This window comes from Pyrus communis, chromosome 16, assembly GCF_041283825.1.
Source record: "Pyrus communis isolate YQ-2024b chromosome 16, ASM4128382v1, whole genome shotgun sequence".
Taxonomy (NCBI): domain Eukaryota; kingdom Viridiplantae; phylum Streptophyta; class Magnoliopsida; order Rosales; family Rosaceae; genus Pyrus; species Pyrus communis.
The window spans coordinates 9,675,119-9,746,714 of NC_142580.1; the positions used below are offsets into that span (position 1 = coordinate 9,675,119).

Here is a 71,596-nt window from a genome sequence, read left to right on the forward strand (position 1 = left end):
CTAGGCGCTAAATCGTAACCCGCCGCTCAACTAGCGCCTAGCGTTTTTAAAACCTTGATTAAAAGTTTGATCCGTTTGGTTCACCTAAACCACGAATTAGAAGTTACGAAACTGAATCTTGGACCAGTTTTACTAGCTCAATTTGTGATGCAACGTAGCCGGCCAAAACAATATTTGATCGAAACGAACAAAACCTTCCTCGATCTTGTTGATTCTCACAAGGAGAATGCCAAAATGGAGGCATCCTTAAATCCGTTGATTTCCCGGAGGTATACAGAAAAAAAAAAAAAAAAAGGAAAATAAGAGAAATGTCTCTCAATTTTATTAATTCATCCACCCACCATGTATCACTCGTCTATCAAATTCTCAATTTTTGACGCAACTCATCGTTTGGATGCTTATGGTATGCTGTTAGGCATTTGGCTTGGAGTGGATAATCATGGAATGACTTGTTTCTTAGGCTGTGCGCTTCTGCGGGATGAAAATATGAAGCCCTTTTCCTGGGCATTGAAGGTAAGAAGCTCATTGGCATATTCATGTCAAATTATGAGTGAGAATATCTCCAACTTGTTAATTACCACCTAAACAATCTGACAGATGAAAGGTTTTATCACAAAAGATATTGGTATTAGTTGGAACGGAATTTAGATATTTAAACTTTTTTTCTCATAAATATGATCGACGTGAGATATTTCAACAGTTCATTATGAAATGACCTCCGTAACCTTTTCATTCTTTCCAGCACAATGAATCACGATTATCTTAAACTCACGACCTAATTTGCTACTGAGTTTGTCTTGTTTATTGCTTCAACTTGTTCTTAATACCTAGTGATGTTTAAACAGACATGCTTGGGGTTCATTAAAGGAAAGGCTCCACAGACAATGTTAACTGACCATAACATGTGGCTGAAAGAGGCTATTGCTATCGCAATGCCACTATGCCAGTACAGTTGAACCACACCTTTTGCATATGGCTCGTCTTCGCAAAGTTCTCAGATTGGGTTTTTGTACTTCTTGGACCTCGTTATGATGACTGGAAATTAAGCTGAGTTTCACCAGCTGTTTAAGCTGGCCTTAGTGGGAGATTTTGAAGAAAGGTGGAGGGAAATGGTTAATGAATATGGACTGCAGGCAAATAAGCATGTAGTCAGCTTATACGCACTGAGGAATTTTTGGGCTATAGCATATTTGAGGAATTACATTTTTGCAGGAATCATGAATACAAGTCAGTCAGAGTCTATTAATGCTTTTATCCAACGTTTTTTGAGTGCACAGTCTCAACTAGACCCTTCTGTAGAGCAAGTCCGTAAACTTTTCAGAAGAACTGAATTTTCAACCAACACCTTTGAGAGTGCTACTATTACAGACAACTATGAAAAGATTCAGTTATTAGAGTCCATGGCTTCAACACTTAATACGGAGTCAGTTGAAACAGAGGAGCACCTCGATGCTGCCTGCGAGCAAATTGCAATGGTATTATCACGCATTAAAGACCTTCCTAGGACAATTCATAATCGATATTGCGTATAATTGCTCAGGGCCTTGCTGTCTGAGTGTCCAGTAATGAGAGGTCTAAGATTTGATTAATATGCTGAGTGGAGATACAGTAGGGTACTTCTAGGGTAAAAGATCGGAAAATACTAGTACATGTGTGAGTGTGACAAAGGAATGGCAGTGTACTTTCCTCGGCCTTCTTTCTTGTGCCAGTGTTTCAATGTCCATTCTTGTGGAGCAAGTTTGTATTTTCACTTTGGTGAACCAAATATCAACGGGAGTCGATGACAAACGACGACGATGAGAATCTATCAGCGATCAATGTGGATCGTGGAACTAAACTAAGAGACGAGAAAAACTTAGGTAGATTGCCTAATCACGTTATTCGAAACCACTTTTCACATAAGTTTGAGACCTTTTGAGTTTTGAGCTTATGTTTCATACATGTGCGTGCAGAGAGACTAATAAAATAAATAAAAAACTTTCTACAAGCAAAAAAGCTTTGTATTATCTTGCGTAGTCAAAAGAAGAAAAAGCTTTCTTTTCTTAGGAAGGCCACAAAGTGGCCGATAAAAAGAAAAGGAAAAGAAAGGCAAGTGTAATTCAAAACCAAGACCACAGGTCACATAGCATTCACAACTAAAAGTTTAAAAGATAGAAACTAAAGTAAAACGCACTGCATAAGCATAAGTTAACGCCAACCAACATCCAAGTATTCTTCTTTTGTTGATGATTCATCCGACTATTGTGATTTGTTCTTTACTCCTCAGCACTTCGGGATTTTGGCTTTCCAACTTTGGATTTTTGATGCCTTTCTTTGTCAATATTTGATGGCTTAAGAATTAAAGAAGGGGTTTTTGAACATTAATCCTTGTAAAAGATTAAAATTAAAAAAAAAAAATCTGGTGCTAGATTATATATTCAATTTAATCCCTTAAAGTGTACTTTTATCAAAATTTATATTCAATTTTTGTTATTTAATGTGTATTTTTATTTAATCTCTCCACATTAAATTTAATTTTATTAATATGCACATATTTGGTTCTTTAATTATAAATGAACATAAATGAGAAAATATTAAAAGAAATTTGTGATACAAAAATATATAAATACATAAGTGTATAGAAATGACTGTGCCGAAATATATAAATTGACTTTTTTGTACCGAAATATTTATACCTACATGATTGTACCGAAATATATTATAATGAACCTAAATGTATGTACCGAAATATATTATATTGAATTAATGTACCTATATGTGTCACATCCCAACCCAGGCCTCCACCACATCCCGGGCTCGACTCCACCGTAGCATGATATTGTCCGCTTTTGGCCCTAACCATGCCCTCACGGTTTTGTTTCTAGGAACTCATGCGAGAACTTCCCAGTGGGTCACCCATCCTGGGATTGCTCTCGTGCGAACTCGTTTAACTTCGGAGTTCCAATGGAACCCAAAACCAGTGAGCTCCCAAAAGGTCTTGTGCTAGGTAGAGATGGGAATATACATATAAGGCTTACAGGATCCTCACCCCTGGACGATGTGGGATCTTACAAAATATCAATACCGAAATGTATGTACCAAAATGTACGTACTAAAATGTATGTACCGAAGTATAGTATATTTAATTAATGTACTTAAAAGTCAATACTCAAATGTGTGTATCAAAATGTATATACTGAAATGTATTATATTAAATTAATGTACCTATATATTTGTATCAATAGATATACCGAAATATTCAAATGTATTAATGTACCTAAATGAAGAACATACAAAATTGTTGTCAGAATATATATTATAAAAAAAATTAGTTGCCTAAATGTAGACATTAAAATATATTATGATGAATGAAATAAAAATTAAATTTTAATGTGATTAATACATTAAAATAAAAATAAAAAGATAAATAAAACATCAAAATATAACTATTAAATGAGATGATTAAATGTACTAGGGACTAAAACTGGATTTTAACCTTACACAAGGTTATAGTCTAAAATTCATCTTTGTTAAGGATTAAAATGAAGTTTTTTAATCAAAGAATTTCAATGCTTGTGAGGGATAATTTTTTTTTTATTTTTTTAGGAATATTTAAAAAATAAAAGACTTCCAATGCTTATGAAAAATAAATTAATTAATAATAGGATTAAGGTAGTCAGTGTGTAATTAGTGGTGATCGATAATCCAAAAGGGCGTTTCTGGAAGAATATATACTTGATCGACCACCTTGGCATCAATTAATTAGTTAACGTAAGGGGCTTTTCCTGGTCTAAAGAAACGAAACAATAGTATTTGACTAGCAAGAGTATATAATGATCATTCGGGAAAAAGAAAAAGAACCAACTCGTTTTCGTGTTTTCCCTAATATAAATGAAATTTACTGAACGTGTCACATATACGTTTAGAATTAATTTGGTAGATGCTAGAGGTATTATCAATTCTTTTAGTTACTATAAATATTGCGTGATTGATGAAGTCTTAGGTATTACAGATGAATGAATAATTTAGGGTTTGTTTGGAAATGATTACGTATAAAACATTTGTACTCATAAACGTTTTACAAATTCAAATGGTATTAAGATTTAAAAAATCATTTTGAAGTATATTTTGGAGGAGCATTTGTAGTATGTTTGGTCCATTTAATTCGTAAGAAGTACTTATGCTTATAAGAGTACTTAGTAAAAGTGATTTTACTAGAAAAACGTGATTTGTTACTAAAACTTTAAGTGCAAGCGATTTTAATTAGTCTAAAACAATTCAGTTCTTTCAAAAACAAGACCCGTATTTGGCTTTCTAGTAGTGGAGATATTTTTTGGTGTGACCGTCACACAAGTTGGTACAACACGTATTCTTATATAAATGGTGGGTTATGTGTGTTAAAAGGTTAATATTCTAAAAATTAAAATTTTTCACCACTTGCATTGGTATACCATCCGTATTCCCATCACAACTAAAAATTTCTCTTAGCAGTGGTCCTTCTAAAAGCACTAGTACATAATGCTTGTAATAAAGCGCTTTTGGCTTTCTAATCCATTTCATGAACGTATATCAAAATGCAATTCCACATCAGTTCAAATATGAACAAAAATGGGCAAGATACCTTTCTCATTAAGTCTTTCAAGAACCCAAGAATCTTGAGCTTTTAAAGCAACCTTTGATCCAAGCAATTCTATAAACAATTCCATTTCTCTCTAGCTCTCTCTCTCTAGAACATTCCAAAACTTAAACTCCTTATATCTCTTGCTGAGCCTGTAACCTGCATGAATAATTCTAGACTCCACAATGCCAAAGATAATGGCAGTTACACATGCAGACCTTTCACCAAGTCGTCCAACCACCGGCTTAGGTAGCAAAACCGGCGCTGTCATCATGGTCTTAACCATTCTCTGCGGCCTCTTCTGCTTCATCTTATGTCTAATTGCTGAAGCTACCCGTTCCAAGGTACGCCAAAAAATGGTTTCAGACATAACAATACTATCGTCAATTATGAAATAACCTAAGCAAATTTTGGTGGTTGATGATGATTTGTAGGTAACATGGTTGAGCAGTGATGAAGAGGAAAATGAATGTGTATACAGCGGCAGCGGGAAAACGCCGCTGCTATGTGCAGCCAGTGCATTTCTGGGGCTGGCTGTTATCATTGTGGTGGAACATGGATACATGTTGTTTGCAATTAGTAACTCACCTCCGTCAGCCTTGGCTTTTTGGGAGCCTCATTATTCTGGTCCTGCAAAGAGCTTGAAATGGCAAGCTGCCTTTTTCTTTGTTTCAACTTGGTATGCCACTCATTGTTAGTCCTTCATATTTCAATTTTACCTCACTTCCACTTGGCTCTTCCCTAATTGTAGGAATTGCATCAATATTGCCATTAACCACTAGATCCAATATAGCATGGGGCCTAATAGACAACTTAAATAGACCACTTCAATAACTTCTCGGATACGTACTTTAGTTTATATATACTATTATCGACTTAACCAAAAGTTCCAGTACATGGTTGGACATGTCAAACAAATTAACATACACTTTCTGAACAGTAACTTCTCCCGTTATGTTTATCAGTATCACCATCAACTTAACCCCATGGTCTTCAACCTGTCATACAACTTAACATACGGCTTTATGAGTAGCGACTTCTCCGATATGGAGGACAATTCTATCTGATCCACAATTCATAACAATAATACAAATTTATGCGAACCATCTAATCATAAACACAAGTTACGCACATGTAATTAACTTCATTAACATTTTGCATTAGGTACTTCTCTCAAACTCAGTAATTATAACTACATATGTGGCTTGTTGTTGTGTTAATTAGGGTTTGTTTTGCTGTTGGCGAGATCTTGTTATTGATTGGACTAAGCGTGGAGTCAGGGCACTTGAGAAAATGGTCAAGGCCAAGACCCAGTTGCCTTGTCCTCAGAGAAGGTGTGTTATCTGCTGCTGGGGTGTTTGCCTTGACAACAGTTTTCCTTGCTGCTGGGTTATACTTGACTGCATCGAGAGCACAAAGAATCTCCCAACGCCAAGAAACTTTGGGGAGAGAAATGATTGAAGCCTCCATACTCTATGCCTCTCCGCCAAGGTCACCTCCTCTCACAACCATTCCTAGGGAGAACCCTTTGTTTAGAGAAAATCACATTGAGCAACCACCATTGATTGTGAATCCGACGGCTCCTAGCAAACAATTAAATTTGTAATCTAGATAATTTGGTGTTGGTGAAACCAATGTAAATTGTACACAAATGCGAACATTGTAAGTCATGATATAGTTTTGCACATGACTAATTGGTCAGAAACACTTCGTTTTTAGTTAGTTAAAATTTCATGAATGACAGTTGTTGATAATAAAAAATTGTCGTAACATACTATAGTCTTGTACCAACAACATAACTTGAGCTTGAATAAAATCTGGCTAATGACATTTACCCCTACACTTGAGATCCTAGTTTGATTTTCCCGCACCACTATCACTTGTATAAGAAAAAGTGCTCTTACAGTCGAACTTACAAAGATAGAAATTCAAACTCAAATACAATAAGTTTACTGGTGTAGCTAAATAGCATAACACTAGCCAGTGTTGTTGTCAATAAACTGGAACCCAATTAACATTCGATCATGTAATTGTAGACATGTAAATTTTAGTAAAATGAATGCTCACCAACACATTAAAATTTCGATGTGTTGAGGCTTACGTGACATGCGTCATGTGTCTCACAAATCGTACACATGGCACGTGACTCATCAAAATTGGACAAGTCATCAAGAGTGACATGCATTGACATCTGACTTAAATTAATTAAGACATTATATTTGTTAGTTCTTTAATTAATTTTAATTTAAATCAAACAAATTAAATTGATATAAAATGTCAAATCAAGGATGGCCAATTTGAGGATGAAATGTGATTGGTTTATTTGATTTAAATAAAGATTATTGGATTAAATCAAATATTATTTAATGAAGTCAAATAACGAACCAAGCTTCAAATCAAGTTTTGGTTTTTTTGTCAATCATTTAAGTGCAAAATCAAGACCAAGTCAAGCCTCAACCAAGATTTGGAGAACTTATAAATACAAATTTTCAAGACAAAGAAAGTCCTGGAGAAATTCATCTACACACCCAGACACTAAAACTCTCAAGCCCCAAACACTCTCAACACTCGGAAGACTCAAAAAGCTATATGCGTTCTTCGTCACCCTTGTGAAGAACCACTAAGCACCCATACACATATTGGTTCCTCCATCGCCACAAGTCAAATTCTTGTGGCATCTACTAATTCGAGAACAATTCACTGCGACCCTCGGATCAACAACCATACACATACACTCTATAGCCCCAGAGATCGAATTAGAGGATTCAATTTTTGTAATTGGAGATTGTAACCCTAAACCCTATGCATTAATACAAAATTTATTTTATACACGTGTTTTTATTTGATTTGTAACAGGAATTCACGTTTACAGTAATATCATACATCAGTATCAGATGCAGTTTGATTGTGGTCAGATTAAAATCTGGTTGTTGGATAAATTTGATGACTCTGCCATTTCCTATTTGATGTACAATTCGCAAATGTAGTGAATAAAAATATGCATGTATAAATATCTTTCTTAAAACTTTAACATTTATAATTCAAAGTATTAATCATTTTATAGCTGCCAACCTTTGAGAAAAATTTGTGTGAGGTTTAATTTGGCACTGGATCGTATTAAGTGGCACTACACCCCACTCATAATTTGCCATGTGTTAAACATTAAGTATGATTTCTTATTTTTAGTTTTATATGAAAATAAAATATAAGACTTAAAGCATTATTTCTTAGGTTAATTTTGTAATGGTAGATACCGAAGTTCTATCTGAGACCCCTGAATCTGTTTATGCTTGTGATATAATGATTGACAAGATAATTTGAAACAAACTGATGTTACATTCGTGATTGCAATTTTATGCTAATTGAATTTGACCTTGTTTTATTAGTAGATTTCAATTTTCAACATGTCGGATGCTCAGAGAGAGCATGCGTACGCTGTTGAACAATTTGTTCCGGGATTTGCATATCTAAGGGTCCGACTTTGCATTTCCGTGAGTGAGGAGCAGTTTTGGATGGTGTACTTCTTGTTGTTACTTCCAAGACCATATGAACATGATTTTCTGCTTTTATCAACCCCCCAAGGCAAGAAGTTTGTCTTTCTCGTGTTCCGTCACGCTTCTTGTCTATATTTCTTTGAGCTGATTTTGTGAAAATACAAATTACAAAGAAAACAGAGAAACGAGGAGGAAGAAGAAGGTGCACAAGTTAAAAGTACATTTTTATCTTTGCATTTAGCGGATATTGAACAAACAAACAAAATCATGGTTTGACTAAATTTACTAATGAATTATATCATAAGAGTTTAAATTCTATTTTATTTAGAAAGTTGTTAAACTCACCCCACAACCTTATTTTCCTACCCCATATTATGTTCTCACCCCTCATAAAAGTTACAAAATTATACACTCTTTTGAACCCACCAATATTCCCAAAATGTCATTGCATCAATTTAACTATTTTCCAAAAAATTAAAATTACAAATGAAAATAAGAAAACTATCCCACCCGACTCCCAAACCACCCAACACAATTTGACGGCAGCACCCTTTTCCCATGCATTGTACACTCGCTCTTGGAGAGATTTTTCAGTGTGATCGGTATAAGGGATAATACACCATGTGTTATTATACAAATTATGGAATATGTGTGCTAAAAAGTTAATAACTTAAAAAATAAAAATTCTCACCACTCCTATTAAAACACGTGGTGTATCACTTGTGTTCCCATCACAACTAAAAATATCTCTCTCCCTTGATCACCTTCTGCTTGCTAATGACCTCGACGTATCCCTCTGTCCTGTGTGGACGTTCCACGTAGGTTAGTAAAAAATATATTTTTCTTAAACGAATGGACAGGTGCTTCTCTTCTCTTTTTATTTTTACTAGCATATGGGCACACATAAAGTGTGTGAGAAAATTTCTATTTGTTTTTGAAATAGAAGGAGAGATGAAGGGAGTGATAGCGAACGTGGGAGTAGGAAGTTTTATTTTTTTATTTTTTTATATATAGTTAGAGATATGTTAGGATTACATGTAGGTAAGACTTTGAAAAAAACCAGCAAAATTTGGTTGTGTGAAATTACATTTCTGCCCCATATTTCTTATTCATGTTCTGTTTTAATTAGAGGGTTAAACATGTAATTTCATAAGATTTTGGTTGACAATGAGTGTTTTATAGATTAGTAAAGATTCTAATTTTCAGCTGACTTCTTCCAATTGGAAGAAAGTCATGCATTTTCTTCGCTTTCTTCCTTTTTTTTTTATTAACTATAAAAATAGATTAGGATAATTTTTATTAGTGCTTTATAAGTCATTTTACACAAAGTCAAATGTGTCATTTGTTGCAATCATATTTAGAATAGGAATGTGATTATGTAAATTCTAGTAGATATGGGAATGTATCTTATATTCTTATTAGAAGTAGATTACCTGTTAAATGTTGTAATCCTAAAGGAAAATGGTTTTACCTATTCTACTACTATAAATAAAGGCACAACGGGGTGAATCAAACACACATCACAATTAAATCACTCTCTCTTTTCTCTAACCATAGCCGGCCCCCCTCCCTCTCTCTAAACCCTAGATTGTTCAATCAAATAGGCCTACAATACGTTATCAGCACGCTCTTGCCAGAAACTGAGGAATTTGACAAACCGTAAGAGGAGGCTATTTTCCACAAAGTTCAAAAGCTTATTCGTTTTCTGCTAATCAGGTACACTTAAAATAAAAGAAGATATTTGAAACGTCCACGAAGCATGAAAACATTTTCCATGATGCATGAACCCCTCTATGTTTATATTTTCCTTCCAATATATATATATATATATATATATATATATATATATATATATATATATATATATATATATATATATATATATATATTGATTGTGTGACATCCCGTCCCGAAAATATCGGAAACGTGCTTAGAAAATGACCTTTTTACCCCTAGTTGGTCTTCGTATTATTGTTTTTGGTTACTTTGTGTGGTGTTGGCAAGCTTTGGGCCACACACACACACCTGCACATACACTGTCTCTCTTCACCCTCTCTCTGTCTCTGTCCCGTGTCTCTCTCTCTCTCCCTTTCTTCTTCTTCTTCTTCCAAAAACGTACGGACCAACACACATACCCCTCAAACGGTGGTAGATCGAGGAAACCAAGGACATATTTGAGCTCGTGAGGTCGAGGGGAACACAACCATAGCATTTTCAGGTGAGAAACACATCGTTTTCACGTCGATTCGACGATGTCCGTTTTGAGTACTGTTCATGCAAAATTTATACATTGAGTTTTTGAACTTTTGAAGCTTGTAGATGTGTTGGTGAAGTCCCAAGGAGTGTCGGAGTAGCTCGTTGGACGAATTTGGACGTCGGGAAGGCCTGGTTCGAAGTTGGCCGGTTTTTGAGTTTTGAGACAGGTATGATCGCGCGGCTTTTAGCTTTTAAAAGTTGTATAGCGTGATTCTACTAGTTTAGGGCGTTCTTTTGGTCCAAGAATCATAGAAATTGGTTAAGAAACGAAGGAGAATAGTGAGTTTAAAGTTTTCCCCAGTTTCTAGCGACCGGAGTCCGGCGAGGGTAGGCCGGAGAAGAAAGGGGAATATTCCGTTAGGTTTAACGGAATATTCCTAACGGCAGTGACGGCATCCGGTTGGATTTGACGGAATATTCCGTCAGTTTAACGGAATATTCCTGACGGCGTCTGTTGACACCGTCAGTGTGCCTGGCACGTGGCCTCGCGTGAGGAGCGCGTAGGTCCATGCCTGTGCTGGCGCGTGGGGGCGCGTGCGGGGTCCAAAAATTTTTCTAAAAATATGGTTGTGATCCTGAGGTTGTGTAGAGCACGTGGGTATATTCATTTGTCCATTTTGAGCAATGTATGAGAAGTTATTACGAGAAACGGGTTATGTGCTTTAAAGTTAACGTTTTTATAGTTGTTTCGCATCTAGGTGACACGTACCCAGAGGACGAGCGGGCACACACGAGACAGGGGGGCTACGACCCTTCTACATACCAGTGAGTGGGCTTTTGTTTTCCGTATATACCTATATACATCTATATTCCCAGAAATTGAATTAAAAAGGGTTATTTGCCTTATGCCATGCATGTTATTGTTATCGTTTATGCATCATTGCACGCATTAGTAGTGGCATACATATATATGCATATTGGGTGCTGTGGACGCACAGGTAAGTGCCAGGTAAGTGGTAAGCATATTTACTTTCAGCAGTAGTTTGAGAGACTTAGAGAGCTCATAACCTGCACCCCCGGTGTTAGTGCTCCCGCCCAGAGTAGGGCACAGTCCTTCACGTGATGTTCACCTCCCGCACCACACGCTCAGCTTGGATCCAAGCTAGGTGCATAGGCCTGTCGTACAGACCACATTAGGTGGTTCCGACTCGTAGGTGACCCGCGATTATTCGCACAGCCTTCACGTGATCGTAGCACTAGAGCGTATATATGTATTACACCCAGGCCTGTCGTACAGACCACCTAGAGTGGTTTCGACTCGTGGGCAGGTTCAGTTGTTGAGTTTGAGATTGAGCTCTACATGCAGCCGTACAGGTCACGTTAGGTGACTCCGGCTGCCAGATGTTATGTTATTGATATGATTTATACCTGAGCACATACATTTCATTACGAGGTTTTGACATGGCATATCTTGAGCATGATTGGCATACCCTTGAGCATGTTGGGCATATCTATACATACGTACATATGTTTATTTCCTGGGAAGTATACAGGTTTTACGGTGAGGGGTTAGAATGTATTTTATGAAATGGTTTTCAAAGAGCTTTGTTTTTGCCCACTCACGCTTTTGTTTTGCGCCCCTCCAGGTTCTAGTTGCTTAGCCGTTGCGGTGGTTTCCCTTGAGAGTTTTCCGGCGTTCTGACAGACACTCCACATTGTAGGGTCGCCTTCGGGCGTACTACTGTTGTCGTTTTATTTGGACTGCTATAGACCTGCTCTGAATTTGTATCGCACTAACTAGCACTTGTTCTAGTACTTGTATGCTAGTTTTTAATTATTCGTACCTTTATATTACTACTTACTAGCTTCCGCACGTGCACATAGCTACGTCACCTTTGAGTGACGGCCAGCACGCTCCGATCTCGGTCGGGGTGTGTCAGATTGTATATGTTCATATATTTGTCAATATATGTATTTGTTTCATGCATTGCACAATTAAATTGTTATGTGGAATATGTGAGTCAATGTATAAAATTAAATTAGAAGCAAATATGGGTTTCCTAAACCCTAGGTTCAAAACATTGGGTATTTTTTTGGTATTACCGTGTGATGGCATCACCCTGATGCTCTTGGACTAACTGCGCAGCCCCTGTTGGGCTTGCTGCTCCACAACCACGGGCCTACTGCCATAGTTTCTTGGTCCATAGCCCGCAAGCCTAGCTTGCTTGGCCCCTATGTCACAGCTTGCAACAAACCGAAGCTAGCCTATGCTGCTGGGCTTCCCACGTCAAACTCAAAGGCCAGTAACCTTGTTGGGCCTTGCCTCGTGCCATCTCCCTCGGCCCCAACTGAATCCCAGTTGCGGCTAGGGTTTTTCTCCCACCCACCATGGCATGCAACCCACTCCCGAGGCCCTTTTAGGCCTTGCCTTTTACTCAAGGCACCCAACCCGAGCCCAATTATTTATTGGGGCTATATTTTCACCCATTAATATTATTTAGCTTCTACAATCAACCCCGCATGGCCTGATTTATTGAATTAATTAAAAGTGACATGTAGTCCATTAATCTAATAATGAATCCAAAATTATTGACCTGAATATCACTTTTGGACATTAACGATTCAATAATTTATTTTTATACTTTCAACCGTCACATACTTTCGTAGTAACGAATCTCTCACACTTGAGTTCCCGAAGAACCTTAAAGCCACTATATTCAAATTAGTATATTGCATTCTGTGTTTCTTGCAAGAACCTCTCATTGTCAACTAATTGTTCATAAAACCAAATTGAACCTGTAGTTTCAAATTTAGCGCCTTTGAAACCTGAAGTTTTCATTCAAAACATATCATATGAAACCTGTAGTTTTCATGCATAAATTAAACCAATACATGTTTATAGAACCTGCATATTCTACGATATATGTCTATGGCTTACCATATGACTACTCACGTTTTTCCCTCTGTTTTAGGGACATATCGAACTTGAACAAACTTGATTTCTCCGCTCTAGAACTTGAACAACCTTCCATGCCACCAATATTGTCATGCAGCAACAATATAGGGCGTATAAATTCACCAAATTTTTGGATTTCATCTCTGTTTTACTTCTCGCTGAAAAGAAGAACCAGTTTTTGATGAAGAATCATCAAACTCGACCTACTAGCTCAAACGCCGCGCCTGAAGCGCATGCGATTAATTCTAGCAGCCATAAACGACGAAAGCATCATAGTAGTCGTGGCAATGGGTAACAAGCCCCACCATGGGCCCAAGGTCAACAGAGTGCCACACCTAAGGGAAGAAATGTGACCCAGCAGTGTTCACTACTAGCCCCTAAGGTCCCAAACTTCAAGAACAAGGGCAAAGCTCCCGTTCAACCTGCTTTTATTGAACTGGACATGTGCTATCACCGTGGATCAAGTGATCATTGGTCATGCATATGGCGAGCTTCCCTTAAAGCTATTGCCAAGTATCATTCCCATCATGAGTCTAACTTTGCACATGTGGATCATCTGGATTTTGAATCGATATTATTTTCTTGAATTGCGTAATTGAATGAATGGACTTATATTTATGCATATGACCAATTCAATCAATTTATTTCTAGATATGTCTAGTGGAGAAGTTAGTTGTTTGGCAGATAGTGCAACCACGCACACCATCTTGCGTGAATGACACTATTTTACTAACTTAATACCCAAGAACGCCTATTTGACAACTCTCTCATGCTCATCCAACTTAATTGAAGGATACGGAAAGGCACGTATTATGTTGTCTAATGGTACAATCTTGACCATTAAGGAGGCACTCTATTCTCCACGTTCCGGAAGAACGTTGCTGAGTTTTAGAGATATTCGAGAAAATCAATAACGTATTGAAACCACTGAAGATAATGGTTCTGAATTTCTTTGTATCACTTCATACGAATATGGCCAGAAGTGTATTCATGAAAAGTTGGAATGTCTGCCGAATGGGTTATACATCACAACCATTCGCGGTATAAAAGCCCACAATGTGGCCGGCCCTATGCTTGAGTTTCAGGACACTTTGTTGCTTTGGCATAACCGTTTGGGACATCCTGGATGTGACATGATGCGCCGTATCCTCAAATCTTCACACGAGGATAAGTTACAACCCTATGTAGGACTCCAGCCATGCAAAGTATGTTCTTTAGGGAAGTTGAATACTCAACCTTCATGTACAAAGATTATTCATGACCCTCTTAAGTTTCTTCAGAGGATTCAAGGGGACATTTGTGGACATATCCAACCAACCTGCAGACCATTTAGATACTTTATGGTGTTGGTTGATGCATCGACACGATGGTCACATGTTTGCTTGTTGTCCACACGCAACACCGCGTTTGCTAAACTCCTAGCTCAAATAATTAAGATAAAGGCTCACCCCCCTGATTATCCGATTAAGTCGATTCGACTGAATAACGCTGAAGAGTTTATGTCACAGATTTTTAACGATTATTGCATGTCAGTAGGGATTGATGTGAAACATCCTGTACCCCATGTTCACACCCAAAACGGCCTGGCAGAAGCTTTCATAAAGCCCATTCAATTGATAACTCGGATTTTGGTTATAAGAACCAAATTGCCAATATCTGCCTGGGGTTATGCAATATTGTACACAGCTATGTTGGTCCGCCTGAGGTCTACCACTACCCAACCACATTCACCGTTACAGTTGGTCACTAGATACGAGCCTGACGTCTGGCATTTATGGGTGTTTGGGTACGCCATTTATATGCCAATAACATTGTCGCTACATACCAAAATGGGTCATCAAAGAAAATGGAAATCTATGTCGATTATGATTCACCATCACTTAGAACCCTTGACAGGAAATCTCTTTACTGCACGTTTTGCGGATTGTCATTTTGATGAGATAGTCTTCCCGTCGTCAAGGGGAGATAAGCATGTTAACGTGCCTATAGAACACCGCAAATTGTCGTGGTATGCTCTCATTATGTCTCATTTAGATCCCCGCACTGCCCAGTCTAAAACTGAGGTACGATGAATTATAAATCTTCAGAGCATTGCTCAAAACATGTCGGATGCTTTTAATGATCTAGCTAAGGTGACAATATCACATATACCCGCTGCAAAAGCACCTGCAAGGATAGATATACCACGCGTACATCCACAACCCACCTGGGAAGGCCGGACCGTCCCCAAAGGTGGGGAGGCCGCACCTACCACGCAGCAAGGTACATTGGCTGCTAGCCAATCATCTGCTCCGACCCTGAAGCGTGGCAGACCCCTTGGTTCAAAGGATTCACAACCCCGGAAGAGGAAAATTGCACCAACTAGTGACCATAGTTTGAATCCGACCATCGCTCACTCATCTATTCCAACGCATGAGATTATTCTAGATTACGGTGATGCTTTAGACGAAATATGTCGGCCTCCCAAGAATCACAAGATTTCAATCCATTAAACAATATTGGATGAGGTTTGGAATATAAATGAGATGATCGTCGATGATTTATTTGCGTACTCAGTAGCTACTGACATCATGCTTAACGATGACATTGAACCACGTTCCGTCGATGCCGACGTAGAACCAATTGGTCAAACTAGAAACAAGCAATCTAGGTCGAACTAGATTTGCTCGCGAAACGTAATGTGTTTGGATCTATAGTTCGTACACCATTACGCATGAAGCCCGTTGGTTACAAGTGGGTTTTCGTGAGGAAGTGTAATGAGAATAATGAAATAGTGCAATATAAAGCACACCTCGTAGCGCAAGGCTTCTCTCAGCGCCCTGAGATTGATTACGAAGAGACGTATGCCTCCATAATGGACGTTATAACGTTCCACTTCCTAATCAGTTTAGTAGTTTCCAAAAAACTGAATATGCAGCTTATGGACGTGGTAATCGCGTATCTTTATGGGGATCTAGATATGGAAATTTACATGAAAGTTCCAGAAGGACTTCCATTGACTGGTTCAAATAGTTCTAGACCACGAAACAATATCTCAATTAGGTTAAGGAGGCCACTCTACAGATTGAAACAATCTGGACGGATGTGGTATAACCATCTGAGTGAATATTTGACAAGTCAGGGTTATGTGTACAACGAATTATGCCCATGCGTGTTCATAAAGAAGTCACATTCTAGATTTGCAATCGTTGTAGTTTATGTCGATAACATGAACCTCATTGGGACTCTCGCAAAGCTTGAGGAAATTGTTGCACACTTGAAATCGGAATTTAAGATGAGGATCTTAGGAAAACTCGATATTATCTCAGCCTGAAGATCGAGCACTCTTTGGATGGAATCCTAGTACATTAATCGAACTACACCCAAAAGGTGTTACGTCATTTTAATGAGAATAAAGCAAAACCTTCAAATACACCCATGGTCGTTCAGACTTTAAATGCTAAACGGATCCCTTCCGTCCAAAGAAGGATGAGGAAGAGATTTTGGAACCTGAAGTTCCTTACCTAAGTGCAATTGGGGCTTTATTACACTTGGCTCAGTGCATTAGACCTGACATCTCATTCGTTGTGAATCTTTTGGCAATATACAGCAATGCGCCTACATGAAAGCACTGGAATGATGTTAAAGATATTTTCCGCTACCTCAAGGGTACTATGGATTTAGGCTTGTTCTATACCCACGAATCTCCAAGTGTTGCCGCCCCCTATGGTCCTTGGATTGATTCTCGCCTTGTTGGTTACGCAGATGCTGGATATCTGTTTGACCTACATAGGGCACGTTCTCAAACAAGTTATGTCTTTACCGTTGGAGACACCGCTATATCTTGGATGTCTACCAAGCAAACGCTAGTTGCAACGTTATCAAACCATGTTAAGATTCTCACCCTGCATGAAGCATCACATGAGTGTTTTTGGCTAAGAGAAGTTATGGGACATATTCGAAGCACTAGTGGTCTTACATTAATCGTTGACCTTCCTATGACGATATTTGAAGACAATACAACATGTATCGAGCAGTTGAAAAAGGGATACATTAAGGGAGACAACACCAAGCACATAGCGCCGAAGTTTTTTTACTCACACCAGCAGCAGCAGCATCAGAACATTGAAGTCAAGTAAATCTGTTCCCAGGACAACCTGGTCAATCTCTTCACCAAGTCATTGCCCAAGTTTACATTTCAGAAGCTCGTCCAAGGAATCGGTATGCATAAATTATCTGAGTTGAATCGCTTGTAATTCTCTTATTTAGAAGTTATGTCTAACTTAGGGGAAGTATCTAGAAGCATACTCACATGATCTTAATGTCCTCTTTTTCCTACGATTAGGAGCATTTTTCCTACTGGGTTTTTACTACCTAACGAGGTTTTAATGAGGCACCCATCTTGGGATGATCATACTCCATTGAGTTCACTACCTTCGTCCAATTTGACGTTTGTTGTAGACATTATGCATACTTCTCACTTTTCTCCTTAGTCTATGGGTTTTCCCCATGCCTTGGGTTTTACCATAGCGAGGTTTTGTGAGTTTTACTACAAATGCATACTTCAAATAAATTTGAGACTCACGATCATCTGTTATGTCGATGACGTCATCAACTATTCTACCTTATTTGCTGAAGATCTGATGCGATGGTTCGTTGAGTATTTACACACTCAAGGGGGAGCGTTACAGTCATATTTAGAATAGGAATGTGATTGTGTAAATCCTAGTAGATATGAAAATGTATCTTATATTCCTATTAGGAGTAGATTACCCATTAAATGTTGTAATCCTAAAGGGAAAGGTTTTTACCTATCCTACTACTATAAATAAAGGCACAATGGGGTGGATCAAACACATCTCACAATTAAATCACTCTCTCTTCTCTCTGACCATAGTTGGCCCCTTCTCTCTCTAAACCCTAGATTGTTCAATTAAATAGGCCTACAACATCATTAAATTTTTATTAAAAAGTGAGTGGGAAAATAAGCTATATTTCGATTACATTATTAGCAGGATCGTTTACCCAATAAGCCATTGAATGATTTTGGTGTGATAACCCGTCCCTAATTTTTATGATTTTATTAATTTTAAAAGAGAGAATTGACGAAATGCCCCTAAAGACGAGGGTATTAACTTTCGTTGACCAGTGTATAGTGAGACGTACGAAATATTATTTTAGCGTATCCTTATAGTATTTGACAATACGAACACATAGGTACAAGCAAAATTGAATTTGGAGTTACAATGGAGACTTTACGGACTTACGAAATTGAAGGGCATTTTAGTAATTTCGCTATTGTAGGTAATTGGCTCTCTATTATTTTAACATTTTCTATTGAGCTTTCTGTCTGGTGGGACCTGCCCATATGGGACTCCCCACTCATTCCTCCTATCTCGTGCCTTCCAAATCTCTCAAATCTCTCTCAATTTTTTCAATTTTTTTTTTCTTTTCTTCTCTCCCACATTTTACTTTATCTCTCTCACCTTCATCTTAAAACTCTCTTTGCGTGCATAGTGCACCGATCCACCACCACCAGCCACCTGCAACGATGGCCACTCTGACAAGTGTAAAAAATCCAGATCACCACCTCACCCTACTCCATACATTCTTAAACTCTCTCATTCAAACTCTCCGCAGTCTCTCTGCAGGCACCGAGATGGTGCAACTGCAGCATCACCATCATTCGCCGGCTCTGGCGAGTCAAACCATCAAACCACCACCACACCTTGTTATTTCCTATCTTTGTTAAGCTTAGACCGTGGACATCAAACCCAAACGTGGAGCTTGCATTACACAGTGGCATTGTCACTGTTCATCATCTTCTTCGATGAGTTCTTGTTGATTCCAACCAAGGTTGGCCTCGAGAACACTTTATTTCCTTTCCTTTTTGATATTTGTGGAAGATCTTAGGGTTTTTCACTTGTTTTGGTAGGGTTTGGAGACTGTAGAGATGAAGGGAGACTTTCCCCAGTTTTCTGGAAAAGCAAAACCGTGGCCATCCGGCCACTTTCAAGAATTTTTTCCAACCGTCCCAGACCACATACATAGGTAGAACACTGAAAATGGTTGGGTTTTGAGTTAGAAATTAGCTTTGAAAATCGAGGGGAAAACCTGCAAAAACTATTGTGAAGAATGCGTGTGTGCGGCACATGGCTTCCTGTACAGCCACCATGTGGCAGCGTGTAGAGGAACCCGAGGTCCCTTATTAGGTTTCTCGACGTGCTAAATCTGAATATGGCGTCCGTTTTTTGAAATTCAACAATTTTAAAATAGTTCATTTATTAGTTGCACTTTGTATGAAAACGCGTAATTACGTTACTACGTTATATTTGTGCCTACCATATCTTCTTCGGGTAATTGGTGGTAGGAAAATTCTTTCACGCACATCATCAGTGACTGTCCAATCAGTCTGATCACCAACTGACCATATAGCTTCTGCATATGCAATGACCAGATAGTTTGTAGTATAATAATGGGAACATATAGGATAACAAGAAATTTGTCGGTGCCTACATGCAGCACAAGCACGTAAGCAAGGTAGTTGGTCAAGATCAAATTGCCGGCAAGTGAAACTTTTTTCCTCTAAATTCACAACTTTAACACGAGATCCATCGTATACATGAAACAAGTAAGCTGCGATAGACGATACCTGCATATTCACATACATACATACATATATTACTCAAACAAAAGAACCACTGATCAACAATAATTCATTGGCAATCATCGTATCCTGATGATCAACAACTATTTTGTTCTAACAAAAAATAAAAGCTATAAAAGTTGTAAACATGTTTGCCATATTTTGTTTGCATTGGGTCCACAATTATATTACTATAATGATTAACAATAATTCTTGCTAAAATAATATGTTGATTGAGATTAAAAACCTGACAAGTAAGATGAAAGGTAAGATCTAGTATGTGCCATAATTAAATAGGCAACTTAAAAAATAAATTTTATGTAAGTGAAGAAGTAAAATACTTGGAATGATAATCCTTGCTTGTTAATTTCTCGCACCAACTTGTCCGCCTAATTTGTTAAATGTGTATTCATTTTGGCTGCCTCAGTTCGGCGCTCATAAAACCACTTATGTAGAATATTCATTCTTAACTACTCAAGAAAATGAGTGATAGGTAGTTTACGAGCATCTCTGGTGATTGCATTGAGACATTCAGCAATACTTGTTGTTGTGATGCTGTACTGTTTTCCATCAAAGTAGGCACACTACCACTTTTCATATCTAACTGAATGGAGATAATTACCCACCTCAGCATCAACTTTATATATTTCAGCCATAAGACAATTAAATTCAGGAACACGATATGCCTTAGCAACTGTAGAATACAATTTGTGTGCTTTCTCATGCTTAAAATAGTGCCTAAGGTTTTGACTTAAATGGAATATGCATGCACGATGATGGTCATTGGGAAAAACAGATGAGAGAGCCTTTCGAATGCTTTCATGTTTATCACAAACGAACACTAAGTCATCAATTTCCCCAATTGCTTCCCATAGTTTTGTCAAAAACCAATTCCATGATGCGTCATTCTCTAAATCTCCAACTTCGAATGCTAGAGGGTATATTTATTTATTGTCGTCCATGCATGTGGCAACATAGTTCCAAGATATTTACCCTTTAAAAATGTTTGGTCAACTGTTATTACCAACATAATATCACTTCGAAATCCTCTTATGCAAGGTCCAAGTGACATGAAACAATACAAAAAACAATTATTCTCATCAGTTTCAATATGTGTTATCGTACCTGAATTTTTGGCTTCAAACACATCAAAATAAGATGGAAGTAGTGCGTAAGCTTCTTCCGGTTATCCCTTAACCAACTCCGATGCATGTTCCCTAGCTCTCCAAGCCTTCACATAACTTATACTCACACATTTGTCCTTTCGTATGTCATCGATGATGTCACGTGGTCTATGTACTCGTGATGCACTCTCATACTTAGACTTTATGCATTGACCAGTAAGAGAGCTACTTGCTTGTCGATGATGGCGATTAATAACATCCAATGACCATGAGTGCATAGCAACGTATTTTCTAACCTTGAAATATGAAGATTGTTGTAATTTAGAAGCACAAAATTTCCACTTGTATCCGTCACCAATACAACCAACTTCAAACCTTCATAGCATCAATACCCAACTTTTTTTTTTAAATCCTCCTTAGTCTCGTACAATTGACCAACAACTAAATTTTCATCTGAATTGCACAGGTCCGACACTTTACCCTTGTGACCATCTGATCGGTTAGAGCTGGGTTCGTCAAATTGCATATTAATAGGCACATCATCATGCACCATGCTTTCAGAAGGCAACTCGTTGAACTCAACATTATCTTGGAACACATTATCAGACTCCATATGTGGCATATTCTCAAATTCTTCATGATATGATGCATGCTCAAATTCTTGATTTGCCAAGTCGTTATCTAAATCATGTCGCACATTATCTTCAAAATCACCTTGAGTAACAAAGTTGAGATCCGTTTGCAATGGGTCTTGTTCGAAGTTAGATGGAGCTTGTTGATTGATCCCACTTTCGAAGAAAATACTTTCTACTTTAATGTAACACATAATGGAATCTTCCAAGACCTTGAAAGGTTTTCAAAAATAAATGCCTTGACATCATCATCATCATCAACTATATCTACATGCCATGTAGTTTCCATTGTGTTATATATGACTTTCATAGTTACCTCATATTTATTTGGGTCCACATTTACAATACCATGTACTTTCTTCTGAAGTTCCACAAATATAATTTTATCTGAAACAAGTAATCCTCTCGTTTTGCAATTTTTATATTGAGTTAGTCCACCTCCCACCATAGTTCACCAAAATTGTCAAACTAGACATTTTCATGAAAATAAGCAAAACAATAAAAAAATAAAAAATAAAATGACATAAACAGATAGTTGAAATAAACAAAACAGTACGCAAAACAATAAGAAAAAGTAAAACCATATGCAAGCAAACATGTAATTGAATAAAGATAGTTCCAATCACAAAGCCTAACAAAAAATATAAACTAATAAACTAGTGTTGCACAAATTGTTTTGTATAAAAGTTTCTTAATATGTGATGAACTACTCCAGACAATACAAAAATCAAACTATCGTATCTCGCAAACAAAATGCAAAAAAAAAAAAAAAAAAAAAAAAAACAAAAAAAAAAAAAGTGCTTCAACCATGTAAACAAAATCTGGGATACGATACTGCTGCTTTAACCATGTAAAAAAGAGGCAGTAGGTCCAATTTGTAGGTTCTTAATATAATACGATTTTATTAACTATTGTACCAAAAATCTGCTTTAAACATGTTTGCCAGATTATGTTTGCATTCAGAAGGAAGAAACTACAAGATCAAAGAGACAACGTAGACAAGGGAAAATGTAAGAAAAGTAACCATCTATACTCATCGTCATTTAGGGCTGCACATGTCTCCATTGTTTCTTACATCTAGGGTTTTGCCGTTAGGTTTTCTAATTCCTCATCTAATAGGGTTTTGGTTTTTTAGGTTTTTTAGTTTTTAAAATTGAGAGCTATTTGTATCTACTTAAATTAAATTTTGAATATATTTAGAAGTTTTTATAAAAATTGACATATTTAAAATTAAAGGAAAATTAATGAAATTTTTTTGAAAACTTTGAGTTTTAATTAAAATGACAAACAAATGTTGTAAGTAAATAGTATCAGAAGTGACTTTTTAAAGTAAAAATATCATTTCCGTTAAAAGTGAACAATACCGAGTATTGTTAAAACTTCTTAAAATTAAAGGCTAATTTTTTGCTATTTATGATAAATTCTCTTATAAAATCCCGAAAAGAAAAAAAATATATAATTTCTTTCAAACCCCGAATCAGGCCTGTAGGAACCCTTCTCTCTCCCTCAGTCCCCCTCTCAGAGAAGTCCCATTTCTAGGGTTTTCTGTTGCTGTCCTCCTCCGTCTCCGACCGATTGGGAGCACGATCAGTCCCTGTTAGACGTACTCAAATCATACGGCATGTCGCTGAGGCCGAGCGCGAGGACCGAGGTCCGCCGGAACCGCTACAAGGTGGCGGTGGACGCCGAGGAGGGACGTCGCAGGAGAGAGGACAACATGGTGGAGATCCGGAAGAGCAAGCGCGAAGAGAGCTTGCTGAAGAAGCGTCGCGAAGGCCTCCAAGCCCAGCAGTTCGCGCCATCTCTCCAGCCCTCAAATCTTGAGAAGAAGGTAATAGTTTTGCTAGGGATTTTTCGTCGCCGATCTCTTTAATTATGGATTTGAATGGATCCGACTTTAGCCATTTAGGGTTTTGATTTAATGTTTTGAGCAATAGGGTAAAATTCACTTTATTGGTACTCATGTGGGTTTGTATATGATTGCAGTTAGAGAGTCTTCCTGCCATGGTTGCTGGGGTTTGGTCTGACGACAACAATTTGCAGCTGGAGTCCACTACGCAGTTCAGAAAACTTCTTTCGATTGGTAATTTACGTGATTAAGATTTCTTTGAGTTGTTTCCTTTGTGTTTGTGTTTAATGTTTTTAGTGTACATGAAAAATTGGTAGTGTTGATTATAATCTTATTTTTTGAACTTGTAGAACGAAGCCCTCCGATTGAGGAAGTTATCCAATCTGGAGTGGTTCCTCGCTTTGTCACGTTCCTCATGAGAGAGGATTTTCCACAACTTCAGGTTCGAATTGGGTTCTGTGTTGCATTGTTATTTATGATTGTCTGTGCTTTTGTTTATTTGTGTTGATGATTTATTTGATTTCGTCTAGTTTGAGGCTGCTTGGGCTCTTACAAACATAGCGTCAGGAACCTCAGAGAACACCAAGGTGGTGATTGAGCAGGGGGCAGTCCCAATCTTTGTAAAGCTTCTTGCTTCTCCGAGTGATGATGTTAGGGAGCAGGTATATTTTAATACTTATTGGCTCTGTTTGTTGGTCAGTGTATTGATTGTAATTCACCACATAGATTATACTGGGCTCTTTCTGAAATTTATTCTGAAATTGTAGGCTGTGTGGGCATTGGGAAATGTTGCTGGTGATTCCCCTAGATGCCGTGATCTTGTCCTTGGCAGTGGAGCCTTGATGCCGTTGCTGGCTCAGTTGAATGAGCATGCAAAGCTTTCAATGCTGAGAAATGCAACATGGACTCTGTCTAACTTTTGCAGGGGCAAGCCACAGCCTCCATTTGACCAGGTTTGTGTCTTGTACTTTCCAATGTTTGGTATTCAAAAAAGTTGTTTGATTACTCTTCCGGCATCTTATTAACTTTAGTGTCTCATTATTAGGTGAAGCCAGCACTTCCAGCTCTTGAACGTTTAGTTCATTCCAATGATGAAGAAGTCTTGACAGATGCCTGCTGGGCACTTTCATATCTCTCTGATGGTACGAATGACAAAATCCAAGCTGTGATTGAGGCAGGTGTCTGCGTCCGACTTGTGCAGCTCCTCTTGTGAGTGTTACACTCCTGATCTCTGTGCTTTTAATTCTCTCTTATGGCCCATGATACCGATGGTTTGTTTTTTTTTTTTTTGTTTCAGACATCCATCTCCTTCTGTTCTCATTCCGGCACTTCGCACTGTTGGTAATATTGTGACTGGAGATGATCTTCAGACTCAGGTATCAGGACCTTGAATTTGTTTTTCACTTACATTTTGATTTACTTGTTTTATTTATGAAATATGTTTTAGAATCATATATTTATCGTTTTTAACTCAAGGCTATTACCTGACGCAGTTAAAACTAATTATCCTTTTACGTCAAAATAAGCATTTTTCAGTAATTTGAAATTATGGTAAACAGAGAACCTAATTGGAAAACAATGTCGGTCATGTCATACACATATTGGATGCTAGTGAACATGTCTACAGATTGTCTGAAAGTCTGAATAAACTTATTTACATCTTATGCGTGTTCAACATATGAATTTGAAGGATTTTTTGTTTTAGGTATAGACCATTATAATGACTTAATGAGAAAGAAATCCCTTTGTGGTTGAATCATGGTGATCGTTAGGCTATTAATTGTGCCCTAATTACTAAATCTGACTTTACCATTATGTAATGTCATCTTTGCTGTCATCTCAACTTGCTATCCATTTTTTTTAATTTTTAATTTTATTTTTTACGATCATGACTCGCAATCGTTTTCTTCAGTGTATTATTAACAATGGTTCACTCCCATGCCTTCTGAGCCTGTTGACTCATAATCATAAAAAGAGCATCAAGAAAGAAGCTTGCTGGACAATCTCAAACATTACAGCCGGAAATAGGGATCAAATACAGGTAATCATTGTAAAATAGGTTATTGTATTGATTCTCCTCATCGCTAATATTGGCTACTGATGGCTTTACACTCTTATAGTATGTTCTCAGAGTATTCTTGTGTATTGTTTTATGCATGTTACAATAAATCTCTTTTTTAGAATATTGGAGTTTTCTGAGTGGACGTTTTAGCATTTTGTCAGTATCTACTATCCTAAGTTCTTAACATGACATGTCCAATCTAACATTGAGACTGATGGTTTTATTTTCGTAGTATCAACCTTTTCCGTTTAAGTTTGGGGGAAAAGTTCATCATACTAGAGTGGTATATGAGAATCTCAGTTTATGTGGGAGCTTTAAGTAGATAATATGCCGCAAGTATGCAAAGGTTGATTGTTTCAATTATCATGTCTTATAGAAGTGACTCTTTTGAAAACCTATCCTTTGCAACTGTGTTCATGAAATTTTCTTATCCATGTTTTCTAAAAAATGACGCAGTCTGTAATTGAAGCTGGTTTGATCGGTCCTCTGGTCAACTTGCTTCAACATGCTGAGTTTGACATAAAGAAAGAAGCTGCATGGGCAATTTCAAATGCTACTTCTGGTGGAACTCCTGATCAAATCAAGTGAGTGATCTCTTAATTTCCTTCTCCAGGCCCTCTTGGTTCTCTAGTATGGGTTCATATTAAGTGTATTTTTTCTTTATGGTGTCAGGTACCTGGTTGGCGAAGGCTGTATAAAACCATTGTGTGATCTTCTTGTATGCCCTGATCCAAGGATCGTTACTGTCTGTTTAGAAGGGTTGGAGAACATTCTGAAGGTTGGGGAAGCTGAAAAAGCTGCGGGTAACAGTGGAGAAGTTAACTTGTATGCCCAGCTGATTGATGATGCTGAGGGTCTAGAAAAGATTGAAAATCTACAGAGTCACGACAACACTGAGATCTATGAGAAGTCTGTAAAAATTCTTGAGACATATTGGTTGGAGGAAGACGAAGAGACATTACCAGCAGGAGATGGTACCCAGCAAGGCTTCCGCTTTGAAGGGAATGAGGTTCAGGTTCCATCTGGTGGATTCAACTTTAGCTGAAGGTATGCAAAGCCCATCCAAGATCGATGTGGTTTGGCATGTAACGATTGATGGTTATCCTAAACACGGCGACTGGTTCAACAAGTAATTGTCTCCCTGTTATTTACTGTTTTGGTTTCCGAAAATTGCAGGGGCTTTTAATTGAATGGAGCAGAAGTTCTGATGAGGGTCAAGTTTTGGGTCAAGTCTGGTCAAGTTGGAGTGGGTCGGCGGCATCTCTAGTGTCTGGTTTCAGTCTGGTCCGGCGACCATCGTGGACAGAGATGCCAAGGGTGGGTCAGGTCAGTATATTCTACTATGACCGAATAAGAAGAGATTGAGTTGTGGCACATGACGTTTGGTCGGGAGGGGTCATCATCGCTGCCTCGTACCTTGAAATACTATGGAAGTGTCGTAGAGGCTCGTTGCTGCGTGAACAGGGCCCTTGAACGAATGTGCTGGTGAGGGTTTTCTTGAATGCAGCATTGAGTCCGATCTTTTTTTTTATAATTTGGAGTCAATAGTTTGTATGAGTAATTTTTTTTTTTCCTAAAGAGTCGATGATTTGTTTTGCCTTGTCGAGTGAATATAGAATTGAACTCCTCATTTTCTGGTGTATTGCAAGGAAAATGATCAGGGGTGTTTTAGTAATATGACATTGTGATTATTGTATTATATTCTTTCCATATTTCCAACTTTTATAGCTTGGGCCTTGTTAGGTTTCACCTCTAGCTTTTTTGTTTTTGTTTTATTGTTTAGAACAAACGATATTATTAACATTAAGAGATGAGAGAGTGAATTAAACTTTACAATGGGCCAACTATAATAATTTGGTTTAGATTCGTCTTTGGTGAGAATCAAACACAAGTTCTTTTGCTTTCAAGTAAAGAGGAATACAATTAGATCAGATGACGAAGTGTTGGTTTGACCTCTATAGTTCGCAACTAGTTTCAGCGTCCTGCTGTCCACTTGTTTTGTTAGATGATCTTTGAAGAATCTCGGTCTTTTATATAGACCCTCTGGGCCAGGGTATTAAATTTTTTTGCTGCGATTTTATTTTATAAATAATAGTAAGGAGATTAAATTTTTTAAATTAAATGGCATACCTAATGATGTGTTGTTAATAAGAAATAATTACGAGAATCCAGACCAGCAAACCGATATTTTTACTGTGATTTTATTTTATAAATCATGGTAAGGAGATTAAATTTTTTAAATTAAATTGCATACCAAATGATATGTCGTTAATAAGAAATAATTACGTTAATCCACACTTGATTTATAATATATCATTTACAACCACATCATTTACATCTATAAATTTAGTTTAAAACAAAATTAATCTCCTTAACATTACTCTTATTTAATTATGAACCTGCTTTTTTCTTTTTCTTTTTTATGTTTTTGTGGGCGTGTGAATTGTTGTGATGTTCTTTCCCTGCCTTTTTCAGAAGCCCAACTTTTCATTTTCTTGCAATTTGCACCAGACAAGAGCATAAAGAGAGCGACTGTTTGGGCTCGCTATTCAATAGTAAAAAACCTCTCTGAATTTGTCTGTATGGTAACATCATTGGGAATTTGAAGATTGACCTAGCCTAGCAGCACGCATGCTGATTCTGCAATATATAATTGGGATAATTACATTTTTACCTTTGTATTTTGAGGCAGGTAACAATTTGGGACATGTCTTTTGTAATAAGACAGTTTAGTATCATTAAGTTTCAGAATGTTATACTACTGACCTTCATTCAGTCAAACTATAAGCTAATGTAGTTTTTAGAAGAATAATAAAAAAAAAAATAAAAAAAAACTATAAGCTAATGCTATTATTTTTAATTAATACAACACTGGTAAGCTTATATTTTGCTTATATGAATATTAGATTAATGTCATATAAGTTATTATTCATCTTTATTAAAGTTGTTATTTGTTGTCCATATATAGCCTAGTGTTGATCTGTTTGTCATGTATACGGCTCTATGCAGGTAAGTAAAACATGGGTCAACTGTTAGACTAGACAAAAGTGTAGGAATTTGTAAAAGGTTAATAAACGTGTTCAATTATCTTAATAAATAGACCAAAATGTCACTAACCCTTGAACCAAGGTTCAATTTGATTAATAGCCTCGTGGTAACAGGGTTATCGAAAAATAATCTACGTAGCAAAAAAAAAAAAAAAAAGAATTTAAATCTCTATGGTGAAGTCTGTTAGGAGTTAAGCTCAAAATTGAAAATGTCGTTAACTCTTTGTTAATTGTTAGCACATGAGACTCACGTATGAGACTAAAATTATAAAGTTAGTCTCACATATAAGCCTCACATGCTAACAATTAACATAGAGTTTCGTTTTAACCTCATACATATGACTCACATGCTAATTATTAACAAAAAATTGACGAAATTTCAAATTTTAAATCTTAATCCTAACAAGCTTCACTACATGAGCTTATTAAATTCCTTTTAACCATATGAGCTTCCAACTTTCCTACCACCACGGAAAAAAACAGCAAGAAATGGAAATGAAGAGTTGGATAAAAAAAAGTTGAAATTAGGATAGCAAGCAAGTGAATAGGGAAATGTGTGTGTAGTGTGGTCCAGGATTATCATAGGGTTGTGGTGGAAAGAAACAAAAGGTGGCCCATCACCAGGACCTCTCATTTTCCTTCGTAATATCATTTAACATTTTATATTAAAATATTGTCTGTCTGGCAAATTTTTGTCTCTTGTTTCCTTCCCAATGGGAATTAGATATTCTTCGGATCTCCTCGCTGGGAATTCAAGAGATCAATGAATAATAATTGTTTATAAAAAATCATGCGGTTACAATTAAATATTTTTTTATATTTTCAAAAATAAAGTAGTCTCATTTTGTATGAAAAATATAAATAAATAAAAAATTATAATCGTACAATCTTTGATAAACAGTTAATATTCATTGATCGCCAAATTCTAGGAGGGGATCGGAGAGGATCTAATTCCCTATCTATGATCTATCTAATATCTATACAAGCCTTGCCAACAGGGATCAAAAGAGGCCCTCTTTGGTCTTTTCCCTTCGTTTCATCCAATCTTTTTTTATTGGTTTGTGATTAGTGTGAGTTTTGGTTTGTGATTAGTGTGGTAATGAGATGAGATTAAGAGGATAATAAAGCTCATCTTTTACGTGTGGCTTGAGGGAGCTTACTTGGTTTATCCACGGCCACTCGCCGACTTTGTTCAATAGTGACTAGTTCTAGAGATTTCCCCATGCTTCTTCAAATTCCTCAACCCTTCACCAAAAACAAACAAAATTATGTATTGGGTTCCGTGAGTAATGTTACGGATATCATATTTTTATATTACATTTTGTATAAGATGTAACATTACAAGTGATGTAAAAAAACACATTTTTCAGCTCTAAATCACAATTTTCTTGCCATTGCTTTACCATTACCTTGAGAGAATTTTTCTTTTTTCACAATTGCAATTACCAACCATTGCAAGGAATTCAATTCTTACTGATTATTGCTCAATACCCAAGTGGACTTATAAAATTAATCATGATTAAGTGTATTGAGAACACGACCTTGTATACAGAGTATAATAATACAATTCATTTGAAACTTGAAAAAGAAATTTTCATTCAACTGTATTATAACACTTAGTGTAGCAGGCCGTGTTCTCAACATACTGAAAATTTTCTCTATTACTTGAGCTTGAGAAAATTTGTCAAAAGACTATATTTCAAATAAATTATCCCATAACTAGGTAATTAGTAACTCCCATCATAATTTAATATCCTTTGTAGCAAACAACGGGAAGAAAATTCAAATTCAAAAACTCATAGTAAATTAGAAACTAGAATTAGAAATGGCATCGAATGGCTTCCCGGCAATATTCAATTCACTTAACCTTAGTATATAAATTCAGTTTATATAATACAACAATAAATGGATGGAAAATTGAAGGGATCCCATTGAAATTAAATCCCAAAAAAGGAGGTGGCATGCTTTAAAATCAATTTTAATTTTAATTATTTATATTTGGTAATCATCATTAATTTATTAAGTTTTATAGAAATTTGGATTTGCCGCCAACGAAAAACATGGTTTGAGAGCCCCAATCTCAAAAGCAAGTTTGACCTATCCAACGGTGCAGAACCAACAATCTCTCTGACTCAGTCGTGACTCGCTCCCGCCACAATCTCACCACCTCATCCCCCTCTTTCTTTTCCACTTTAACCCAACAATAATTATTTTAATTTAAAAAAAAAAAAAAAAAATCCAAATCCCAAATCCAATTTCGGAATGTGGCGCCCTTTTTTTCCCCTCAATTCACCAACCTTTTGGCGCGGTTGCCTCCCGTTGGATCAAATGTGTGGTTTCTTCCACAACCGTGGGTATTTTTGTCATTTCCATTTACCCGGGCTAGGGTTTCGCGTCTCATTTATATAAGGGGGCAATTTTCAGATCAGCCGCGCGGCGCGTTCGAGTGTGGGTCGGTTTGATTCCTCATTTTCCCTTCTCACTGCGCATCTCTCTCTCTCACTACCTCTCACTGCCTCTCTTCCTTTCTCTCTCAACCTTCTCTCACCGCATGTGAGTTTAGTCTGAGTATTTAGCCTCTTCATCCCAATCACCGCACGCCTCCATTGCTAGCCTCCTCTGTTTTGCTTGCTTTTTTTTCACTGTGCTTTTTCGAAAAGCTGCTATAAGCACTTTTGATCTCAGCTTCTGAGTTGTGATCGATCTCTTTCCTTCTTGTTCCTCTGTTTTTTCCATAGCTTGGGTTCTCTGAGTCACTAAAGCTTCTTACTTGACCAGAAACCATTCGATCAAATTGATCGCGACCCAGTTCGATTTCCTACTCGTTCTCAACCGGGTTTGTCTCAGATCTTCATAATATGTCATACAGAATGTTGGATCCAAGCGATAAAGTGAGTTTATTTGATCCAGAGCTTTCATTTGATCTGGGTTTTTATATTTTGATCCGGCTAGTTACTGATCGGATCGGGTTTCTGTGTTTTCTGCAGGGATCGGAGTCGGACGAAATGACTATCAAAACCCCAGATGCCGGTTCCTCGGAGGAAGGCTTTAAGAAAACCTGCGCCGACTGTGGAACCTCCAAAACTCCTCTGTGGAGAGGCGGTCCGGCGGGCCCAAAGGTCATTTCACAACCCATAAGCCCTTGATTATGTTTTAAATTCCTCTTTTGGGTTTTGTTGATCTGATTCGTGTATTGTTTGTGCTTTTCAGTCGCTTTGTAATGCGTGCGGGATCAGAAGCAGGAAGAAGAGGAGGGCTATTTTGGGATTAAACAAAGAAAACCCCAACGATAAAAAGGGCAAGAAGAACAAGCAGCTCGGCGACGGCTTGAAGCAGCGGCTGTTGGCTTTGGGAAGAGAGGTTTTGATGCAGCGATCGACGGTGGAGAGGCAGCAGAGGAAGCTCGGCGAGGAGGAACAAGCGGCGGTTCTGCTGATGGCCCTCTCATATGGCTCTGTCTATGCTTAGCCTATGTTAGGATTAATATTAAGCTATAAGTAATAAGTAATTAATTAGGGAGAAACGGCAATTCTAACCTCCATTTTTCAGTGTAATTTCACCCCCACTCCCTCCTGTTATCTTGTCTCTTTTATTAGTGGAAATTTACTTTGTTCTTTATTTTTGAGAGTGATTGAGCAAATGTAAGAATTTTGGAAGATCTTGTTCTAATTTTGCTGACATAATTCTACTAGTTTTGGTATTCGATGCTGTTTTCTCACTTCGTTGTATGTGGATATTGCAAGAATTTTTTGTCGCTTTCATGCTTGTTTCCCCTTTTGGCCCATCAACAAATACTAACCCACTAAAAAGGTGCAAAATGAAAGCTCTCTCGTACTGAATGGGAATGTTTTCCTGCAAATTTCCCTTTTTATTCTGTTTGGCAACTGAGAAAATTGGGTGAGAGTACCAAGAGTTTCGGTGGGAAATGACATTTGTGAACAAATAGAGGGAAATTCAGAAAAAGATTTGATCTTTTCTTGGTTTCTAGAGGGAGAATTAGATCAAGTAGAGGGAAATTCAAAAGATTTTAGTATTTTTAGCAGTGTTGACTGTTGATGAACATCTATGTGACCTTTAAGGAAGATGAAACAAGAAAGAAATATTGATGTATAATTTAAACAAATCTAAGTTACGGGGCAGAAGATTTGAACTTTTAGTCAACTTGATAAAACATCCCGAACGAGCGCCTGTATATTAGTCAATTCGAAACCATTTAGCCTAAGGTTATCTCTAATGTTTTAGCCTAAAGTTATAAAGTTATATTTGACTTCAAAAGTTATTTCATTTCTATTGCATATTTTAACTTTTAACTCTTATGCATTGGACATAATTTGAACACAAGCTAAACGTTTGCTTTATTTTTAATTTACTTCAAATCATGAACCACCATAACGCTTACATTTTATTTTATGACATAGAAAACCATCATCGGCGTTTTCCTCGCCGATTCCACAAGTGCTTAACTAAGACCAAATTCATCCTGTGATGAAGCTAATCGGGTTGAATGTACCTTGAATGAAAAGAAAGGTATGCATTTTATTGATAATTTTGTTACTAAATTTCAGCAAGACATAAGATTATGGCCATTGAATACATGCAAGGGTGCAACTCTTTGGAAGTAAAAATTGTAGCAACTTGAAATAAAATAGCCGTTAAGAATTTTGTGAGATGCCATTGAATCATGGCAGAAAATAAATAAAGCTGGCCATCAATATTTGAAATAATAATTTTTTTTTTTTTTTGGTATAATCCAATGACAATCCCACTTTAACGCGAGAGTTAAACTTCAATCAAATATGTATTGACACTTGACTTCAAAGTCATATATAGTCTCAAATTTTCAAGTGCACAGGAGAGCGATTAAATCAAATATGACTTTTAACTCTAAATTTTTTAACCCATTGGAGAAGGCCTAGATACCAAATTAATTAGATTGAAAAAGGTGATTAACAAAAAGTATGAAATGCAGTGTCATGCATGCATGTAATTACTAATTTAGGTTTGATCATGATTGTTATATGATGAAGAAGCTAGATCCTTGTAGCGCCATAACTATTGGTGAATAAGCCCTTACTAGTCAGACTCATAATACAAAGACAGGAAATCAAAGGCTGGTCTTTTTCTTTCCAAAAGCTAAATCCTGCAGTAACTTGTTTTATATTGTGAGCCACCCTATCAAGCAACGCCGCCGTCACTGCACCTACACAAGCTGCTTTTAATCCGCAATTATAACGTGAGATATGTTAACTTGTTTCATGTAAGTTTTTCTCTTGTAGATGAGTCAAGGCAATATTTTCTTTCTTATATTGTACATTTTGAATTGAAAACCGCGAATGCATACACAATGTATAAAGATTATGCGCTTGGGATGGTTTGTTGTTGCCTAAAAATGTTCCAAGTTGACCACCTAGCTATTACGAGGAAGGAATGAAACGGTGAGAAATTTTGGATAAGTAGTTTTTAGTTTCGATTCGTAATGGAGCAAGAATGAAGTGGTGTAGGAGGAAGCAACGAAAAGGCGAGAAAAGAAAATATGCGTATGGATGAAATGGTGTGGAAGCATTTAGACTTAGTCTACTGAAGAGACAAAGGTATTTTTGTCATTTTCGTTGTGCAGGTTGAAAAAAGAGAGGAGGAGGAACAGTAAAACGGGAGGCATTTCTGTCTTTAAATTGTACTTAGGAACAATGTTTTTCTCATTGCGCTTTACTATATATAATTTCCTTGTTTTGTGACTTATGTCATGGTGGACATATATATAAGACTAAATCTATCAAAAGAATTAGTACAATATGCTTAAAGCTAAGCGCAACAGCCAAATATGTTTCCCCGCTTTTATGTCAACACTATTATTTTAGACAACTTTGCTGCCAGATGGTGCATGGTTAACTTAATATTTAGGTACTCAATATTCTTATTTACTTTTTGTTGCGTATTTAGCAGACCTGCATAAATATTCTATGATCTCTTCTTCTTCTTATTATTATTATTATTTTTTCCCTTGAACCAACTGAACTAAACGCATCATTTTAGTGTATCTCCAACAAAACTGAAAATACTCAATTCATGCTGAAATTGTCACATAAATCACACATCTAAGCAACTGTTATGTAATTGTGATCGTCATGTATGGAGAAAACTTTGAGTGCAGCAATACATGTTAGATGACGTGAAAACGCATATGACAGACCATTTGGCGAATGCATGAAAATCGCAGCTCTACGGATGAAGGCACACAAGGATGCAAGAGGGTTCGGGTCTCCCGTGATTTGATCGTTCATCGTACATCATGCGGTCAGTTTTTGTTACGTACTATTTATATTTAATTTTAAATTTTAAATTTCAAATGATTTCTGACCTTATGATGTAGGATAAACAGGCATGATCACGAGATCTCCTGAATCCTCAAGAAAAGGATCGTCGTCGGATCATTTTCCTCTTTCTTCGTTAAACATGATCGACCCCTTTGCACTACGGGGTCCCTCATACTGTCAAATGCCCCTCTTGTTAAGCCCAACTAAAAAGACTTTAAAATCTGAGGAAGACATAAGGGCGAAAATGAGATCGTGGTCCAAGGCATTTTGGTCTGCAGTGGTTCAAGCTCAAAGCTCAATGTTTGAGACAATCCCATAGTCCATAAGTTTTGTGTTATAGAAAGATATAAGTGAGCCTTATTCTTGATGATCAAGAGGCCCAAAATTAAACCTTTGTACGTTTATATGGAAAAGGCAAAAATAGTGAAGCTTTCGTAATACCCAAATTGTCATTTTCTTATTAAAATTTCAGAAAAATAAAATAAAATCAATTACCACACGCGCAAGCGTGTGGCAAGATACTAGTATCGTTTAAAAATTACACTATTCAGATTTGATATGTAAGAAATCATTTCTGCTTAATTAACACATATGCGAAGTTGATATGTAAGAAATCATTTCTGTTTAATTAACACATATGCGAAGTATCTCACTTGAAAGAATTCATGTTTACGTAACAATTTCTACGTCAAAAAATATTTTTTACATGTAATGAAAGAATCATGCATATGCATTTTAGTGAGTGTTCAATTCTAATCGATTCTACGATGTAGATAGAGTGGCAATGTCTATCCTCCCTATTTCCTGTGTGAGTGCTCGAGCCTAGGATGCCACATGCCAACTTGGCTGGACCCCCCAACCCAAAACCCATTTCTTCCCCATACTTCTACTGATCCATACAACACATTGTTTGCCCTTATTATTTGTCCCTTCAATTCTCACTTGGGCCACCATCCAAAATCCCAAAATCTGCTGCTGACTTGTTTACAAATCACCACATCTTTCTGCATTTTATCTATCTCATATATTTTCCCTTTTCTTTTAAGGTCCACATTTTCAATATATTCATTCACAAAGCGGGTTTGTATTCGGTAGTGCAGTCTACTAAGTAGTATGAACTATTGAAGAAAAATTGTTATAAAAGATTGGAAAATTACAACCCCTTGAAGAAAAAGGAAAGTTTGTTAATTTAGCAGACATGGTCAGCCATATTTTGATCTCCAAAATCTATTTATTTTTTATTTTCAGTAGGATTGGGTTCGAAAAATTGAAAAATAAAAAACAAATTGAAATTAAAAAATCAAACCAAAAGTATTGGTTTGGTTTCGATTTCAGTGGTCCAAAAATCAAACCAAGGGCATTCATGGAGTCTATTCGGAGAACCTACAACAAAGGCATTCATGGAATCTATTCGGAAAACTTTATCTCCTCTATGAGAGTGTTATGCCCCATGTGAGAGCTATCTTGTGCCACTCTACCATTCCGAATGTGACAACTTAATGCTCACCCACCATCTTCCAAACTTACCTGGGAACCTCATTAATTATACCTTGGTTTAACCGAACATGATACCTCTGTTTGGTTTCATTTTTATGCCTTCACCAACTCTGGGCTGGGTATTTATGTGGTTTTATGAGAAAAGATATCCCTAACCACCAGATCTGATGGCGTGAGGGATGAATGGCGAACCAACTGTCACATATTAGCCCGGGGCGGATCACTTCCCGGGCCCGACTCCACTACCGTAGCACGATATTGTCCGCTTTAGGCTTACCATTCCCTCACGGTTTTGTTTTTGGGAACTCACGAGCAACTTCCTAGTGGGTCACCCATCATGGGATTGCTCTAGCCCCCTTCTCGCTTAACTTCGGAGTTCCCATGGAACCCGAAGCCAGTGAACTCCCAAAAGGCCTCGTGCAAAGTAGGGATGAGAATATACATATAAGGATCACTCCCCTAGGCGATGTGGGATGTCACAATCCACCCCCTTTAGGGGCCCGACGTCCTCGTCGGCACACCACGACCAGGGTTAGGCTCTGATACCAAATTGTCACATCTCAACCCGGGGCGGATCACTTCCTGGGCCCGACTCCACTACCGTAGCACGATATTGTCCGCTTTGGGCTTACCATTCCCTCACGGTTTTGTTTTTGGGAATTCACGAGCAACTTCCCAGTGGGTCACCCATCATGGGATTGCTCTAGCCCCCTTCTCGCTTAACTTCGGAGTTCTCATGGAACCCGAAGCCAATGAACTCCCAAAAGGCCTTGTGCTAAGTAGGCATGTGAATATACATATAAAGATCACTCCCTTGGGCGATGTGAGATGTCACAATCCACCCCCCTTAGGGGCCCGACGTCCTCGTCGGCACACCACGGCCAGGGTTAGGCTCTGATACCAAATTGTCACATCTCAGCCCGGGGCGGATCACTTCCTGGGCCCGACTCCACTACCGTAGCACAATATTGTCCGCTTTGGGCTTACCATTCCCTCACGGTTTTGTTTTTGGGAACTCACGAGCAACTTCCCAGTGGGTCACCCATCATGGGATTGCTCTAACCCCATTCTCGCTTAACTTCGGAGTTCCCATGGAATCCGAAGCCAGTGAGCTCCCAAAAGACCTCGTGCTAAGTAGGGATGAGAATATACATATAAGGATCACTCTCATGGGCGATGTGGGATGTCACACCAACCCCTACTTCTGTATTTATTATGAAGGTTTCGAGCCTCTATGCCAAGGAAAAAGACCAAAAACATTTGTACTACACACATTCTGTGTTGCAGGGCTTCTGGGTAAGAATCCTTATCTGTATTGGGTACTTGTTGGAATACAAGGATTATTCTATCTGGAGAGAGTGAAAGGTGTGTAGAAACAGTCTTGGGCGTGTTTTGTTCTACTTGTCTTCTTCTATCTATTTACTTGTTTGGAGATGGATCAAGCAGGGGTGGAAGATTTGGTGGTGCGATTGGAAGAGTCCTTAGAGATCTCAAGTATGGAGCAAGAAGTGAAGCTAGTGGGAGCAACTCTGACTGATAAACCCCTGAACAAGTGGGGTGCCAAGAATATTCTCATGAGCTTATGGAAAGAGATTAGGGAGGCAAAAATCAACTGGGTCTAAGGAAATACATTTATCATCATCGTTAAGGATAAGTATATAGCAAATCAAATCATTAACTTGGTTCCCTGGGTGATTATGAACCAAAATTTCTCATTAAAACGATGGCCAAGCAATTGATCTCTAGAGGAAATTAAGCTAAAGGTGGTCCCGTTCTGAGTGCAAATCAGATGCCTTCCCCTAAACATGTGCACGAAGGCCAATGCAGGGAGATTATCAGATGAGGTGGGCAAATTCTTGGAGATAGAGAATTTGGAGAAGGCAATGTGCTTCCTACGGGTAAAGATTTTGGTGGATACCGTGAAACCCTTGATTACAGGGTGTTGGCTTCCAAGATCGGGGGTGATTGACTCCTGGGTAGAATTTTGATACGAACGCCTACAAGACTTTTGCTACAAATGTGGAAGAATAGGCCATATTAATCTCAAATGTTCTTCCTAACCAACCCGTGGTAGCTCGGCAGGGTTTGGCGAGTGGACAAGAGCTAAGCGGCCTCGTGATGCCCAGGAGAATCGATGCACAAACCTTGTGATACTGGGGGAACGACGACATTTTTATATCTTGATTCACCATAAACTGAGCATGCGGTCAACTCCGCAGTGTCTTTCCAATAGATCATGCAATTATTGGGACACGCATCAATCTTCACATACGTCAGACCCATGTCATTTATAAGTTTTTTTACCTTGTAACAAGATTCAGGAACAATCTCCATCAAACAACATTCTTTTAATGAAGAGAAAGAAATGAGTAAAATGAAGATGAGCAAGAAGAAGAAATCTGAATGAACAACAAATTGAAAATTTTTTGGCGTAAAATAATAAAATAGTTAATTTCTGTCGGTTATAATTGCCATCATTAACTTAAAAACCGCCAGAATCTGTTAAAAATATTTATAAAAAAAAAGAATTAAAAAATAATGGCGGTTATAATAATTTTATGGCGGTTGCATTTGACACTAAATATCCACCAGGAATTTACGTCGGATATAACCAACATGATTTCATTGTTATCTGACACTAACTGAATTATGTGTCAGATATCTTTTATCCGACATAATGGCTTATTAAACCGCCACCATCATCCGACACCTAAAGCTAATATTGTAGTAGTGTATTGCAGATGATGTGAATGGGTTGGTGCAGGATTTTGCGATCGGGCAGGAGAATCCTATAAGGCTCAATTCCACTTATATTGTCCTTATTCTGAAGATGGCAACTCTCGTGTTAGTGGGCCATTTTCGTCCGATTAGCCTGTGCAACTACTTCTACAAGATTTTTTCAAAATTGTTGGCTAACTGGCTGAAACCTTGGCTTCTTATGGGTATTTCCCCTTCACAAAATGCTTTTGTTGAGGGCAGACAAATACAAGATAATATTCTTGTAGCACATGAGGTTTTTCACTTCCTCAAGCTAAGAAAAGTTAAAACGAAGTTCGAGCTGGTAATGAAAATTGACATGAATAAGGCATATGATAGGATTGAGTGGAACTTCCTCGAGGCAGTCATGGTTCAGATGGGGTTTCACAGGTGGTGGATAAATATGGTGATGAGGTGTGTCTCTTCTGTTGACTTTTCGGTCCTTATCAACGGCCAACTAGGGAAGCGCTTCAAACCATCCCGAGGTCTTCGACAGGGGGATCCTCTCTCTTTGTACATGTTCCTTATTGTCACGAATGTTCTCTCGTGCCTAATCTAGTGGGCAGTTGACGGAAGGTTCCTTGAGGGTGTTGAGATCAGTATACATGGACCTCCTATTTCCTATTTGTTGTTTGTCGACGACACCCTAATATTTTTACATGCTTCTCTGTTGAACTGCCAGAATATTGTCTAAATCCTTAATGTATATTGTTTGCATTGAGACAGGAAGTGATCATATAAAAATCCTCTATATTTTTTGGGGGTAACACCCTGACTAAACTTCTGGAGGAATTGTGCGATATTTTAGGTTTGTCGCAAGTGGTGGACCTGGGTTACTATTAGGTATTCCGACAGTCTGGGGAAGGTTTAAACGAGAGGCTTTGGCCTTCGTAAAAGATAGGGTGATGGCTAAGATTCAGGGCTGGAAGCAAAGTTTTCTCTCCCAAGCCAACATGGAGGTTTTAAGGCTAGTTTGCTATTGTCGTGCTTTGAAAAAAAAAACTGCTTCTGCTGTGCTGTGAGAATAAGCTTATTTTTGCTGCTTCACGTTTTCAGCTTTTTTCATCCAAAACTATGAAAATAAGTTGTTTTTAAGTGTTTACCAAACACCATTTTAAGCTTATCTTTTTTTTTTTTTTTTTTTTTTTTTATACCCATTTTTTATAAAAGCATCTCAATACCAAACCAGTACTTAATCAAAGATGTTACTCAAGCCATTCCTGCCTACCCAATGAATATCTCTTGTTTCCCCGACAATATCTGCAATGATATTTACATTGCTGTTGCTAATTTTTGGTTGGGGCAAAAGGTGGGAGAAGGGAAGATCCACTGGGTAAGCCGTGAGTCTCTCGGATTGCCCAAACAAGAGGGGGCATGGGCTTCAGGAACCTAAAAGAATTTAATCTAGCATTATTGGCTAAGCAATGTTGATGTCTCATTCACAATCCCGACTCACTTTGGGCCCAAGTTATCAAAGAGCGATATTTTTCCATTTGTTCGTTCTTTGAGGCTCAGAAATGGGGTAGGTCCTCTTGACAGGGATATTATCGCTAAGGGAGCTCATTGGCAGATTATGAATGGTGAGCATACTCGACTTTGGGTTGATCGATGAATCTCATCCTTGGCTTCCAGACACCCTGTTCCGGTTCCAGGGGTCGACGTGGATCTCTCACGTCGAGTCTTCTTTATTATTGATCATTCTTCTCGGGATTGGCAGTTGGATTCCATAGAAATGGAAATGGCAGAATGAGATAGAGGGGCGGGCTTGGATACGCCCATCAGTGTGGTTGGGGGCAAGGATAAACTGGTTTGGTTGACTGATAGAAGGGGACGATACACAATCAAATATGGGCATCATTAGGTCTATAACATCAATCGCAGGTCTCGGAGTCTCTGCCCTTCTTCCTCATCAATTATTGATTTAAGGGTGTGGAATTGTATATGGAAGATTCTGATCCCTCCCAAAATTAAGAACTTTTTGTGGAAGACTCTTTAGGGGGCTACTACTATGAAGATGAATTTATTTCGACAAAGGTGTGTCTCTTCCCCTATTTGTCCTTTGTGTTCCGAGTGGGAGGAATCTATTGAACATGTTTTACTCATCTGCCCTTGGGTGGATAGGGTTTGGTTTGGGGATGCTTTGGGTTTCGGATTGATAATGATTTGGTATCTACACTCCACTCATGGCTTCAACATATTTGGAACAATCACACGGGACCAGTAGAGGATAAGAGGATAATCATGTCATAGGTTGCATTTACTTGTTGGTCCATTTGGAAAGCAAGGTGTGATGCGGGTTTTAACTCATGGTAACCCTCCATGTCGTGAACTGTGCTCGCCATTTCCCTCGCTACTTTATCCTTCTTGGAAACTTACTCAGGGGTTAGTTGTGGGCGGGTTTCATTGAGTCCACGCGTTCGTATCAATACCCTTTGGTCTTCTCCTGGGCAAGGTGTAATTAAGGTTAATGTGGATGCTAGTTGGAAATGGGTGGATGGGTACTGCCATATTGATGTCGTGATGCGGGATTCGACCTCTTGCTGTTTAGTGGCACGTAGGAAGATCTGTGCATCAAATGTTTTGGCTGCGAAGGTGAATGGTGTTTTGGAGGGATGTGTGATGACAAGACAGTGGGGCTTCCATAGTATTATGGTGGAATCTGACCCCAAGGAGATAATATCATGGCTAAATGGATGCATTGACCATGGATCTTGGGAGGTTTTTCCGGTGTTGTGTGATATTCGTGGGGTTGGCGAGGCTTTCAATTGGTGTGTCTAGTCTTGGGTGCCAAGATCAGCCAATAAAACGGCGGATTATGTAATGTCGCATGCTAGTGCGGAGATGAGCAACTTAGTCTGGGTTCAACGACCCCCATCTTCGTTTGTCAGTATTCTGAACAAGGATGGGCTACCATGCCCTCCAAGCTAGCTTTTGTTTAAGTGGGTCTAAGGGTGACACCTATACTCCTCTGTGTCGTAGTTTATTTCCTTTATTCTCTGCTGTCATGTCTGATGTTGTTAGCCTTGTGTGGCTTTCTATACTCTCTTTGGCTTCGGCCCTAGTCAATGATATTTCCAGTTTCCAAAAAAAAAAAAAACTGAATAAACCTAAAACTACGTCGTTTGTACTTACCCCGTAACCCTAAACGACTTTTTATCGTTTATAACCAAAATTTAGTCTCTAATTTCAAAAATGTCAATTTTTAGAGCAGTTCCCCCTTAACACAAATGCGCCAGCACCCATCGTATTTATCCACTCAGTGAATAGTGATAGACCCCAATAAACAGTAATAGACCAAATGCATCTCCACCCCTAAAACTAATAGCCTAGTCAATTTTATTAAAACATTATTAATTTTTATTATAAAATAATAAAAATTAATAATTTGATTTTTAATTTCTAACTTTACAGTTTTTGAACTCCTTAAAAATGCTCCTCCAATGAAGCAGACCAGAGCACGCCAACTCACCGCCACCTTCATCATCATCATTGCCACCATCCTCTTCGCAGATTGTACATCAAAGATCATTACTTTAAGCATTTCTAAGACAACCCAATTCGAATCATTGCATAAATTCCTAAAAAATTAACTAAAACATTGAAAGACACTGTGTGTGGGTGTGAACTGTGGACTCACTGAGGCTGGGCTTCAGCACCAGTGAGAGCAGCTTGAGCGACGAAGTGGCGGAGGCTGGGGCCACCGGACTAGCCGAAGAGAGAATCATTAGCGTTGGAATTCGAAAAGTTTTTGGAGATATTGCGGCCAAAACTTCTCCTTTGCGGCTCAGGCGGCAGCTTCTGGCGGTGGTAGTAGCATTGGAAATTGGACTTCTTCGGTCCCTAATTGAGGAACCTGAGTGAAGCGCCACGGCCTCTGGAGCTTGAGATGCAGAGCGCAGTGCGGCTGGTTTAGGATCGAAGATAAGGATGATGACAACGACGATGCCATAGGTGAGATTCTAGCAGCTCATGCCTTCGGTTCCGGCTCCACCCTTGCCTCTAGTGCCACGCTGGTGTCAACATGGCGTCATATAGGTCGGCCCACGCCTCTATCGATTTTGGGCTGGCCTGGAGACTAGCTTGGGCTGGGTGTCGATCAAAATGCTGGGCTAGATTGGATGGCCTAGGTGCTGAGCTGGTTTTTTGGCTGGGTGCTAGCCTATCAGTTCTCCAGTGGAACTGCTCTTATAATATCTTTCAAATATATCAGAAAACCAATATGAACAGACCTATTTACCTTTATAATAAAACTAATTTACAACCATAAGCTAAAACCTACTTGATCTTTTGCGTTTGTTCAAAGATTGAGACTGAAGTTCAACAAAATGAAAATATATGGAGACTGCAGAGGCGAGTAATTGAGCTAATTGGATAGCAATTAAAAAAGGATTAACGTCTATGAGTTTTTGGGTTTCATATTGTTACTAGTTCGTATATATTGGCGTCAGTTTCTTGCAATTAGGTTTTAATTTTTAAGAAATATTACGCTTTTTTTAGATTTTTTTTTTTTATTGAAATTCACTTTTTCAATCTGATTGCTATAGTTCAGCTCAGTTTCTTTATTTTATGTTCAAATTTCTTAGATTTTATTGCTATTTCGTTTTTGAATTTCAAATTTTTATTTGCCAAAGTTTTGAATTTCAATTTTCAGTGCAAGGAATCATTGCGGTTGTTTGGTCTTATTTGGATCTACAGTACCAATAAATATTATTATTTTTGAAAAATCTTTAACCCAGAAGGATGGAAGTTCCCATCAGGCTACCACTCAAATTGGGAAGAAACCAAATTAGGTTTTGGTGTGTATTTTTTAAAGTTGCTGAAATAGGGATTTGGCTCGAAGGCTAGTTCATTACACAGATCGAGGAAGAAGATGAAGAAGGGATAGCGACAGCTGGTGACAATTCCAAATAACATGGGTTTTAATTTTGGGGTATTTAGGTCAATTCAATCACACTTTTAGCTATATTTGAAAACTTTTGTAAAAACTGACATTTGTGAATTTTGGAGACTAAATTTTGGTTATAATTGATAAATACTCCCTAACAGTGTTGTACGCTCGTTCACTCCTGACTTGTCGGTCTCTACACTCCACGACAACGAGTCCAACCCCTCCTCATCTCGACTGCAACCACTCTCTTCGACTAGCCCGGGCTCCTTCGCCCATACACTCTCTCTCTCCCCTCCCCAATCTCTCTCATCGATCAGAGGCTCAGAGCTCTGCATTGCGTTGCCCTTACATACTTCTCTCCTCTTGTCGATTTCCACCATTACCACCAACACAAAAAGAAAGTTCCATCCGTTCAACCTTCTCTCGATCTGCGATCACCATTTTCACGGTCGCCCTTTTTTCTCTCTGCTTAATCGATTATCGATTATCGATTTATTTTTCGTCTTCTATTTGTGTTGTACTGAAACGGAACCCACCACTATTTTTCAGTCAAAGAAAAGAAAGCACTCTGAGACGTTCATACTATTGGTATAAAGAGGGCAACGCATGATGCACCCTTTTGCACATGGAGTTAAGGAAAAAGAGAAGACTATGGCACCCTTCAAGAATATAAGGGTGGCACGCGGTGAAACATGTAGGGTAAGTTAATAAGACGTTATCACGTTGACACGAGTGAGGCCATATCAACGATACAATAAATATATAGTTTGTGTGTGTCTGAGAGAGAATGGGCCCAAAGAAAGAACACAATGCCCCCACTGAATTTTTTTCTCATGAGACAATCTCCAATGGTTGGGTTAAAAGCCAAATATTTTAGCCCGGAAAATTTAGCTTTTAGCCCAGAAACAACTTTTCTACTCCAACCGTTCTAATCTAAAATTTTAGCCCGGGATTATTAAATAATGAACTTAGGCTATTTTTTTTTTTGTTAAATTAATTTTTTTTTAAATAAATATGTAGACTATCGTAAATTAATTTTATTAACATTTTAATCTAAAAAAATTTAAATTCTGATAAATATTGGGTGAAGTCCATTTCGATTTCTGGGCTAAATTTTGGGGGGAATTTGGCCTTAGTTTAGCATTTAGCTCAAATTTTCCCCTTGGGTTGGAGTGGGTTTGGGGGGAAATTTTGGAGGATAATTTGGTTTTTAGCCCACTATTGGAGTTGGTCTGACACACCGCATTCATGAGAAAAGCGTAGTGAAAAGAGGCCTATCGAGCACAAAGTTTTTTCTTTGTGATGCTCAAACCTTCTTTTCTGTTCCTTTTTTCCAGCAGAGGAAGAAATAGATGCCTCATGACTCATCAGTGACTTAGTTGCTAAGCTACTTAATCAAATCAGAAACTCGTGTCAGAAATAACAGCATCTTCCATATCTTTTGCATACTATTCCGGTTCAAAGAAGCTAGAAAGCAATGATCTTAAGATCATTCTCAAGTACAGTCGCCCAAACGCGCATGGGTGACTCCAAGGCATACATGCATGCGAACGTGGACGACTGACCTAAAATGCGTCTAGAGATATGAACTCATCATGCTTGGAATTGGAAGTTCTGAGAGGTATCATACATCATCCCTAATTAGGAGCGATATGGACTCAGCTCAAGTCATTAATCGAGCATCGTGCTAAATATCATGTCCCAAATCCTTAAGTGATCAAAAGCAGTCAGAGAGCCAGAGGTGCATTGCACTTCGGAAGCTGGAAGGGTATTTTTTAGCATCCTTTGGGATGAACTATACCAACAGAATTTTTCGCGTTAGATCATTAGTCGAGGATCTAATAAACATTATATAACGGGCAACAAGGTATGTGAATAGGATACACCGAACCATAATTAGAATTTTTGAGAGCCAAACCATTAAAAAAATGGAATTACAAAACTTGGGATGGGAAGGTGCCTACCAATTATGGGTCCCCATATTGTTAATCTGTCAAAAGAAGAACATCAGGTACCCCTTGGGACACAATTGTTAATACCAATTGCCTTTTTTTTTTTTTTTTTTTTAGGTCAAAGATAATCTTGCATAAAATCAGGTACTCACTTATTATATCAATAAGTGTACTCTCACTCCGCAGACAAATATTATGTACTTAAAGTATCAGAGAAAGAATAAGTAATGTATATCGAGCTCCACAGTTCTCAAATTACGTTAGAAGATAATGTATCAAAGGAAGAATTTCGACGTATTATCAATACAAAATTCATAGAATTTCTATCGAGTTAATGCAAATTATTAGCAAAAAATGATTAACATTTTACTTTATTTTCATAATCATACTAACCAAATAACAATAGGTACAAATTGGCCATCAAATTACAACAGATCATCGTTATAATTCGGACAGATAAATAAAGGCAGAAAAGAAAAAACAAAGAGAGATGAAGAGAAAGAGAATTTACTTCCCATCCGTATTCTTTCAGCTTTAATTTCAAGTGTCAGGGCACAGAAACACCTGTTCCTCAAGGGCATTTTCGGAAATGTGAAACCAGCAGTAGGCAACTCCGATCTCTCTCTGTCTTCGATTTCTTCCTCTTCATTTGTTTGCTCAGTCGTGGATCTGTGAATCTGCCACCAAGTTATTAATTCCACCTTCCTTTTCCGTTTACTTGTCCGTCAAAGCAAACGGAGAACAACAGAAAACAGAGCAGCACTGTAAACTAGTGGGTGGCTAGCCACCAGCTGAACTGAGCCGGATGACGTATGCGGAGGAGGGTTATAGTAGTAAAACGGAAAGTACGGCACAATTGGATTCGGCGGCGGCGGCACTGGGTAGTTCTGGCCCTTCGGCGGCGGATAAAACGCACCCCCGCCACCCCCGTTGCCACCTTGCGGGGGTGGATAGTAGTAGTAAGTGGGCTGGGAGGGTGGCGGAGGAGAGTAGTACGTGGTTCCGGAGCTCGGTTGTGCCGGAGGCGGCGGACAGTTTGAGGATGAGGATGAGGATGGCGGAGAAGGCGGCGGAGATGAAGGCGGAGAAGGAGGGGGAGGAGATGGCGGAGGAGGGGATGGCACTTGGCCACATGGGTTATCGCAGACGGAGCACATTTCGCATTCGATCTGCTCCTTGGAGATCACTTTGGGCTTCGGCAGCGGCGAAGAAAGCGTTGTGGTTGCGACGGTGAGTAGAAGCAGAAGCATGAAAGAGAAATGGGCATGATGAGTAATTTTCATGGTTAGCTGAGAAAGATGGAGAAACACAAGAAGAAAAAGGCGATGAAAAAATGGTGGGTCTTTTGAGAAATGGCCAAATGGAGTGGGGGAGGGGGGAGAGTGGAGGAGTGAGAGTGTTGAGAGACTTTAAGAGAGTGGGAGGGGGGTGTGTGTACGTAGTAAATGTGTCTTGTCTTTGAAGCTACACCACATCCTTTTGTAAGAGTGGGTTTAAAGAAGGGGTGTGTATAAAGAGCAAAGTGTGGAGTGAGAGAGGAAGTGGGGGGCTTAAAATTGTAAAAAGCAGACACCGAAACGACGCGGTTTTACTTTCACAGAAAGCGGCCTCGTATTATCGGTGGCGTTTAGGGCAAAAGTCCAGAATTTGAGGTTAATGATTAGGTAATAGATGGGCGGTGGGGGGTGGGGGTGCCTTTGATTTGTAGGGTGGGTATCCCGAATCCCGAATTTCGGCATAAGTATAGGTAAAGTGACGTGTATAACATTTTTTCAGTTACATGGAGTGTATTATCCTAATGCCATTAACTGACATGCGACGAAATGTACTATGAGTGTGCAATCAGAGTTGATAGAGATTTTAAGAAGCTGACACGTGAAAAGATGTAGGCTTATATTTACACATGAGTTGGGCCCTATTTTGTTTTCATCTCACTAGAGAGACGGACGCATTAGTTTTTGGGCCTAGCATTCACATTTTTAATGTGCCTCTAATGATTTTGTGTTGAAATGTTGGGTATCTCCCTTTGGATAATGCTAAGGAGATTAATATTTTAAATTAAATTTACAAATCTAATTACGTGTTATCAATATGAAATAAACACATTAATAAATATGTAAGTAATAATTCAATCATCAACATCTAGATCATTTGTTTGAGAAATCCTCTTGGTTCAGTAGGGTACCTGGTTAATTAGTCGCTAATAACCATGCTAGTGAGTAATGAGCTGTGTTAAAAAGGAAAAGGAAACGGTGAAAAGCTTGAGGAATTGGCACAGTCATTGTTGTTGGGCTTGACTTGTACACAGACGTTCATACGTGGAACTGGAAGTCTGGAAGGATGAAATTTTTTGTGACGCAAACGTAATCAAGACGCAAGCTCCACGTGGTGTGCACCGATTTTTTTACTAGTATTCAGCCAAATATGCGTGCTACACCAAGTACTATTGCACTAGACAATGATATATATCTGCATTTGGCCTTCTTGTTTTTGCGATCGACATAAGTATGATCAGCAAAGCTTGGCAGCTAACTGCAAATGCATAATGCATATGTGTGTGTATGTATATACATGCTATTTAAGAGAAAATGATCTCTATTTTTGGAGAGATTTCTTAGTGTGATGGACATACGAGGTGATACACCACGTGTTACTATACAAATGGTGGGATATATGTGTTAAAAAGTTAGTAACTTAAAAAATAAATTTCCCACCACTTATATAAAAACACATGGTGTACCACCCGTATTCCCGTCACAATAAAAAATTTCTCCGATTTTTGGGCCCCTCAACATGATTTTATTAAATGAGATAGTACAGCTAAATGCACAATTCTTATTTTCCTCAAAAAAATGAAAATTATGTCTCTTAAACCAACTCCAACCCTTGGAATAAAACTAAAATTTTAGATTCTAAACTTATTCAAACTTGCTCCAACTCCAAAACTCATTTTTGGGGCAAATTTAGCCCAGGATTCCCCCTGAGGGCTGGCCCACCATATATGTGTATTCTTTTTTAGTTTTATATTTATAAATTCATTGAATTCAACGGCTAAAATCTAATATGATCAAATCCAACAGTAAAAAAAAAGATCTAACGGTCCAAATTTAAATCCAACGTCTAAAGTAATTAAAAAATTTATTTTATGTGTTTCATAATCTTTCATAGTGTTCTACAAGTTTCATGATGTCGATTTAGTGATTTTTCAATATTTATCGGAATCTAAATATTTTTAGGTAAAAATGTTCATAAAATTAAATTATGATAATGTACATAATTTTTTTCATAATTTAATTTTAAAGGTTACTTTAAGAAAAAAATTATCCTAAATTCATTCTTTAATAACATCGGTGGGCTAAAAGCCAAATTACCCCCCAAAATTTTCCCCCAAACCCACTCCAACCCAAGGGGAAAATTTGGGCTAAATGCTAAATGCTAAACCAAGGCCAAATTCCCCCCAAAATTTAGCCCAGAAATCGGAGTGGACTTCACCCAATATTTATCGGAATTTAAATTTTTTTAGATTAAAATGTTCATAAAATTAATTTACGATAGTCTACATATTTATTTATTTTTTTTAATTTAATTTAACAAAAAAGTAGCCTAAGTTCATTCTTTAATGATTCTGGGCTAAAATTTTAGGCTATAACGGTTGGAGTAGAAAAACTGTTTCTGGGCTAAAAGCTAAATTTTTCGGGCTAAAACATTTGGCTTTTAGCCCAACCATTGGAGATGGTCTAAGACCAAACCCAACCCTAAGCTAAATGCTATTTTTTAGGTTTTATTCCCCCTCCAAACCCAACCCATGCTAAATGTGTGGGCTAAAAGCTAAAAGCCAAACAAAAACGAAATTCCCCCAGGATTTAGCCCAGAAAATGGTGTGGGCACCACCAAATGGACCCCACCCACATGGGCATGTCTCCAAGGATTTATTGAATTCAACGACTGAGATCGAATATAATCAAATATAACGGTAAAAAAAAGATCTAATGGCCCAAATTTAAATCCAACAACTTAAATAATTAAAAAAATTATTTAACTCAAAATTCACCCAAATTTAGTGATTTTTCAATATTTATCAGAAAATTTAAATATTTTTAGGTTAAAATATTCACAAAATTAAATTATGATAGTGTACATAATTTTTTTTTAAATTACTTTAAAAGAAAAAATTAGCCTAAATTTATTCTTTAATAATCTTAGGCTAAAAAATTTAGGTCATAAGGGTAGGATGTAACATCCCACATTGCCCAAGGGAGTGATCCTTAAATGTATATTCTCATCCCTACCTAGCACGAGGCCTTTTGGGAGCTCACTAGCTTCGAGTTGCGTAGGAACTTCGAAATTAAGCGAGTAGCGTGCGAGAGCATTCCCAGGATGGGTGACCCACTGGGAAGTTCTTGTGTGAGTTCCCAAAAACAAAACCGTGAGGGTGTGCCGGGGGCCCAAAGCGGACAATATCGTGCTACGGTGGTGGAGCGGGCCCGGGATGTGGTGGGGGCCCGGGCCGGGATGTGACATAGGAGCAGAAAAGCTGTTTCTGGGCTAAAAATTTTAGATTTTAGCTCAAGGGTTGGAGGAGAAAAATTATTTATGGGTTAAAACCTAAATTTTATAGGTTACCAAGGATTTGAGATGGTCTTAGAATGTTTGTACGTGTATATACACATTTATATATAATTAAAAAAGCTGCATGGTCAATGGAACATCACATACATTCTTAATCTGGTATAAAATGGAGGAGAAAGATTAAAATTGTCTAAGTTATACACGTAGGAACAACATTGTATTATATCTTATACATGTTCATATTCGACAGAATACAAAATACTTCTTGACAAGAAATAAGTGATGAGGAATGAGTTTTTAAAGAACACATAGATATGGGCCAGCTGGCATCACAGAAAATAAAAAGATTATGCTATTTTTGGTTCAAAAATTGATAAATTAGATTGTTATTAGTTAAATTGGGTTATTACTCAGCTAATTAGCTCTTATACCATTTTTTTTTCCCACCGGCCACTCAGTAATTAGGGTTAAGAGGTCGAGTAATTTCAGAGTCCCCATTCAGTAATTAATGTTGGATAAGTAATAATAATAATGCATGCAGTGCAGGCCGATCACATGGCCACCACCAATATGGGGAGTGCAGTGATGCATTTTTCACGTGGCTAACTATAAGTGCACAGAAATAAACAAACAGGAACCCGATTCCACTGCATAACATAAATTTAATAAAATGCTTCACTGTCATGGAATTTCTTTTCTGATGTTAACCAAAACACCGAGAAAATATACGAAATTCGTAACTCAAATGATTAAGAACTGTTATTTTTTATCCAAAATCTTGCGTTTGATTTCTGTGCAATGAATTGGCATTACTGGGAGGGAAATGAATGAGCCTCTCTTGCCATTTGGTGCCAACCGACGAACAACCAACTTCTTAGGCTAAGATAAATTCCTATGAATTTACATAAATGTTACTGGTAAATAATTATTCTCAATGGGTTTTTAATTTATAGTTTATAATTTAATCAAATCAACGTATATTTTGTGCCATGCATGGAATATGTATTTTGGAAATATTATAAGCATATCACAATCTCCACATGGAACTTTCCAGCTGGCTGTTGGAGTGGACAATTAGTGGTCACAAAACACTAAAAAATAATGCACTTCTGCTTTACCAAATTAACTCTGGAGGAGCAACTAGTCTATACAAAGATCATTGAAAGATGTCGGCCCTTTTGTCTCTTTAATTTTATTTTATCTCTTTAATTCCATCTCGATTTATAAGTATTAAGTGGAAATACTAACCATGTTTGCATTCCAACAAAAAGAAAAATCATGTTTAACATTCTTTAATTAATTGTTATAATGCGCGTAAATTTAAGTTTAGTCAAGTTAGTTAGATAGTAGTGTATTTCACTATTTGCATAAAGTTCGAATTCTCGTCCCCATGATTTAAATAATTTTAATATAATAATATCATTTGTAAAAAAAATAAAAAATAAAAAAAAGCTGATGTTACTCTAAAAAAAAATGAGACTCTCCATAAACTCTCTACACTTTATATTTTTGGCACAATGTTATCACGAGAGTAAACATTTAGCTGTGAGATGGCAAAAAATTCATAAAAAAGTATCCCACTTTTAAGAGAGTTCTCTCAACATTTCTTAAAAAAAAAACAAAAAACAAAAAAAACAAGAAGCAAAAAATTTATAAAAAAAGTATCCCACTTTTAAGAAAGTTCCCTCAGCATTTAAAAAATAAAAAAGAAGAAAAAAGAAGCAAAAAATTCATAAAAAAAGTATCCCACTTTTAAGAGAAGTTCCCACAGCATTTTTTAAAAAATAAAAAATAAAAAAAATAAAAAAGAGAAGAAAGGCATGCAGTGGAATATATTGCTAATTCAGATTTGGTGGTATTACAAAGGTTTCAAAGAATCCCAACCGGGCCAGTACTTTCTAATTAAAGGTAAAAAGATCATGATGTGCATATTAAATTCTAATTAGAAAATGAAAATTAATTACAAAAAGCTTCAAATATAAAATTGAAAGAATCTTGGACTTCACTGATCGCGATCGCCTTTTGCTTTTTTTTTTTTTTTTTCTTTTCTTACTGGCCTGTAGCTTCTACGTACTTCGCCTCCATAGTGTGAATCATGATACCTTTCTTAAGTTCTTACAAGTGTGAAATATAGCCTAGTTTGATGCCAAATCCAAAATCCAAAACCCGGGTAATTCATACTTCATTTATAGGTTGGTTCAGTTACAATTGCATACCAAAAAAAAACATGATCATCGCACTTCATGTAAATAGCAAACACGTAATAAATACTATACTCACATAAAAATATACTTTAAATACGTGCAAAAACCTCTCGAGAGAGCGGATGCAAACTAAATAAGAGCAAATTGTGATTATACACCTTGTCTAATTGCCATTAGCGTTGTAATACATACATCGCTTCATGAAATCATAGGATTATGCATGAAAATTAAATATTCCGATCCAAAAGTGAGTTACTAATTGGCCCCTCTACCTTGACATTGATTAAGCAAGCATCTCACATAGGCTTTCAAACAAAAGTGAAAAGGGGACCTCGATCGATTTGATCATGCATATACCTATCGGACAAGGTAGTTGCATGTGTGGTAGGCAGTCTCACTTGCTATAATATTCTTGGCCCCTTTTGATTTCTCTGAGGAGAACTTCATTCACGCTTTATTCTCAAAACACATGCCTAGTATAGTAACATGATGCATTATTTTTAATCAATTATATGTTAGTGGTTGGTGGCCATTGAACGTTCACTGTCCTAAAAATATCCACCTAGCACCACTTAAGCTTCGTCTAAATGCTAGGCAGCTGGCCACCGTTCCGATTAATCACTAGGCGTTTGAAAATTAAGAAGGACACTTATACTTGCATAGGCAACTGCCTAGACTGCCTAGGCACCTGACTATCCTGTCTAGACCCACCTAGACACGTGCATAGATTGCGACTCTCACTTAGACAGAAAAAATATATTTCATTTTGCATTTTATTTTTTTTCAATAAATTGTAAAAGATTTCTTGAATACTTAGATGAACACACATTATATGTTTGTTCTCATATTTTTCACTATGTTTTAATACTTTGTAATCTATATGTCATTCTATTTTGCAACTTATGTATCCCAATAAAATTATGTACTTTATAAGTATAATCAGGTACTTATTTATACGATATATAACAAATTTACTTAAATCCACCTAATCCGCCTAGACCCCCTCCTAGTCGCCCCGACTAACGCTTAGTATCTTTTATAACCTTGCTAACGTTGCACATTAAGGATCCGCAGTGGTTGATTGATACCACAAAGCGAAACCACATTCAGGCTAGCCCATCTTGTAATAAACTCTTGGTTCCGTCCTTGATTGATACATAAGAGTTACTTGTTCACATGCATACAAACGGTTGACGATTGAGAAATTGATGCTAGTTGTGTGTGTAAGTAAACCTTTTGTTTTATAGAGATTGTGTTTGATCAACGGAGTAATAGACTAGAGAACTTTTTCCTTACAATTGTAATATCCGTTCTTGTGTATGCATAAAACTCACGTGAGTGGATATATATTAATGGTGACGTAATAGATTTCCTTGTTTGCTATTATGTCCTAATCACCATTTAATTTGCTGGTGGAATGAGAGGTCAATTTTAATGAGTTAATGCATTCCACTAAGGTATATCTGTCCCTAATCATCAAAGTATTATTGTGCTCCTTCGATTTCAATAGTTGATGTCCGTTTTTAGTGTAACTGGTTAAAGGTTGACCCTTGTGAGTTGACGGCCGTTGAGTGACTTATAGCTAAGAGGTCTCATGTGATGTAATGTCTCACCCTTCTGTCTCTTCATCTTCTAACCCTAGTACTAACAGTGTAGCATACTCAATAGTTTTTTAGGTGTACAACTTGAGATGCATATGGTCCAACAATAGATATAGGATGTTGGGTATCTACTGCGAGTCTCGGATTTAAAACTTGCTCTATTCTTAATTATTGTAGTAGTTTTAAACAGTTGCGGAGCCAACATGAAGACATTGGCTGCCATTGACCCCAACAACTTCGAATATCTCCCGTTTGAATTTTTATATGACCCTGTAATAGCTAAGGAAAGCAAAATAGAGAGACCATTTATTAATATTTTTTAATTAAAACTTACCAAAACTACTGCCTATCCACAATAGGGATAGCTTTTTTTGTGACCACCATTGTGAAGGATACACATTGTGTGGAAAATCAATGATTGAATGATAATTTGGTTGTATACAATGAAAAATGAATGGAAGTCAATGGTCGAATAATAACTTGGTTATATGTAATGAAAAATGTATTTGATTCTATTGTAAATGATGTTGTGATACAATGTTTTAAAATATGAGAATATGTCATTGCCAATTATAAATAAAAGTATATTTAGTTTTCGTAAGCTTCTTATTTGTGCCTCATTATTGTAAATTTCTAGCTTCGCCACTGGTTTCGAATCCTCTCCCTCCCCCTAAAAATAATAATAATAACCTTTTTTTGGGGAAAAAAAGGTATATAACTTGAGATTAGTATAATTTTACAACAAATTTTTCTTTCAGTTGATGGTCATAACAAACGTCTTACATCCAAGGGTCCAAACAAAATCTCATAATTGGATGGTTATTGGTTAATCAAAATAATTATTTAATCTAAGCTACTGGGGATAGCTCTCTCTGTATAAGGTTATCTTCATAGTTTAATGTAACAATAAAAATCCTTTTCAAGATATTCATATGTTACGATAAGATTTAGAGGTGCAACTCGGGCGGGTTGAATGTCAATTGATCTCTACTATTCAACTATCACAATTTGGACTTGGGTTGGGTTTGGATTCATGCAGGCTCTTTCGGGTTCAAGTTTCATTTAGATCTAGGTTTATTTGGGTTGCTCAACTTTATCAAATTCAATCTTTTAATATCTTATTCTGAAAGATTTTTTCAAAAGTTTGAACTAGTTAACATCAATGCTAGTTAGAATTCAATTCCATAAATTAACCTCACACAAAAGTCAAACTAAATAGCATCAACCATTGACCAAATGAAAATCACCACCAAATTTCAAGTAATTTCCTCCCAAAATTTATACGTAGCTTGTACAATATGAAGCAAAGTGAGTATTATGTTTGAAAGAAATCAGAATATAACTTGGGTTAGATTTGAGTTAAAATGGACAGATAAGCATCAACCCAACTCAGTCCAACTCAACCCAATAAATAACCAATTGAGATTGGGTGGCGTTGAAACGAGGTTTTATTTAATTCTAGCCGGCCTGAATCGGGTTTAAAATCAAACTAAACATAAACAGAGTAAGATTTTGATCCAACCCAAATTGCACCCCTCAAAACAACCTGCATGTAGAGGCCTTTCAAAATTGGGTCCATGTGAAGGGCCGCAATAGTCAGATTGTGGAAAACCAGGCCGAGTCCATTAACATAACATATAGATCCAAATGCAAACGAGTGAGCCACGTTTTGGTGTCTATGAGCTTCAGACAAAAGGACGTGCCCGCAACATATTGACATGCATAGACTTTGTTGGTTACCCAATTATTTACATGAAACAAAATTCTTTCACAGCGTTATTATTCTCTTACAAATTGTCTGACAACATAAGATACTTATATTGATAGACAGTGAATCGAGAATTTGATCGCATTGACTTTTGTTTGAGCGTTCTATTTGTAACCATTGTTCTAAACGTATGACTGATAAATACACAATTTAATTATCTATTAACTTAAGTTTGACAAGAGAACATTTCCATCCGAAGCGATCGGTTCCCTCAACCGATTAACGAACATGGATTCAAAATCAAATAGGAAGAGAGGGGAAAGGTTCGTTGAGACAAAGACAAAAGGACCTTTTCACGCTCAAAACAAACACAAGCAGCAGTCTTAACACTAGTATTTTTTACACACGCACTTTCTTGCCATTTGCTTTCAAACATAAACCGAAATCCACCAACCTTTGAAATTGAATCACTCAAAGACGGCAACAAATACATAAAACATATATTGTCAAATTACAGCTTCCACTATGCTGTATTAATATTACATAATTTATCCAACGTTACTCTCTCTCTCTCTCTCTCTCTCTCTCTCTCTCTCTCTCTCTCTCTCTCTCTCTCTCTACGCGTTTGAAAAAAAGCGCACACAGAAACAGTCGCACATATATAAACCCTATCTGTTTCTCCAAATTCAAAAATCCAAACTTTGGAGAACCCCAAGAAAACCAAAAGCCATGGACTCGGGCTCCCGGAACTTGCCTCCGATCATGGCCCTCAATCTTCTCATTATCCTCGTTATCCTGCCCTTCTCACTCGCCCAGCCAACCGCCGCAGCTCCGGCGCCGGCCTCCGACTCCTGCAACGGCGTCTTCCTGTCCTACGCCTATACTACAGGAGCCCAGCTCCCGCCCGAGGTCAAAGACCCGAAACAGCAGCCTTACAAGTTTGAGTCGGTTCTCACGGTGCTCAACAACGGGTTCGACGATCTCAAGTCGTGGAGGGTGTTTGTGGGGTTTACCAACAACGAGTACTTGGTCTCTGCCTCCAATGCCGTTTTGGCCGACGGTACTAGTATCCCTGGGGGTGTCGGAAACGGCACCGTTTTTGCTGGGTATCCGATGACCGATCTGAAGACGGCGGTTAAGACCGCGGGGGACTTGGCCCAGATGCAGGTTCAGGTCAAATTGATCGGGACCCAGTTCGGTGTGGCCCCACCCAAAGTTCCCATGCCTTCCAATATTACTCTGGCCAATGATGGGTTCGTCTGCCCAGCGGCTGCAATGCAAGGTGAGCTCTTAAACTTCATTTTTTGTGTTCTTTCGGTACATTTTTGGATGTTGGTTTTTGATGGACTTTGATTTGGAGTATACAGATTAGATTTAGCTGTTGTGAATTGAATACTTTTGATAGCTCTTGTGAATGTTTATTGCAATTAACCGTATAAAATGAGTTGAATTGGATGAGACAATACTTGGTATTTCGATTTTGTTTAGTGATTTATTGAACATTTTATTTCGGTACGAGGTGGACCGTATGAGTCTCCTTAGGATATGCATCTGTTATGCAAACTGCCTCAAAGCTGCTGACTTGCCTTCAGTCACTAGGAAAGTTTGATAGTCGACAGAGAATGTCTTGAACCACAAAACATTAGTTTTCGTTTTCAGAAGACAACGCTCTCTATGTCTGCAAGATAAATTTGTTAGTTTTGATCTACAAAGAAAAGAATGCTATAACGTGAGGGTATGTCTTTTGTTTTGCTTTTGGTTATTATACTGAGATCATTGGCTTAATGTCGACCCCATGTTTTACTTCATACACTAAGTTGGGTTTTCATTTTCGACTTTTACTGTCCATGTTTATGAGCATGCTCATACACTGCTCTGATAATGTTCATTACAGGGACCCATGAAATGCAAGTCTGTTGCACCGTAGACGCAAATTTTAAAACGAACATCACTGTGGATGAAGAGTTCCTCCCCCGTCAAAAGGGAGATCTTACAATTATGTATGATTTGATCAGTACTCGGGCAACAGATTACACGGCGCAAGTGACAATCGCCAACCATAACTCCCTTGGTCGTCTTGATAATTGGAAACTGAGCTGGGACTGGATGGAAGATGAGTTCATATTTTCAACGAAAGGGGCTTATCCATCTGTTGTTGATTCTTCTGATTGTATATTCGGTAAACAAGGTACATTCTACGAGAATCTAGACTTCTCAACTGTATTGAATTGTGAAAGACGGCCAACAATTATTGACCTTCCTCCAACAAAAGCCAATGACACACTTCTTGGTCTGGTCCCTTATTGTTGCCGAAATGGTACGATCTTGCCACCAACAATGGATGCAAGCAAGTCAGTTTCATCATTCCAGATGCAAGTTTTTAAAATGCCTCCAAATCTCAACCGGTCCCAGCTCTCACCTCCACAAAACTGGGGAATCAAAGGCACGCTCAACCCTGATTATAAATGTGGCCCTCCTGTCCGGGTGAGTCCCAGTCAGTTCCCTGACCGATCTGGCTTGCCAGTGAATATATCTGCAGTAGCCAGCTGGCAGGTTGTGTGCAATATTACCCAACCCAAAGGAGCAATCCCTAGTTGCTGTGTTTCATTTTCTGCTTTCTACAATGAGTCTGTCGTCCCATGCAACACTTGCGCTTGTGGCTGCCCTAGTAATACAGCTCGAACTTGTAGCACAACTGCACCAGCTATGCTTCTCCCACCAAAGTCTCTTCTTGTTCCCTTTGACAACCGAACTGTCAAGGCAAAATCTTGGGCTGATATTAAACATCTACCATTCCCAAACCCGACACCTTGTGGTGATAACTGTGGGATCAGCATCAACTGGCATTTATATACAGACTACTCTCGTGGATGGAGTGCAAGAGTCACAGTCTTCAATTGGGATGAAACGGCCTTTGTTGATTGGTTCGCTGCAGTACAACTGGATAAAGCAGGCCCTGGTTTCGAAAAGGCGTACTCTTTTAACGCAAGTCACTTGGAAATTAATGGTGTCAATAATACCGTATTCATGCAAGGCCCCAAAGGATTGAACTATCTTGTGGCGGAAACAGATGGAGCCAACCCAAAGAAGGATCCTAGGGTGCCTGGGAAACAGCAGTCAGTGCTCTCGTTTACAAAGAAGATTACTCCCGGAATCAATTTGGTTGGTGGAGATGGGTTTCCGACGAAAGTATACTTTAACGGGGAGGAGTGCTCTCTTCCTACAGCATATCCTAGCAGTGGTTACAGAAAAATCACATCTCTAATTTTCTCGGTTCTCGTAATGGTTGTAGCGTTTATGGTGATGCAGCAATAGAGCTGAGGGATGAGGCAATGCTAGATCTCGTAGCTACTGCTGATGTTTGTATTCTTTCAGTGGTTTTGATTGATACGTGCTCAACGGGGTGGTTTTGCGAAATCCCAACCACCAGAAGGCGTGCATGCCATTGCCGGTACTTAAGGAGGTTTTTAGGCGGATTTTGGTTGTGGCTGGTATTCTTTTGCTTTTCATCTGCAAATACTGAAGGGAGGATCGACACACCGCAAAGTAACTATATATAGCTAATGTTCTCATATTTTGTATAAACGATATATATTGAACTAGATGCTTGTTCTTGATTCTTTTTTGTTGGTTCTGGAAGTGATAGCATAGTGTCCAATATAATCTCGTTCTACACTCACCCTAATGTTTCCAAGACTAGTGTTTATGCCGCTTTTTTCTCCCTAGTGTTATTCATGTGAATTTTTACTTCTCACACACCTTTTAATTTTCGGTTGCCGGATTAAATGAATTGAAGAAAATCAATGACAAAAAATTAACAAGGGTGTGTGAGAGGTGAAAATGAACGTGTGAATAGCTCTATCCTATTTTTTAAGTTCAAGTGGTAATTGCACTAAGGCTTTATTTTAGTTGCACTCCCTATGACTCGATTTTAATTTCACTTTTATCTCTTGTAACTCAAAAGTTGCCAATTTACGCTCTGAAACTCAAAATTCGCTCAACTTTGCCCCTTGAAACTTGACTTTGGATCTTATTTTGCTCCTTAAAACTAAAAAATCGTCATTTCTATAAAACTCAAAATTCATTTCATATTGCTTTAATTTTGTTAATTCCGTTATGTGGGACGTTAACGCATAATGGAGATTTATAATATTTTATGTTAAGTTTGTCATTTTATCCTTAAAACTCGATTTTAATTTTTTTTATTATTATTGAATGTTAACACACAGTAGAGGTTTATAATCAAATTCATTGGCAGGTGACAATCTTATTAAGTGATGAGTCCCACATAGGTTTCTGAGGGCGACTTTTGAGTTTCAGGGAGGAGAGTTCACAAAGGCAAAGTGAAACGAAATTTGTATAAAGCTTGCACAGAACTGGAGAACTTCATGTCGCTAGTTGTGAAGGAGAGGTCTTGTTTAATTGAAAACCTAACCAACTTTGGCGACTTGTTCAACCGAAATTATTCCTTGTTAATATTCTATTCTATTCTGCAGGCTCTTTCCTTTTTTTTGTTTTGCTTCTTTTTGGTGGCAGTTGGAATGATTCCAAAGCTCATGCTTAATTAATGTGGACCACTTCTTATTATCTTATCCGACCACTTCATGCTGCATTATTCCGTTTGCCCATTTCTCTCCCTCCAGCACAAGTCAATACACCTTTTCCAATTAGTGCCTAAAAATAGTGAAACATGACCACTAGCATTGCTCATTTGTAACTCTAGCATAAAACTTAGGACCACCTCGTTAGCACCTCTTGTAAAAGCACACAACTTCATGTATTTCAATCTGACCCGACCCTACACTAGCTCCACGTGGTGTGAGAGCTTGCACTAGTCGGACAGACACACCGAAGTTTCTCTCCCTACTTCAAAAATAAATAAATAAATAAATAAGAAAAACCATGTACTAAGATAGGAGAAGATTATTAAGAATAGAGGACATAAAAGAATTCCTAGAAATTTGAAGTACAAGAAAAACAACCAGAAAAGAATACCCCAGACTTATGTCTTGAGTAACCAAATAGAATATATGTACATCAAACTCAATTCCTTGAACGAGAACGAAACGGAACAAAGGACAGGGCAAAAGAAATCCACCAACGGCAAGCTTCATGTGTTATTAGAGTTAGAAGAAGTATCAAAACCTACCCTAGAATACTCAAGATGAGCCTAAAACCGAGGACAAGTTTCACCGGCACCCCAGAAAACGATGCTTCTTTCTAGCCCCTCTAAATTTTGCATGTATGCTGTGCCTACCATGCAGCAGTATTGTGCATAACAAATATCCTTAGACATATTCGATCCACCTCGGTTATCCATCATCCTCATCTTTTATCTCCTAAAAACAGCAGATCATGATATTCACAACGAAAGATATGATTTGTGAAATTACGCACTCTGGTTTTCTCTGATGTAGAAACAAACTTGAATATCCACCATCAGATTGCAGAAGAAACGACTTCCATTGCCGCAATTATGTACACCAGATCTGCAATCATACAAAATACTGTAGGAGCGCATTCTACACAGGAATATTATCCAAGGAATACCCATCAAAGTCAAACTCATTTTCAGCGGGTCCAATTCCATCTTGCTGCTGAAAAATAAAAGAACTTTCATGAGTAAATAATGCCCTTGATAGCTCGAAACATGTATCTAAAAATTCAAATACCGTAAAATGGAATAAAGGCAAAAAACTGACCTGCTTGAGAAGAGCACTCATTAGATCATCCTGACCATATTGTTCATGAAAGAAGCTAGTTTGAGAATTTGCGTCGGGGGCACTTTCAGCTTTAATCCTAACTGTATTGTCAACAACAAAACCGTTAAGATGTTGACCGGTATTTTGCACATTCCCAAGATGACTGCCTTCGCCCATTGAGAACAGAGCTTTTCCGACGGTAGTTGGACTCCTGCTTTGTCCACCTCTTTGGCTAGAAGAAAATCCTTGATGAACTAAAACTGACGGATCAAGGCTATTGTGCATGGAGTTTGTATGTTGAGAGGGGTCAAAAGTCAATCCCACATTCTGCAAGTCCCAATCATTTGATTTGTGCTGCTGTAACTCGTTAAACATATCATAACTTGGCATAAATCCAGAAGATATTTTTACGTCAGAATTTACATCTTCTGGAAATGCTCCTTTAGACGTGAGGCTGGACATTACTGGTGTACTTCCAAGAGTAAAACTGTTGCATGGTAGTTGTGAACTGTTGTTCAGGGGATAATTCAACATTGACGAGTTTTGTTGCATTGGATTATATCCTCCGCCTCTGCCGCTATCAACCATTCCATTTCTTCCCGAAACTCCACTACTCATACCATTAGACATGATGGGATGCCCCATTGAAGATGAGAGCCGTGGAACATGATTTCCAGAAGTTTCATTCAAGATATGCCCTCTTGGCTGCGATTGAGCTACCGGCATAAGTAGAGAACTGTTCTGGACTCCATGAGCATTGACTTGCATATTGACAGCCCCAAGAGATTGTGCAGACTGGTGCAAGTTCGCAAGCTGTTTTGCCTCCATAGTTGTTGGAATCCCATGAAGTAAGTTCATCGGTTTGCTACTGCTCAGATGATGTTGCCCTTCCGCAAACCTCGACTTTGGATTTTCAAAGCTGAATAAGTTCCTTTGATCAACAAGGGGCATAGGTACGCCTGATTTTGTCGTTGACCTCCCAAGTCCGGCTGCTTGGAGTGTGGCAAGGCTTTGAGCAGGGAGTTGACCAGTGACAGCTAGCGTCTGAAGATCCAGCCCACTGAGCGATGACATTGCTCCGAAAGACGCTTCTTGAGGACTCATGAAGGAGTTGCTCAAATTATTCGGGTGCTGAGACACCCCACTTAACCTTCTAAGGTACAATCTGTATTTCTGTTTCATAAATTGGCACGCTGAGTTATTCTCAAACAAAAAACATATTTTAACCATGTCACATAAGAACAGAACTTTTCTCAAATTCATATTGTAAGAGAATTCCTCCTCGTAAATTATTATAATATGCATAATTATCATACCTGAAGATGGCTAGCAACATTTTCTCTAGTAAGCCCAGGAACATTCATCAACTCCAAAATTTTCTTAGGAACAGCCTCTGTATCAAATAATCAAGTTTGAATTTTTATTAAAAATAATTTGCAATACAAAATGAGACGGGCGTCCACTAATCATACATACATAAATCCATGATTCAACTTTATCCAAAAGCACAGGAAAATAAAGTCATTCATTCTACACTGTTGAAGAAATATAAATCCATGGTCTTAATTATGAGTCATGCATTCCCATTCCGTTCGCGTGAAGAGTGTGTACATAAATTCAAACCGACTGAGCTCCTAGTTGAAGAAACAGGTGCAAAACTCAAAGGATCAAAAGCACTTACACATATTCGGCTACAGTCAATCAGGAAGTATAAAATTGAAGAGTATAGGGAAGAAGACATACTATCAATGCCTAGTTGATTGACAGCGCCCACAAACTGTTGATGAAGTTCAACTGACCAAACGACCCGCGGCTTCTTTAATGTGGATGAATCATCCCTCTCATCCGTCTCTTCTTCCTCATCCTTCCTCCTCTTTGAGTTCTTCCAAGTCCCTTCATTTGCCGAGGACGAGTAATCTGCATCTTCGGATGGTTTCTGCTGCCGATCCCCTTCTTCCACACTTCCAGATTGCTCCACATCCTTCCACTCGTTCTTTTTCTTCCGCACTACATGCTGCCATATGTTCTTCAGCGCCTCAATGCGAACCGGTTTGATTAGGTAATCACAAGCACCATGAGTCACACCCTTCATAACAACACTTTTTCCATCATCTGCCGACATCACTGTGGAATTACACATATCAGGTGTCAGCTCCAAATTAACACATACGATTCCGGTTAACAATAGTTAAATCTACACAAAATTACTCAAACGAGGAACTCACTAATAACAGGCAGGTCCATCTCCAGTCCAACGTGCTCTAGGAGTTTGAATCCATCCATGTCTGGCATGTGCACATCACTGATAACAATATCGAATCCGTTCTTGTTCTCTCGAAGCAACGAAAGTGCGATCTCCGCACGATTACATTTTGTCACTAAAAAATCCCAAACAAACCAACTCAATCAATCCACAAATTTAGTAAATAAACAAACTATAGAACAAAATTAATAAAACAGGGCTATGAATCTACAAAGACACAAACCAAAACTCAAATCTTACTTCTGGAACAAGACGATTAACCTTTTTAAAAACAAAAAATTAACACTGTACAATTTCAAACCATGTAGAGCAAGTAACAAAATTTAACACAACCCATGATTCAAATCCAAACAAAATCACAACTTAAGCAGTAAAAGATATCAATTACCAAATCTTAACTTCTACCACAGGCTCCAAATCCCTTAAACAACAGCATGAAAAACACAAGTAATTATAACCCAAGTGGTAAAACTTGCAGTAAATCACCCACAAGAAAGATAAATCCATGTTGGGAGACAGGTAAATGACATCTACAGAAGGATTGAAGAAAACCCATGAAGCAAAGTCTCTAGAGAGAGAGAGGGGAGAGAGAGGGAGAGAGAGAGAAGCTCAGAAAAGAGTACCTTCATAGAGGCAAGTTCTGAGCATCCTCTCCAAGATCATAAGGCAAGTAGGATCATCGTCGACCACAAGGACTCTTAGTCCCGCAGGAAACTGGTCAGTGACCACATCCCCCGATTTCCAAGCTCCACTCGAACTAGCCGTTGACATCGATCCCATGCCGTTGCTCAGATGCATAGCTTCAAAAAACCTAAATCTCGGAAACCGAATAAACTGCAAGATATCTCTCTATCTATATATAATTATATATATAAATTCCCTACCAGATAACCCGAATTACATGCTTAAGCTCCGGTTTTGATTCATACCCAATTCAAAACTCAAGGAACCCAGTTGAGCAAAAGCAACAGAATTGAAAAGGATAATGATTTTCTGCTGAGAAATTTTTTATTATGTATGTATGTATGTATGTATGTGTGTGTGTATATATATATATATATATTCTTCGGATTGAAGTTGAAAGAGCTGGACTTGTCTGTCTCTGTTTCCAAGCTCTAATTGTCTGTGTTTTGGGTTTATTTTATGAATTTAATTATTTATTTGTTACCCTTTTTTAATAATTGAATATTTTATTCAGAGGTGGGTCACTCCTGGAAGAGTGGATCCAGCTCATATACAAATAAAAATAAATAAAAAATGAGCTCGATTAACTAACAAGTTCCTTCCTTAATTTACTGCTTACCATTTGTAATTTTGTATAATCTTTTCCTTTTTAACTCTGCTATTTACCTTCCCGTTTTATCTGTTTCCTGTGGTTTGACCTTTCAAATTATCTAATGTTTGAATCAAAGTCAAATCATTTAATCTAAAATTTTAAATTTTTTTTGTTCAAATTTTTATTAATTTTGAGCTTAAATCTAACGGAGTTCGATACTCTTCCTTCCAAATCATCTTCCCTTTTCTTCCATGCTTTCTCACTTTTTTCTTCGTCTCTATTTTTAATAAAGAAGTCAACATAAATTTTGATGTTGACGTGGTTTAATCGTAACCGTTCAAATAAAAACATACTAAAAAAGAAAGAAATTTTAAAGGAAGAGAATCATACTTCTTTACTAATTTAATCATGTAGCCAATGATACCTAGTAAAAGAAAAATATTAAAGTTAGAAAAACAATAAAGTCGTCCAAATTTTGATTTACCTTTGATTTTATTTTGGGTTTCATTTACTTGTAGGAGATTCAATTTGGGTCACTAGCACTCTATCATTAGAAAAGGAAACAAAAGTTAAAATACAAACAAACTTCTTTCTTTTTTCGAAAATGTTGACTATACGGGAAAGTTTTAAGATTATGAAAATAACTATAACGTCAAGAATATAAAATTCACGTGTGACTAGATAAATTAACGAAAAGTGGATCATGAATAAGCATCTAGCACCTAAGACAACCTTACATATATAAGTACAAAAACAAAAAGCCGTTTTCATGACGAAGTAGAGGATAATGTTTGCTATTTTGATCGATTAATGTTTTACACCAACATAATATTCGCTTGTTCAAAACTTGGAAACCATGTTACCAAAGTAAACAACTACTTCCATACTTTCTCGGGGTGGTTTAGGTTTTCCACTTTCAATTCACCAATAGTGGTCATACAATAAACTTGCAAATTTTATAATACGAACTCAAAAAAATAATTTTAATTTATGAAAAATTTTCGATTAGCAGGTCAAGTGGGTTAATTTTCACACTAACTTTACGAAATATGGAGTCAGATTATAGTAAATTACAAGAAATTCTATACATTTTGAAAATATACTCAATAAATGATGTGATTGGACCACTCTGTGGAGAAAATTTTCAATTTTAAGGAAAAGAAAGAAAAACAAAAGAAAATTAGGTACCAATCCATTAGTCCAGAGGCAAACATGATTCCCCGTGATGCAGGACAGAACGGAACAGACAAGGCGCTGCGGAAGTCCGTTCAATGAGTTTTTGTTTCTTTTCCCAAAAAGCTGCTCCGTTGAGTTATTAATTTTTTTTTTACCTCCGTTGAGTTAACCGGTGTAATTCTCTGCTGCGCTGCGCTGTTGCTGTTGTTGTCTGTGTCCAGCTTTTACCTTCCCACCAGTTACCACATTCTCAACCCGTTTCCCCCTCTCGACACGTGTCCTTTGGGGGGCCATTTGTCAGGATAAGGCTTCCTTGGCCTATATTGTTTGCTCTCTCATTTCCTAGTCATGACTCATCCTCCCTGCACCTGCAGATGCATTGCTTTTCAGTTTTGGTGGTGTGGTGTGGTGTGTTTGGATGCTTTCTTTTAAAACCTAATTACTTTATTCGTTTCTTAATTTCTTAATTTTCATTGATCCGAATATGGTATGTTTGATGCTAGATTTATGTGTAAACCTAATTACTTTATTCGTTTCTTAATTTGCTAATTTTCATTGATCCGAATATGGTATGTTTGATGCTAGATTTATGTGTTAATTGTATGATCATTTGTAAATCAAACATATTTGGCTTATGTGTAAAAGTATAACGATCACACATGTTTATTTGATATGTGTTGTCTTTGTGTTTTATTTGAGTATCTTCATATGTGAAGGTGTTTGTAAAGATACATAATTTTGCCCCACATTGAAAACTCAAGGGACTTTTGCATATCCCAACTTTATTTCGCATTGGTTTTGAGGTGGAACATTAACTTCCTTCAACCACACGTCTTCATTGAACATTAGCTCAAATTAATAGTGACAGTATTTCTTCTTTTAATTATAAGCGAGACCGTAGAAAAAAATCGAATTTAAAACCTGTTATATAAACTTGGAGTTTTACCAAGTAATCACAATTTCCTCATACCATAGAATCCAAGACAGCATAACTGAATCAACAGATCGACTAAACCAATATATTAATCCTGTAAACTATAATTAAATAATAAAAAAGGTATTGCTCTCCGATTCCTTATACAAGAAAAGCTGTGACAACCATGCTAAAGCAACTAAGCATATTCTGAAACCGTATATTCCCTGTGAGTCTCTAGTAACTAGCATTTTCTCTATTACGATGAACAAACGCCAACCTCCCTTTGCTTTTCATCTCTCACCGTCACAGGAAAAGAAAAACTCTGTAAATTCGTGACCTAAAAACCCACTCTTCCTCTCCAGCCCCAAGAAAAGCCAGCAAATGAAACCTCAGCGTCTGCGAGTGTGGTTGCCTTTTATGCTTGAAGCTCTGGCCTTTCTAGGCTTTCCCAGCAGAGATTTAAATCCATAAAGTTACTGATTAATTTTATAATTACTATTTATCGTTTCTTGTTCTAGCTTTTGATGGGTTTAGTAATTTAGGGTTTGCTTTTAACGCAAAAAAATGGAATAATATTTGTGTGTAAACCCGAGCTTGATTTCACGCTCGTCCATTAAACTATATCGAAATGCAAATGCAAATGCAATGCAAAATTGCGATGCTGGTGGCTCCCTTGCGTAGGTTACAGGTGATTAGAGCTGCTGCTACTGTTAAATTGCCTCGTGGCATACCGTGGAAGTTGGAGAAAAAGTCCAAAGCTACTTTTGCTAACTTTCCCCCATCTCCTTTGGCAAATGCCAATTAAATCATGAGTGTCATCTCCCCAAGTCCCAATCAAGCAAAAGCACACATCCTCTCCAAACTCACTTTTCATACCAACACTACCACATGATATGATAGTGGCCTCAGTCTTGTTCTGCATGCGCCTTGTGAGAATATATACTTGTGATCTCTTGACAAAGTTTTCATCTTAATTGCTTTTTTGCTTTTGGATATGAAAACCAACGTGGAAGAAACGACGTAATTTATGTTTGAATTGTATGCTATAATGTTAGTCGTTCGTGTTTGCGAGTAAGTCCACAAGACATGACTGACTCATCATCGCTTGAGCCCATAGAATTGTAGCATTCTCTTGTTTTTGGTTTTTCAACGTACATTCTTTTATATGTTTTGGCTGTCATTGTTTTCATGGTACATCATTTTAGTAGTCGTCTATGCTTGCTTGTGATTTAAAGAAAATGATGTGTATACAAGTTTTATTGAAAATAAAAGCTTCAAGATAAATTTCAAGAATTTCATAATTCTATCATAAAGAAACAAGATACAAGGGTTAATTAAAGCAATTGAATAAAAAGACCCAAAATCCACGAGGATAACTTACATAAAACATATTCACTACTGTATTGTGACGTCTTGATCTATGTAAGTTGCTTTCTAAACCCACAAGGACAAAAAAAACCTAAACAGCTCTCATCATGCATCAATAGGTTACAATCACTTATACGTGTCCACGACTATTATTTCTCTTTTTGGTTTTTCACCCTACTTCCTTTCACACGTTTTGGGTGCCATTGTTGAATATTCTTGGGTTGTTTAAGAATCATTGTCCAATTTTTGTTTGCCCTTGACTAAAAGGCTTGCATCTCACTTACCCATTCTCTCACATGTTCTATTGTTGCTACATTAACATCACTTGCATCTAATCACTATCAAAATCACTTGTGGGCATGCCTTTCCCATCATCATTCACACCATTTTGTTGCTCTCTTTTTACACTTTTAAGTTGATTGTTAACAAAGTAAAAAACAAAGCATGCATCCATGCATGTCCTCACTCCGATTATCCAATCAAAATTTTTTTACAGATTCCTTGAAGGTTTTACTTTTACCCCTTTTTTTCGTTGGATACTGCAATATTTTAATCCAAAATTTTACAGCAAGATCCAGCTAAGCTGTGCTATACCAAGTAGCAATGATGGATGACCAACGAGTCAAAGACCCACCCACAAGAACTTAAGACAAGTATTGAGATGACTCGGGTCGGGACCCACTAGGCCTACTCTGGGGTCGTCTACGAGAAAAATTTTTTATATTGTGACAGAAACACAAGTGGTGCATTACGTGTTTTAATAAAAGTGGTATAGAATTTTATTTTTTAAGTTATTAATTTTTTAGTACACATATCCTACAATTTATATATTGACACGTGTACCACTCCATCTACCTATCATACTAAAAAATCTCTCCATCCACGACATCAGCGACGAAGGCAACGCAGACGTGACGTGCTGAGCGGTGCTAAACCCGGGAAATCGGACGGACACGTGCTGGCGTCCTTAGCGCAACCGGCGGGCCCCGGAAGAAGGGCTGATGCGTTTGCGGGAGAGCTGGGCCAACGCGGGAAGGTGCATGGGGTTGCGCCCCCACTCCACGACCCTCATCGGTGTTTTAGAAAGAATTGTGGGGCCCCTCAGTTGCAACTTCCGTGCGCCCCTCTTACACGTCCCTATCGCGGCTCATCACTAGGGACACAAAATAGAGGAGGTTTGAGGACATTATTGTTCGTGTATGCGAGGGAAAATTCATCAATCTATGCTAGCTATGATTAGCGTTTCGTTTTTTAGAACTTTGAATGTAATTTTGTAATGTTAGAACTTTGAATTCGTTATTGTTTCTGGATATACATACTTTTCAAACTGTTATACTAATTAATGAGTAATTTTTAATATTTCGGTAAACAATCAATTAATGGGTATATTTGCTTGGTACATAGTATATGAAGATGGGATGAAGTTTTGGTGTTAGGACATGCATCGTGCGTATGTCTTTTTAACTTCTTCAGTGCAATACAAGTTCTCAATGTAGTTATCGTATCAACTCTCAACCCATATAGATTTCCAGTAAATTGAGTTTTCACAAACTTAAAAATCGGACCATACTTGTCAATGTTCTCGATCATCTTCCAGAACCAACAAGTAGGGTAAATAAACTGATGAAGTCAGAAGAAAGATAGGCTGCCGAGTGGTGCATGCATATATAAAAAAGTGAAAAAAATAAACTTTGATTTTAAGGTAGATCGATCCGATATGTTATCGGTATTGTACAACTAGACATTATATGGTGATTAGAAAATACTTAAGGTTGTGATCTGAGTGCACATTGTACAGGATAAAATAAAAAGGATTTAAAAACTTTAAGTTTTAACGATAATGACAAAATAAACTAATAAAAAGTAAAATAAATATTACCAATATTGACTTTTTAATGTAAAAATATTATTTTCCGTTAAAGTGAATATTACCGAAAGCTGGGAGCTTTTCGTTAACATTCTTTAGAATATAAACCAATTTAAATTTTTTATTAGGGTGGTGGTCGTAAAGGATCAAAGGGTCCCAGGTGGGTTCGTTGTCCCATCTATTTAAAACCATTTTTGGTAACATTAGGACTTTCAATAATTATACAAAAAGAAAGGAAGGATGGACGATGACGATGACGAGCACGTGGCAGCTAGTTTCTGCTTCCTCCCGACATCCAACTTCTTGTGCAATGTTCACGTCCACATGCAGATATCCAGAAAATGTTATGAATTCATCAGAAGAATTATTGAAGTGAAGCTTGCGAAGGCCACCTGTCATCCAAGCAAATAAATCAACCTCTCACAGGCTTGTATCATCTTTTGCCAGGCTCGCAGGCAAGGTGCGCGCATTGTAGTAGAATTAGCCAAGTAGGTCCATGGTCGATTTAACCCCAACCCCAACTTGACTGTTTATAAATAGGGTTTGAGTCATTGGAGGATATATACTGCTACTATGCCAAGAATGAAATCCGATGATGATCACAAAGTTAAAAACCTTCCCACTTGTGTCTGGTTTTACCACCATCACCTTCGAACGATCATGGCACAACTTAATCACATGCACATGCAGCTCTACATGTGTTAAAAGTTTTATCGCAAGACTTGATATCCAGTTTGTGACCGTCTCTTCTTTGTTACAATATACCTACATGCATGTCATAAATTTAGCCTCTGGTTTGTGATCCTGATCTCTCCACTCTTAACGATAGATTCTTTCTAGCAACTATTTCATAGTTATTTTGGCTTCATTTAGAGCGTTTTCAAAGGAGATGTCAAATTTTGAACATAAAATTTAAATTTGATAGCCTATATGGCATTTTGACATTTTTTTAAAGT

At 37.7% G+C, this 71,596-nt stretch overlaps 6 protein-coding genes across 7 annotated transcripts; 4 read left to right on the forward strand and 2 right to left on the reverse strand.

Moving 5' to 3' along the window:
- The first annotated feature begins 4,665 nt into the window (after window positions 1–4,665).
- Window positions 4,666–6,302, forward strand: LOC137730527 (uncharacterized). Its single transcript, XM_068469519.2, has 3 exons — window positions 4,666–4,941; window positions 5,032–5,276; window positions 5,822–6,302. Exons 1-3 carry the CDS (start codon window positions 4,783–4,785, stop codon window positions 6,201–6,203), a joined length of 786 nt encoding a protein of 261 aa, XP_068325620.2. The 5' UTR covers window positions 4,666–4,782; the 3' UTR covers window positions 6,204–6,302.
- A 16,735-nt stretch (window positions 6,303–23,037) lies between these two features.
- LOC137730792 (importin subunit alpha-2) lies at window positions 23,038–27,284 on the forward strand. Its single transcript, XM_068469751.2, has 11 exons — window positions 23,038–23,455; window positions 23,611–23,707; window positions 23,824–23,915; window positions 24,004–24,135; window positions 24,241–24,426; window positions 24,519–24,682; window positions 24,771–24,849; window positions 25,386–25,514; window positions 25,992–26,119; window positions 26,208–26,582; window positions 26,712–27,284. Exons 1-10 carry the CDS (start codon window positions 23,246–23,248, stop codon window positions 26,578–26,580), a joined length of 1,590 nt encoding a protein of 529 aa, XP_068325852.2. The 5' UTR covers window positions 23,038–23,245; the 3' UTR covers window positions 26,581–26,582; window positions 26,712–27,284.
- Window positions 27,285–30,974: 3,690 nt separating this feature from the next.
- LOC137732237 (GATA transcription factor 15) lies at window positions 30,975–32,282 on the forward strand. The gene is made up of 3 exons (XM_068471538.2): window positions 30,975–31,473; window positions 31,570–31,701; window positions 31,793–32,282. The coding sequence occupies exons 1-3, from the start codon at window positions 31,441–31,443 to the stop codon at window positions 32,048–32,050; spliced, it is 423 nt and encodes a 140-aa protein (XP_068327639.1). The 5' UTR covers window positions 30,975–31,440; the 3' UTR covers window positions 32,051–32,282.
- A 14,049-nt stretch (window positions 32,283–46,331) lies between these two features.
- Window positions 46,332–47,487, reverse strand: LOC148689937 (uncharacterized). Its single transcript, XM_088687117.1, has one exon. It carries the CDS (start codon window positions 47,271–47,273, stop codon window positions 46,716–46,718), a length of 558 nt encoding a protein of 185 aa, XP_088543243.1. The 5' UTR covers window positions 47,274–47,487; the 3' UTR covers window positions 46,332–46,715.
- A 9,187-nt stretch (window positions 47,488–56,674) lies between these two features.
- On the forward strand, window positions 56,675–59,751 carry LOC137732430 (COBRA-like protein 7). Its single transcript, XM_068471738.2, has 2 exons — window positions 56,675–57,354; window positions 57,967–59,751. Exons 1-2 carry the CDS (start codon window positions 56,802–56,804, stop codon window positions 59,385–59,387), a joined length of 1,974 nt encoding a protein of 657 aa, XP_068327839.2. The 5' UTR covers window positions 56,675–56,801; the 3' UTR covers window positions 59,388–59,751.
- Window positions 59,752–60,977: 1,226 nt separating this feature from the next.
- LOC137731692 (two-component response regulator ARR1) lies at window positions 60,978–65,169 on the reverse strand. Of its 2 annotated transcripts, none has more exons than XM_068470876.2 (6): window positions 64,661–65,169; window positions 64,000–64,152; window positions 63,518–63,898; window positions 63,091–63,167; window positions 61,775–62,947; window positions 60,978–61,666 (listed from the first exon to the last, which is right to left on the reverse strand). In XM_068470876.2, the coding sequence occupies exons 1-6, from the start codon at window positions 64,833–64,835 to the stop codon at window positions 61,595–61,597; spliced, it is 2,031 nt and encodes a 676-aa protein (XP_068326977.2). In that variant the 5' UTR covers window positions 64,836–65,169; the 3' UTR covers window positions 60,978–61,594. The 2 variants fall into 2 exon arrangements, with proteins under 2 accessions (XP_068326977.2, XP_068326976.2); XM_068470875.2 differs by having other exon boundaries at window positions 60,978–61,669.
- Between the last annotated feature and the right edge of the window lie 6,427 nt (window positions 65,170–71,596).

Bases quoted from the DNA above. Each gene is read 5' to 3' on its own strand.
- LOC137730527 (XM_068469519.2), top strand. From the start codon at position 4,783: ATGCCAAAGATAATGGCAGTTACACATGCAGACCTTTCACCAAGTCGT. The intron at 4,942-5,031 runs GTACGCCAAAAA...GATGATTTGTAG, and splicing joins CTGAAGCTACCCGTTCCAAG to GTAACATGGTTGAGCAGTGA. The intron at 5,277-5,821 runs GTATGCCACTCA...TGTGTTAATTAG, and splicing joins TTTTTCTTTGTTTCAACTTG to GGTTTGTTTTGCTGTTGGCG.
- LOC137730792 (XM_068469751.2), top strand. From the start codon at position 23,246: ATGTCGCTGAGGCCGAGCGCGAGGACCGAGGTCCGCCGGAACCGCTAC. The intron at 23,456-23,610 runs GTAATAGTTTTG...ATATGATTGCAG, and splicing joins CCTCAAATCTTGAGAAGAAG to TTAGAGAGTCTTCCTGCCAT. The intron at 26,120-26,207 runs GTGAGTGATCTC...TTATGGTGTCAG, and splicing joins GGAACTCCTGATCAAATCAA to GTACCTGGTTGGCGAAGGCT.
- LOC137732237 (XM_068471538.2), top strand. From the start codon at position 31,441: ATGTCATACAGAATGTTGGATCCAAGCGATAAA. The intron at 31,474-31,569 runs GTGAGTTTATTT...TGTTTTCTGCAG, and splicing joins TGTTGGATCCAAGCGATAAA to GGATCGGAGTCGGACGAAAT. The intron at 31,702-31,792 runs GTCATTTCACAA...TGTGCTTTTCAG, and splicing joins GCGGTCCGGCGGGCCCAAAG to TCGCTTTGTAATGCGTGCGG.
- LOC148689937 (XM_088687117.1), bottom strand. From the start codon at position 47,273: ATGAAAATTACTCATCATGCCCATTTCTCTTTCATGCTTCTGCTTCTA.
- LOC137732430 (XM_068471738.2), top strand. From the start codon at position 56,802: ATGGACTCGGGCTCCCGGAACTTGCCTCCGATCATGGCCCTCAATCTT. The intron at 57,355-57,966 runs GTGAGCTCTTAA...TGTTCATTACAG, and splicing joins CCCAGCGGCTGCAATGCAAG to GGACCCATGAAATGCAAGTC.
- LOC137731692 (XM_068470875.2), bottom strand. From the start codon at position 64,835: ATGCATCTGAGCAACGGCATGGGATCGATGTCAACGGCTAGTTCGAGT. The intron at 64,153-64,660 runs GTACTCTTTTCT...GGGATTTTTTAG, and splicing joins CAGAACTTGCCTCTATGAAG to TGACAAAATGTAATCGTGCG. The intron at 63,899-63,999 runs GTGAGTTCCTCG...GTAATTCCACAG, and splicing joins GATGGACCTGCCTGTTATTA to TGATGTCGGCAGATGATGGA.